At 40.6% G+C, this 60,948-nt stretch overlaps 1 protein-coding gene across 1 annotated transcript; it reads left to right on the forward strand.

Annotated features, from left to right (window-relative positions):
• Positions 1-9,764: 9,764 nt before the first annotated feature.
• Positions 9,765-59,357, forward strand: LOC139734163 (uncharacterized). The gene is made up of 27 exons (XM_071644968.1): positions 9,765-10,401; positions 15,898-15,948; positions 19,261-19,355; positions 21,337-21,700; positions 23,967-24,107; positions 25,040-25,090; positions 25,559-25,660; positions 26,201-27,200; positions 27,948-28,048; positions 30,075-30,221; positions 30,577-30,695; positions 31,418-31,577; positions 32,295-32,479; positions 33,522-33,608; positions 38,737-38,835; positions 41,797-41,865; positions 42,406-42,517; positions 42,882-43,014; positions 43,694-43,817; positions 51,352-51,563; positions 52,452-52,673; positions 53,138-53,210; positions 54,126-54,248; positions 54,896-54,955; positions 55,457-55,615; positions 58,337-58,473; positions 59,290-59,357. Exons 1-27 carry the CDS (start codon positions 9,765-9,767, stop codon positions 59,318-59,320), a joined length of 4,794 nt encoding a protein of 1,597 aa, XP_071501069.1. The 3' UTR covers positions 59,321-59,357.
• The last annotated feature ends 1,591 nt before the right edge of the window (positions 59,358-60,948 follow it).

Here is a 60,948-nt window from a genome sequence, read left to right on the forward strand (position 1 = left end):
CATGTGTTACTATGAGATTATCCTTCTTGTTTTTTTGGCTGTTGCTGTTGTTGCTTTTTTTTCTTTTTGTTTGGTCATGTATCACTGTAACAACATTAAAAAATTAATGAGCTGTGCAAGAAAAGATTTAACATAGAGACACAAAGATATACCAAGAGACATCCACAAAGACATACCAAGAGACATCCACACTCCTTGTTGGGAGACACATGCCGCTATTGCAGATTATACCATTGTACCATCAATTAATTTATGTCAATACAACAATATCTATTCTATTGTAATTCCAGGTAACATATTACTGAATACCATTTTTCCCACATTTTTGTGAGTTCATGAGAAAGATAACTGAGTTTCAATTATCAATAATCAGTAATAACTTCACTGTATGCTGTACCTTATCATGAAGCACAATTAAATGTATTTGCGATATGAAGTATACATATTATCTTTAAGGTTACACAACAGTTTATAGGTCATTAAATTGTTTGCATTATATAACCTGGAGATGTTGATAACCATAAAAAAGGATGCATGTGTCAAATTTTTCTTATTTCCACAGATCTTTGAAACTACACACAATATACTGCAACAGACACAGACACACATGCACAAAGTAAAAAACAAACAAATGCATTCTTCACATTCTTCAATTCCATTAATCTAAAGAAGAAAATAATATACACATTTGTTTTAAGGAAAGTATCAGGTATATACCTAATAACAAGTTGTAAAATGTATCTTGGACATGGCATCCCATTTACTCAAGAAAATTCACAAGCACTGGAGTTTCCTATCTCTTGTAAGGAAATCAGATTTCCCACAATCTGTAAAAAAGTAAGCTGCCATTAAAAAGTATGTTTCAATTTCTGTGCGGCACATAATGCAGGTACTGCTAGAAATTTCTCATCAAAATTTTAGTCACCTCTGTCCAGCTTCTGAAAGTTAGTCGCCCAGAGTTACACAGCATGATTGTGAGAGGTCTTTGTGAGAATTGAACAGTTGCGCTCATCCAGTACTGTCTTCTGTTTTAGAGAGGGAGAGGGAGAGAGAGAGAGAGGAAGAAGAAAAAAAGAATGAGAGGAAGGTATTTGAGGTATCCAACTTGGTGCTGTCTTAGATAGGTCTGCTGTCTTCAACTTCACAATATCAAGGAAAACTAGAAAGAATCAAACCAGGTGCATATTTTCACTTGCATGCCAAATTTCGCCTATGCTATCACTTTGACCCATTAAACAAAGAAACAAAATTGTAAATGTGTGCCATTGCATTTGTTACCCAACTGAAAGCAGAAAAGGAAAAGTGCTGGAATTAAGGCCTAGCTTTTATTGTGATCATCAACAGATACCAAAACTAAAATGTGACACACTTGCAATTATCCTTATTAGCATTTTTGTTTTATAATGCAATTTTTGCCAACAGCATAGTATTGATTTTGTTGAACTTTGGAGATGTTATATGCAGTCAGCAGTATTCGAGGTGTGATGAAATTCCAGCTGATCACAGGATGATTTATGTTTTATTTGATTTATTTACCATTTATTCATGTGTTTTGCATATTTGGCAGGTGTATAGTCATGAAGGCTATATGCTTAAATTCTATCTAATTTCCACATTCAGGGATTGCAGTTTTGGTACTGTATCAATACTCATAGTTCAGTAGGGCTTTAGTATTTTGTAGCTATCGGGCTAACATAAAAATTGTTCTGAATTTCCTAGAATTACAATTGTCTATTTTTGAGTTGTTGTTCCTCTACTTCTTTTCCAGTTTTGTAGCCCCCCCCCCCCTTCTTTCTGTTTCTGTAGTAAGACGTGGTTATTAATTACTACAGTACAGTAGGCCTATGTACCAAACTACTAGTAATTCACAGCCCATAAAAATTTATCTGTAACTCGAGACCCCTCCCCCTTTTCGCTCAGGATCGATGGGTTTACACGTAATCGATCACACATTCTTACAAGTTGTTTACGGATGTAACCACGAACGTGAGCACAGCCAGTAGCTGCAGCTACGGTATGTCTACAGTGCTAAACCTATCGAGAGTGCAGTGGCGTACCGTAACGTAGGAAGCGAAGCGAAGCCTGCCTAGCCACTGATCAGTATTTGAATTGAATTGTGAGGAGCGATTCAACGTATTCAACGGCGAGGATCGGGAAGACCAACGCGGAAAAGGAGTTCTAGTAATCGTACTTATAGATCCTAGACGATACTTGTGGATATTTTGTGCTACGTAAGTATCTACACAGTATTTGAACAATCTAAATTCTATAACTGCTGTCATGAACAAGGTCAAGGAAATAAGTGAGACGCGTACGCGTGAATGGAGTGCCGATTTTCCAGCGTCGACAGGCACACATCAGTCACACCTCAGTCCCAAACGTGCGCGATAGTGTTAGGTAACTTTGAGACAGTAATTATGTGATGCTGACCCTTTTACAGATAATGAGATATTGAAGAATAGACAATTTATCAGTCAGGTAAGTAATTACAACTGTAAACCAGGATTATGGGCAATTGTGCACTTTACGGCCCTATGGACGGTACCTTATTCGCCGTATGCCAAGGTGATATCCCATGAACCACCACGCACTGAGCAGCTGGCGAGCTTTTCTTGCTGTATGGAACGCCGTTTGACAAGTGATAAGGTCACAAAAAGCCCGCCTAACTCACTGCGGAGCGGACACATCGAACACTACTGTGCGATCGTGCGAACCAACCACGCGGGCGAGGCTTGTGTGTGTGTGTGCCCACGTAATGGCTGCCCGTAAATTGGTAGCTAGTATACACACTTCGCACGGCGTCTGGTTGGGCTCGGGGAACGGTATTGTAAGCCTGGACAAAATACATAAACACTAATAATAGACTGACGAATCGGGATAAGATTTTGGGGTTTTTTTATTATAATTTCACAGAATAATTTCGCCAAGGCCGCGAGTGGACATATGTCCTCTGAAATAGGTTAATTAGTGATCACCTGCTTACGATATAACACAGAATTCATTCATTCAAAATCATGATTGAAGCACGGAAGTTTACCGTTGCGTTCCGTTGTGTGCTAGTGCACACCACCCTGTTTGTCTGGGGTCTGCTGGCGCTCGATCACGCCGCGCCTCGCAGCCAAAGGCGTTTATAGAGCAACCATGTGGCGTACCGTAAGTGCTTTCATCACGCACACACACACACGTTGACACATTCACACACACACTGCATCCCAACGCGAAATCTCACACACATGCACACAGTAGAGTGCCGGAAGACATGCTGTCGAACCCGCGGTGCCTGATTAGTGATAGGTACTCGAATTTGCATGCACTGCTCGATAAGGGTAAAATCTCGCACCGATAATATATAGGGCCGTAAAGTGCACAATTGCCGGATTATGTATTACGTTATCAATAAATATGATAAGACTGTCACTAAATAGGGTCATGTTCTTTCACAATCATCATTTGTCACATTGACATCATACTCGCACTCGTGAGAATACAGAACAAGAATCATGAGATTGCATTGCCATTGCATTGGCCATTGCCTTTAAATTTATTTCTATTGGTAAGAAGAATTCATCGACCATGTTGACATGGTTATTTGTAATCATATTTAGAATCTAATTGTGATGTTGGTTGTAGAAATCTTCATAGGTTCCTAGATTTCTATAAGTACAGAAGACAGGCCAGCCAGTTTAAAACACTGCGTCTCTACCAGAGACTGGTACAGTTATCATTCATGTAATATTTCCCATTATTTTCTCCCTAATGTTAGCCGTTAGTCCATGGTACTAGGCCATGGTAGTTAATCCTAGAGATCTAACCTAACGTTACCACAGAAATTTCTGAATAAAAAGAATTTAATTTTATTTCTTCAAAACTTTTTTTTTTCAAAACTTTTTTTTTTTTTTTTTAAACCTCACTGGAGAAGTTCCCTTTTGCGTGTGTGTGTGCTGTATGAGCTAGAAATATTGGAAACATTAGCAGCTTATGGAGGAAACTCATTGCCTGTGCCTAGTTTAATAGAGGCTGCAGAGCTAAACAAGTGGCATTCATTTGGTTTTTAGCATACATGTATCGACCTGAGTTTCTTGTTTCATGGCATTGGATTGTTATTTTCAACATGATACCGAAAACATGAAAAATGACATCTTGTATTGAAAGGCAAACACCAAAGCCTATGCCGATCAGATTATGTGAATAGAAAAAAATCATGGAAATAGGATGCTGAAAATTTAAGGATATAGATTACCTATCTAAAAATCTAAGAAAGTTAAGATGTTGTGAAGTTTTATAGATCAGGCAAACATAAATTTGCAATTTTATGATGTCACATGTATGCAAGTTCACTCCCATTTGCTCTCGGGTACATAGGCCCTTCATTAGAATAAGAAATGTTTGTGTTTCCCTTCAAGTAAGTTTACCATTGTAAAACTTGTTGCATGCATTGTCCATAGATAATGTACAATCATTGTAAACATTTTTCCACAGTTAACCCTTGCAAACATTTGTTACTCAATACTTGAGTTGATGCAATAATCCCTTGATGCAGCTCAAATGCGAAGCTACGTATAATGTACACTGGGCTGATGAAATTAGGCTGTGTGCCATTTATAAGCAGGTGCCATTCTGTTATCCCTAATGAATAATAAAAAAAGAATAGAGAATTTTTGCACTTACTTTGTTACCAGTATGTACATGACACCATGGAGTCAATTTGTATGTGATTGGTTCCTCCCTCTAAATTTCATTACTTTCTTGCTGTAAAACATGATATATTCGCGACATGAAAATTTCGCGAATTGCAGCCGACGGCCTTTCTCACAGCATGAAATTTTCGCGACTTACCACTGGCATCCAATGCATATTGTGTAGGTAAGAACTTACGCATGCATTTTAATTTCGCGAATGTTGCCGCTCGCGAAATTCGCGAAATTAAAATGCACGCGAACATTCCTCGTTTTACAGTATTCAGTAGAATGTGATCAAACTTTCACTCTATTCCTTTCATTTTTTTTCTATTCAACAGACCTATTTTTATGGTGGACTTCGCCTACATATATGTCAATCGTTCAGAACAATGTCAATTCTTTTTTTTCTCTTATCCTACAAATTGTTTCTGTAGTTTTGTTTCCAAAACTGTATTTCTACACTTCAGTTAAGTGAAGTGAACTCAAAAAGAAGAAATTATGCCATTGGCATAAAAATTTTCTGAGATACAATGTTAAGCATCATTCAAGTTCTAATGGTCAACAGTTCAATCACCTTGCTCATACAACTGTATAGTGTCAATATATCATCATTGACAGCTGTCTTTGATGTACAAATTAGAAAATTGTGAGGCCATGATATCATTGCCCTAGCTAATTTGCATGGTGCTGTGCTTCAGTGCTTCATGAATATGCATGTATGTACTATAAAATTCCATAAAGTTCTGTCTTGTTCCCCATATGTGCTGATATAAATGTCAATCCTGTCAACTAACTAAAAAAAAAAAAATGTGCCGGAAGGGCAAGAAAAAAAAAATTGATAGTGATATTTGAGTGTACAAGTACATGTATGATCTGTTGACTGTAAATCATTATTCAGATCAAATTATTATCATTTTTTTATTAATTTGTTGTAAGATTTTTTTTTTCATGGCATTTTAGAGTACTCTGAGTGATACTTACACAATGTATACAACATTCAAACCATTCACCTCATTTCATAAAGCCTGAACACAATAGGATATATATTTGATACCATTACGCAAATAATTTTACCAAAATAGATTGATCTATAAAATTAATTGAGTCTACAGTTTTCACTGCAATCACATGCGTTGTCTCAAGATCTGATGTTTTGAACACTTTAAAGATGATGTATTCCATAGAATTGAGGCATTATATCCGAAAATGAAGGCTGCCTCATCCAAAGAAAATCTTTGGCTCCGTTTCAAGGCAATTTATTCGCTGCCAAGAGACTGCCTGGCTTCTAAATAAAGCATGATACAATTCAAAAACAAGATGTTAAGCTACAATGTACATTGCAGGATCAGTAACAACTTTGTCGCCAAGTTGGGAGCATAGTATTAAATTTCATTCAAGGATAAACGTGTGCTATGTGAGAAGAATGTGGAGATCTTTCACACCCACTCTGTTAGTTGTGCCAGTAGATATTACTTTCATTTTCATTTTTTTGAAAGCCGAGTTTAGAACACTGTACATCTCACATTTGAACATGAGATGGCTGCAATCGAGAGGAGAAATGAAATATCGAATTACTGTAAAACAAGGAATGTTCGCATGCATTTTAATTTCGCGAATTTCGTGAATGCCAAGATTTGCAAAATTATTAAAATGCATGTGAAAGTTCTTGTCTACTCTATACACATTGAATGTTAGAGGCAACTCGCAAAAAATTCATGCCGCAAAAAAGGCTGCGACAATATGAAATTATGTCAATGTAGTTTTTCTTCTTTTTTTCAGACAAATGTCTTTAGTGATGTACTAATCATACATAAATATTATATATTGACATTAATTTCATTTATGTGACAGAGATAATTATTTAGGTTATTGAATTCATTTGTGCAAGTCAAGTTTTCTGGCATGTGATAATGTTTTACAAGCATTTTGTCTCAATTTTATGAGGACTGATTTTGATCTTACATTGTACATTGGCACTCCGTACAAATTGTAATTCACTGTTTTCATGGTATACTCAGTCAGGCCTCTTACTTGGTGGCAAATCCTTGTGACTCGTTTAAAGCTTTATGACAGCTGTTCACCTGTTCAGTTGCAGTACGATTGATACTTAAATTTCAAAGATTGACAAAATAGTGAACACACTGTAGAAGATAGCACATACAATTTGAGCATTGATACACTGTAGATATGCATACTGTATGTATCATTATTTTTATCTTCAAATTAGTCTCCAGGAGCATAAAAAAAAATAAAAGAAACTTTGAGTGCATACAAAACAATGTGGCCAAACAACAACTTAATGCCTGAGAATTATAGTGAAAGTATTAAAGAGAAATGGTGTACAGTATGATTGTGTATTAAATGTCAAAGTACTGACAAATGTTTTTTTAATCATTCTTTAGCAAAGATATTGTGAATTATGTGTTTAGATTTCTTCGAGGTGGCTACATTTAACTTGATTTCTGGGATTTCTCACCTGAGCACCAGATACTGTATGCACTATGTGCAATTGGCAAAGATTGTGGACATTGCATACATTGTATTCAATCTGCATGCATTTTTGTATTCGAAAGTTAATTAGCATAATGGTAGATTTCGTCAGTCTGTAGTGGACTTGCTGAGTAGTGATTGCATGGCCGTCGGTAAAACACTGCTCCTTTGTATGCTGAGATGTTCTGAATCATTAGTTTAATCCTGTAGTCACTGAAGACTTAAAACAATCAATATTTCCCCATCTAAAGAAATGTACTGTTTAATGTAACCAGACGCCCTGAGTGATTATTGATTAGAGCCTTAAGTCAGAATGCTGTGGCATCAACTCGCATTCATTGATTTCAGATAAATAGTGATCTAGTTGTTTTTCACTTTCTCCATCAATAAACAGCTACATTTGTACATTGTACATCACACCTGTGGCAGGTACAGTAGTAGATGTTTATTTGCTTTATCAATACCAAGCCAAAGAAATATTTTCAGTGATCACATGGACCTTTTTGAAGAGTTTTGTTTTCTCAGTTGTTGATGTTATAATAAGATACACTCGGTTTGCGGTTCACCATAGTCCTTAGAAGGACTGTTGGAATGACAGGAGAAAGATAGAAAGAAGGGTCAGATGAGAGGTGAGAAATTGAGTAAGAGTTTTCTTTCTTGAGTGAGTGTAGTCCTGAAAAGGACTGTGAACCAAGGAAATTAGAAGAGTTTAGGAAGGGACTCAACGTTTCGGACAGTTGACTGTCCGTCCTCAGGAGTACATGGTGAACCACAAACCGAGTGTATCGTATGTACTACACCGTGCAAACACCTTCCTTCAAAAATCATCTGTTATAATAATGTATAGGGCCCACACTACACATCATATCTTTATCTCTCTCTCTCTCTCTCTCTTTCTTTATCTGCACATTGTAATTAATGTATAAACACATTCAATGATACAAATATGCATCAATACATTTGAATTATATGTTTTTATGTTTTTTTTTTAATACAAAAATTGTAAGTTTTTGTGTCATCCTGAACACAAAGTACAGTGTCTGGCCCACAAGCCTACAGTGTATTTATAAAACTTGTGTTCAGAGATTGTAACTTCCCAGTTTTCCCTCCCTTCACTTTGTGTCTTGCTGCACTGACAGTGACACAACATCATGTGTATACAGTAGGGAGGGGGAAGAGGTCAATGTCAAAAGTGTCTTTAGAGACCCACCCATTCAAAACCAAAAGATAGTCAAGGTTTTTTTCCCTTTTTTCTCCCTTGCCTTTGTATTCTTTTCTTTTTAATCTTTCATTTCTTTACATGATATTTTACTAATTCTTTTGTTCTGTTAAAGCTATTATTTCTTCACCCTGCTGTGGCCAAGCTACAGGAATTTTATAATATTGTGTACAACATGTAATCTACAGAGGTTACTTGCCAAATTTGCCTTCAATAGGACCCAAACAACAAATCAATCACAATCAAAAAACAAGAAACATGCAAAAATAAAATGTGTGGTTTGCAGTACAGGTTGTGCATTGCAGAGGTACCATGTACTTTTATAGATTTTTACCCACTCATTATTCATTGCACCAACTTTGCTCATTCTGTCTTTAAAATGATAGTTCTGTTGCCTCCCATGAGTCAAGTTAATGGCCTTGAAGGTTGTAGACTTTATTCCTCCTGAGGGCATCCAGGTGGATACCCCATTGCCTATTACTTTTGTTGTCAGCATAAAGCAGCATTTTAGAGCATACTGTACAACTTGCAGTGCGAACATTTCAAAGGGTTCAGACTTCTTACATGTAGACTCTGCTGTAGACTGAAAATACAAGGAAGATAAATTTCCTCTCAATGTTTTATTTTAAGGATTTAACAGAGGCCATTTCCACTACCTTTCTCACTGGTTTTAGACAAATTGCCTGTATGATATGTTGTATATTACAATATATTTACAGTAGTCATACGTTGTACCTGTTGAGTTGTAGTATAGATGACATCCCAAACAAATTTGTGGAGACCATTTAATGAATGCAAATACACGTCATACAAATATGTCACCTCTTACTTACCAATCCCCCAATATCTAAATTTTCTGACAGTGATGCGCCATGATGTCTTCACTGTTCACAGTGCTCATCTGTATGATGTGCTCAAAAATATAACTCACAATTTGCACTTGATATCATAACTCTTTTCTGAGATAAAGTCATTAATTATTACTTTGTCACCTTTGGTTCCACAGCAGTAGTAAATCCATCGAGAAAAGTAACCGTATTATATATGCAGGTAATTTGTGTATCGTGTCATTTGTGTCCTGGTATGTCATAGTCACTGAGGAAATGTTCAATAGTCTACTTGGCTGAATAGTAGGGATTTGGATTGCTTGGCATTCAGCCAATGATGCTAATAATTACTGGGACACGCTGCGCAGTCAGTCACACTCACTGTCCCTTTGTGTTCCCACTCAGGTGTTCGTGAAGCCTATACTAGCTCAGTGCTCGCCCTCGACGACCTGATGACACATTGCCGGTAAGCCTCCCCTCCCCCGTCCACATGCCACTGACACACCAGGCCTTCATGCTGTGCAGTCATTTGTCTCTTGGGATTCCATCATGTTTGGATGGAAGAAGAAGAAGAAGGAGGCCAACAATAAGAGTGGCTCATCCCCCTCTGGCTTCCCGTCCCTCAACAACCTTCTGAAGGGTGGACCCAGGGCCAAGAAGTCCAACAAGAATGGCAAGACAGACGTCTACGTCGACGGCCAGACGTCTGGCAGCAGCTCCCCACTCTCCACCGCCACGGGCTCTCCGGCGTCGTTCATCCGTAACGGCCCTGCTTCGCGCTCACCCAGCATGGAGTCCGGACGCATTACGTCCACCTACGTGCACTCGCTGCCCCCACCGGAATACACAGAGCACATTCCGCCGGATCACAGCTCCCTTCAACCCCTGTCGAGCACGCCGAATCATCCAACCCTCCGTGCCACGTACACGCCGCCCCCGGGGTATGGCGTCTTGAAGCAGGTCAGCCGACCGAACTCGGCAGTTTCCCGTTCCTCCTCCATCCCAGTCACCTCGTTTCGTGATGGGGAGGAATATGTGGATTTGGCTGGAAAGGCGGCAAACAGCACCCCGGGGCGCCAGGATAGGAGCGGTTATGCCAGCAAGGCTATTGAGGTGTGGTCGGAGGAGGAGGTGCTAAAATGGTTGAATGACAGCGATTTGGAGTATTTTGCTGACCTCTTTGATGGTGAGTGTCTGATATCATTTGAAATGTTTAGATTTGTCTGATAATTTTGTCATGATTATGTCTGAAAGGAAAAAAAAAAAATTATGATTATTTCAGTATTTTTTCTTTCTAGTGCAATCATTCCCATCATGTTTTAAGTACACTAAAAAAGTTTTATTTTCATTTCATAGTTTGTTGTGGAATAGATGATATTATATTTGTGTTTTTTGTTGCTGATGCCGTGGGAAAGGAATACTGTCAGATGAAATCATCAGTGCATAATATACAAACATATAATAACCTCCTGCAGATATCTGTGCACAGGCCATAAATGATAAAAATACAAGCATACACTTGTACATATCCTTGTAGGTCTGTGCTCTGTGTTGGTTAGTGTACACACTGTATGGAGTATCATAAGATTCATGCATGAGCACACAAGGTCAAGTGTGTTGCTTACAATATGTAGGTGCCTGAAGTCCACAAGCATTGAAATTTATATGACTGCCTTTGAATTATTGAAAAAAAAAATACATGTACCTCCACTACTGACAAATACAGTGTGGAGGTCTGTTAAATGTGTGAGGTCTATAAGAGCTTTGTGTGTGTGTGTGTCTGTTTTGTATGTTCAGTTTAGCAATTCATTTGACAGAATGAAATATTATTTATTAAGCTGTGCAAAGTTGGATACTTTTGAAATACTATGTATCTCTGCTTTACTTCAAGGGCAATATAGAGCATGTTTTCAAAAGAAAAAAAAAGAAGGAAGATAGAGCTATTTCCAGCAAGTACAATCAACCAAAAATAAAGCTCTCCCGTCTATGACCCAATCCATGTCCAGTATCCACAACTGTAATACTGACTCAAATAAAATGTTTATGTTATCATTATTACTGATGCATTGTGAGAATTAATCATTTTTCCATTCTGATAGGGGCTACACACATTGGGTCGCAAAGTGTTCCGTACATGTGTGTAGTTAGATACGTTACCCATCTTACTTGAAGTGAAGATAATCTGTGTATGAACATACAAAGCTGAAGAAACATTCTAATAACAAATGGCAATAACTATTTAAAGCTTCATTGGCCGTGAATGAAGAGAATTCATTTAATGGAGAGTGAAGTTGCACAGGTTTGTTTTTCTTCTGCTTTTTCTTTCTTGTACTCGCTGTGAATAAGATCATTAATGCTCAATATCTGCCATGAGTAAGATTATATGCTCAATCTGTATTGTTGTAATGATTTGATCTTTGATATTGACAGAGAATAATACAGTGCTCATGTATACATTCATACAGTCATTGAGAGTAATCATCAGAACAGAAAACATCTGAAACTGTCCTATGAGCAGAAAAGAAAGAAAAGGATGAGACAATAGAAACTGGGAAAAATATGGGAAGTACAACTTCTGTCTGTTATTTTTCCAGACTGAATTATCAGTGTAGGGACCTTATAATACATGCTTCCTCAACAATACACAGCAGTGACGCCAGTTTAGATGACAAATTATCATGTGTGGTGTTCACTCCCTAAAGACACCACCACTCCCCAACCACCATACTTCCTTGATATTTCTGATAGTTATTGTCTTTCAGACTAATGTTAAAGTGTACCAGTACCCTGGAAATCAAATTTGTGTACAGCTAGAATACACAAAAAACAACCATGATTTACCTGTGATATCCCCTAAAAGTATACACATTTTGATAAAAAATTTATCTAATCATATCATCTCTATAACAATTTGGCACTTTTGCTCCGCGCGTTACTTACATGGTAAGTTCTGCTTCATAAGCGCTGATACTGATGTTAGCTATACATTTTTACTAATACTATTAAATAATACTGGGATCCATTTCGATGGTTACCTGATCACGTGCACACATTGCATAGTATCACTTTCATTCAAGACGTACAATTGTATAGTGATTACAATAAATATCTTGCATCAGAAAAACATGTAGAATTTAAAAGAAATTATTAAACTTGAAATCTTGTTTAATATCCAACTCCAGTGAAACGTATACTTTTTGTTTGTATAAATTTTCCTCTACGTATTGTATTAAAAGTGAAGTAAAGTTTGAATAATGAATGGCATGGTACACAATGCTAGGCATGAGCACATGTACATGTGTATACACTTGCTTTGCATAATTGTATAATGCATTTTGTGTACCGGGTACATGGTATTGCTTCGAAAAGACCCCCCGACTACTGTAAAACATGATATATTCGCAGCATGAATTTTTCGTGAATTGGAGCTGACGGCCTTTTTTGCGGCATGAAATTTTCGCGAACTGCCACTGGCATTCAATGCATATAGTGTAGACAAGAACTTTCATATGTGCACTTTAATTTCGTGAATCTTGGTGCTCGCGAAATTCGCGAAATTAAAATGCTCGCAAAAATTACTCGTTCTGTGAATATAGTTGAAGATTGTCAGCAAAATCATTACAGAGTGCCGAAGTGATGATGTCACAGTCTTTTGCCTTCTGAAATAAATAGCTTGGGTTGAAATCAAGTCAGAGCATGGTTTTGAAAGAAGCAATTGCTGTAATTCCTCGTAGACGAGGGCAGGTGTGTTTTAAACCAGTTTCCATGGTGATGAATGGCCATGACATCACACTTTTGGTACTCCACTCAAAGCTAGTCATCTGCTCTTAAATCCTGACCTCTGGCTCATAATACTCCCCTTTTTCTTTTTAATACCTTATCTATAAATTTAGTTTAAACATTGTGAACATGTCAAGATGACCTTACCCCCCCCCCCCCCCCCCCCCAAATGACTGAAGTACATCAAGGCTATTATGGTTTGGGCATCCCACACTGTGACGGATTTTTAAAGTATCTTCCTGTACATCTTGTACTGTACATCATGTAGGGAATCCCATTTGCATGCCTTAAATGAAGAGTTGTATAGATAGTGGTATGTTGAAGAGAGTATCATTTCAGAAACTCCCATAAAGTATTGAAATGGAAGGTAACATTAAGTACATTTTTATTTACCGTTAGATTTTGAATTGAATTTTTTTCGGGGCTCACCGTAAATTCCAGTACATTACTAGGCTACCTTTGCAGACCCATGCACTGCATGTGTGTCCATCATGTATATTTTGTGAAGAAAGTTCATCAAAACTTACAAGCATTATACATTCTTGCCACACACTCTATATGTTATTACATCAGCTCTCATACTTTTAGATTTGTGTTTATAGATAAAAAATACAGAAGACTGCAACAAAAAGGCTTAAGTGTGGCTGACACACAGAACTACTGAGTAGTTGAGTTTTGTTGAATTTTATTCAAATTGTAGATAACTGTTGACTTTCAAATTTCTCAGCAGTGGCCTAAACAAGTCCCCTGAGGTTCATATTTAATGTTTTGCTGCATTTTGGGAGGTCTGTAAAAGGTATCCCCTACCTTTAAAGCACCATCACATTCAAGGTGACATTGAATAATGTACAAACAGTGCATTTTTTATGTAGAATGAAATGAACCCAAACTGACAAGATGGTGAATGTTTCATTAGAATCGGATGCTAAATAAAGGAAGTTACAGGATTTCCAAAGTTCTGCATGTTTTCACGTAGTGGTGGTAATTAGTACAATAACCACAAAGTCGAACTAGATGAGTTGACGATGTCATCAACTGTCTCATCCCACTTATATTCACATACAGGTAATGTGCTTGGTCATATGCTACCCACATGAATAATGTACAGAATGCATCCCTTGTTAGGGAAGGGAAAAAGTCGAGACTTAAAGGGGAAAAAAAAATCTTGAGCTGGCCAAAGGGTGGAGGGATTAGCCCAATGTGTCCTTGAATGGAATAAGCTTGGTGTCCCAGAGATAATCTCATCTTTCAGTGGCTCCTGGAATACTGGTCCAAACATCGGCAAGGAAGCCATGTAGGTACTCTTAATCCTTAAAGCTGCAGTGTGAGGATGGTGCTATTTTCTGCTTTCCATTTCAGATTATACATCTACATTTTGTGAAACATGTTTTTAAATGTTTTGATGACATATGTATGAGTTGTGTTATAGGTAATTTTCAGATTCTTCTTCTTGTACATGAGACACTTTGTATAATACAAACACTATGTGCTGGTCTAGAATTGGTGTCTGAACACTTATTGCTTCAAATGGGGATTTGATTTTTTTTTCTTTTGATCTACAACATGTATGTAGTGAAGGATTTATTTGTTCTCTCTCTGTGTCTTAACAATGTAAAATCTTTTTTTTTCCTCACCCTGGTATAAATTTATCAATCAAAGATTTCTTTTCCTTTTTACAACTGCATCTTAATGCAAAGTAAAAAAAGAAAAGAAAAAAATAAAGAAGATTTTTTTTTTTAAAATTTAGGCAGCAGAATCACAGCTAAGGAAGAACTTTGAAGAACAAGTTTTGGTGATTACATGTGATATTGTACTTCATGCAGATGTAGATACCATTACACAAAAATGCAGATGATGTTGCATTGTGCAGTGAACTTACTTTTTTAAGCTTTGAATAAAAGATGATTCTGCCTTTTAAAATGCTCGATCAGCAGAGCGCGTGTGATGGAAGTTCACCTAGAAGTGAGTAAGCCGTCTGGTTTAGCCACTGATGGCTAAGAGAGGGATTAGAGTGAATACGTGAGTAAGTTTGGGCTGTAATCCTCGCAGTGATCCATGCAGCGGGCTGCCGTTAGCTCAGACGACAACAGACCCAGACTTGGATGTTGGCAGGATGTAGAGTGGATAAAGATGTATAAAAGTTACAAGGCACGATGGAAATTTCAGAAATTTCAGTAGCAATGTACATGTAGTCTAGTAGTTTTTAGTTTGGAGAACATGGATTATTTCAGGTGCTTTTTATACATATATCATGTCTGATCATATAACTGAATGTGCATTGTATTATTTCTAGACCATTAGATTGTGTGAGATTTGCACTCGTAGGTGAATGATTTTCAGAAGTCATGCAGGATACATTAGCTTTCACGGAAGTCAAAAACTGCTCATAATTCATTCTTCCCTAGGAGAGCACAGCTTGAAAAATAACTGCTCCACATGAGTGGTAATGAGTAATGTCCCCTTGAAGTTGACTGAAAGAGAATGTGCAACTGTTTATCAGAAAGACTACATTTTAAAACATTTTTCATGCTGATTTGTTAATTAATCATTTCAGTTACATACCAACAAGAGGTAAATTATTGGGTACATGTAAAAACATGTGGTTTTGCCGTACTTGCAGTAATGCTTAAATCGTAGAGGGTTTAGAAAGCACAAAGTATGTATTGAATTAACCATATTCAAATTAATTTCATGCTGCCAGGCATTGAACTACATGTGCACTCATTGCAAAAATAATAACAATTTGTATGTTCTCATATATCAAAACAAAAATTAATCCACAAAAATATAAACAAGTGAAGTCTATCAGATTGGCCCAGCGCAAGAAAAAAATAATAATCTTGCAAAAGTTTCCACTCTCATTGTACTAAGAACACTTTCTGTCTGTCTCTTTGTGTTGCAGGTTGTGACATCGATGGAGATTATCTGTCTCAACTCACAGAGGATGATCTGAGTAAGGACATCTTCATTAATACTAGTTATAGTCTTATGGTTCCTTATGAAAGAAGAAGTTATAGGCCTACTGTGAAAGAGGTTGAGTTTGAAAGGATTACAATGTAGGAAGAGAAATTATAGAAATTTCTCTAGGAGAAATGCTTCCTACATTAATGTTGTTTCATTCTTGGCACAGTCGTGATAAGATATGTTCCCATGTCAATGCAACCTTGCATCACAATTCAGAAGATGAGATTATTTCATTATTAGTCAGGGTTTTGTTGTTGTTGTTGTTTCTTTAAAGACATCCATGAAGGGATACCTAGATTGTTTTGCAACTTTGCATACTCCTTAAAGATCCTATATGAAGGGAATAAATGTTCGTAAAATTCGTTTGTAGATGAAATATATGTTGGTAATTGACCAATTATGCAAAAAGTTTGGCTCAAATCCCCGCAAGCATCTAGATATCCGCTATTTGCAAGTCCCAAACATCCCCCTCCCTCCCCCTCGAAAACCAGCCACAGTACGGGACTCCAAAAGTTGTGACGTCACGCCAGGGTAGTTAGAGCCACGGGCCCCGGATGCTCTGTAGAAAAGCATTTGGCATCGGGAAAGAATTTCTGTCAATTTTTTTTCAAAGTCTGAAATCTCTGCTATTTATACTTTTGACACCAACTCTTTACTGTTTGTCTACACTTAATAGTATTATCATGAACTGCTTCTTCTCAAACAATTATTTTGTATTACTATGATCTGCAACAAGCCCAAATTTCACACAATTATCACAATTTTCTCCTCATAGTTTTGGTGCGAAAGTAGATCCGGTCGGCCGTCGGTCGGTATGACGTATCACCTCGCAGCTCGTATCGTATGCATTGTACGTACGTACGTGCGGTTCACATTTGTATCATCGTAACTTTTTCATAGCGGTTCGTTTCGAAATTTCGCGTCGATCAATTTTGAGCTTTCACTCCTTCCGAAAATGGCCGAGAACAGTGAGTTATCAGAGTGATCTTTTTATGGACTTTGAGGAGTACGTTAGTGAAGAGGAATGAAGCGACAAAAGCAGAGAAGGGGACGAGAATATAGACGAGGACGATGGAAGTTGGGAAGATGTAAGCTGGGGAGAGGACGATGGAGAAGTGGGAGAGCAAGGTGCTGTCGACGTCAATCCAGCCGGGGAAGCAGCGGCAGGGCCACGGGTGCCGCAACCCTATGAGCCGCTGCCTTTCGATGGAGATGGAATGGCAAACGACGGGGATGCTCCTCGTCTCGATTTTAGACATATTCATTAAGACATATTTCAAATTTCATGGCGAAATGATGTTTCTATCTTGAGAAATTTAACTTTGAAATCACAGCAATATCACCCCATTTTTTTACGAGCACGCATGAAAATGTGACCCAAATCATGTTTGCAAACAACGCCGAAAAGCTGCATTCGCGTGTGGATCTCCAGCGATCAGATAATGAGCGTACAGCGGTTAGAAAATACGCGTAACAAGCGCAGAAGCCACTCCCCCTATGTGTTGTCATACCCTGTGTGCGCTGCGTGCGTACGTACGTGCTCGGTATTCAGTTTACATTCGATTCACATGTACCGTATTGAGCGCCCTACAACACGTACGAACCCCGCGTATGTATGCAGGCGCAGCTAGCTAGCAGCAGCTAGGCAGCCCCGCCGGTAAAATTCGGGGAGCCGAGCGGACGAGAGAGCATCGCGATTGCAAGCCAGGGCAGCCGGCATGGCGAGCATGGTTACGTTCGCACTTTGGCTAAGCGGACATGATTGTATTCACAACCGACTTCTCGGCTTTATAGTGCCAGTGACTCGAGCATCGCGAGTGCACTTTCGAAATATAAATGCCATATAAATGAACAACGATAAGATCATAACCAATCCACAAGTAAACTAATAATAGTAGACAGAAATTTAGTCTGGTTGTTTTGCAAGACGTACGTGATTTGTGAGCGTGACTGTATCCGATATGTACAGTACAGGGTGCGTGCTATGCTGTGATGCGTGTTGTAGGCCTATAGGAGCTATCGCAAGCGACACCAGCCCAGTTTCCTGCCTCGATATGCACATCATACACAACACATACACACACACACGTAGTGACACACACACACAGAGGTAGCTCTTTGCTGGCAGCATCTGGCGTCCGCACCGTACCGCGCGCTGGCACGTACAGAGTCGCATCACTCGCGGATTAATCTTTTACGCGGGACGTTATTTTTCCAACCAAAATAAAACTAAAAAAGTCCTCTCAAAATTCTAAATTTTCTGAATATTATGTGATGTATCAAAAAATCGTTCACTAGAACATTTTTTTCTAATAATTCTTAAACAAATTAGAACATAAAATCCATCATAAGAGAGCGATATGACGCAATTTTAAAGCTTTGACAGCACTGCATTTGCGTGGACATAAGAGGGAATACCCTTACGTGACATCATAATCTAGGGGTCTTGACTCAACGGGGAATAAGGCTTCGATATTTTGACGAAATTTGAACGCATATTCCTCAAAAACCAACCTTTTTAGGGGTTTGAAAGATGTGAGATAGGAAAGTATGGTTAATAAGCCTTTCAAAAACACAAACAGTCCAGTTTTTGGCGATCGGCTTCTTATGTGAACTTTAAGCTCATCATATTCATGCTTATTTCAAGCAAATATTAGTGCTGCTGATAAGTAAAAGATTTTGTATGGTTTTTCTGTACATTTTTCTGTCCTCTTGTATGTGCTTCATTGATGGAAAATAAATACCCCTCCCTTAATTTACTGTATTCTTTCAAATTCCTTGTCTAAATGGAAGGACTCCTTCTTGACAAAATTGCAGGAAAAAAAAAAAGATCTACAGCGTTAATCCATATCATGTGTTTTTAGGCCTTCCGAAAAATTGACCTTTGCGACTTGGGCTACATGTGCATTTTGTTATGCAGGTTCACATTTATACATGTAGCATGAACTTCAGATGCAAATGATGTTTTGATTGAAGTTTGAGTTCAAAAGTGTTACACATGCAGGGTCTCCTGGAAGTACTGGTAAATGATATGTCATGATTTTCGTGATGCAGAACAAGGTGAAAAATTGTCATTTGTGGCAATTCGTTTATACTTTCCTTTTTATTTTCATCAGTTTCCTGTGTCATAGTAACTTGGAAAAAATACTTTTGATATAAAATATGATTTTGTATTGATTGAATGTATTGATTGAAGAGAGTGCGCTATCCTAGTTAGGTATGTAATGCTTTCTTAGAATTTCCGTACAATGAATATTGAAAAAAAAAAACCTCTTCTTTCTGTCGCTCTTCTGCTTCACAGTTGACTTAGAAGTTGAAGAAGCTAGTCTTCGACAAAGACTCTTGAAGGAAATTGCCAACATCAAAGAACAGAAACCAACCTCTCCTAATCAACAGGTACTGTATGCAACTGAGACTTCAGTAGCTAACTTCCATTCTTATCAAAGAAAATACAGTTTAGAATGCCTCTGTTTGTTTGTTTTTTATTCAGGTTTTTTTTTTCCATGAATCTATTCTTCATTTTGAGACAAGAATACTATTTTTTCATTAAAGGAAAAAGAGCAAATTCTTTATATTAATGACAAAGGGAATGCTAATGTGATGACTCAAGACAGCACAATATCATCTTTTTACACTGAGCGTGTTTACGTAAACAGATGCCCAGAGGTCATTGACCAGCCCACCTGTCCGTATCTCATTGACTCATGGTCTTGTCACCTGGGAAGTGGTTTGTTGTCCCCTCCCACAGGATCATATTCCTACACAAACACTTGCAACATTGGGATTAATGTCCAATAGTCAGTCCGCCCCCTAGCTACTGGCTTGCCACCCAGTCAATGTAAAACTCTTCTCTGTCTAGAGAGTTAAATCTTTTGGATTTAACTGTCTCCACCAGGTGCATGTAAGTATCTAATATCAGTCATGACTATGTGTACCTGTTGCTGATTCTCCCTGGCATGGTTTTGGTGTATAATGATATAAATTGTATCACCAAATTCAGAACACATCCTTGAAGTTCAAGAGTTTTCCAATGTTGGTGAAATCCATTTGTTTGTTGTTGTTTGATGGCAAGGGTACAATAGTTTATGATGTCATGGTTACACAATACTTTCCTATGAGAAATAGAAAGAGAATTCCACACATTTTTACTTTTCTAGCATAATGAAAGAGCACTGGACTTTAACTACCTCCCACAAGGCAGAGAGAATGTTAGCCTTGATTTGTGTCAGTAAAAAGTGAAGGGATTGTTAACTTTACATTTGTGATGAATTTTTTGGGATTCTATCATGTATTTCTTTTGTTGTTTTACTATCGTGACATCACAAAATGTTGCAGCGTGCCCATCCGATTATAAAATAACAGGGATTCAACCAAGATTATTATTAAAAGCATTGTAATTTTTGAACAGATTGCCCAATTTTCCTCAAATTGCACTGACATGTTCTACAAGAATTTCTGCATTCAGTGAGTGACCCCTTTAAAGTTTGAGAGGATGAGATGTAAGCTGTCAATCAAATATTCTAGAAGCACAATATACAGTGAGACAGGTGTGACTGACTTGTTCAGTAACATGATAGGCCGGAGAGGTAGTTCAATCAGTCATGCATCTGCCTTACAATCAGATGGCTTTGGTTTGAGGCCTAGTGAGTCTTGCTAAGCAATGTTGTGTGTTTTCAAGCAATCCCTCTTCCAAGAGGTAAAGCACTCTGATGTGATACAATATGACATAAAATGGAGGGACCGTTTTTGAGAGGGTCACACCCTACACACATAAAAGATCTATTCATTGCAAGAGCATGGTGTATAACCCAGTGAAGTGGTCTGTCCCAAATACACACAGAGTGTGTTCTTTACACACCTGCCTAGTTGGTTTCATTGGGAAAGTTGCGCAGTAGTTCAGAAGAATATAGAGGTTAATGGCTTAAAATCAACCTGATCCCTGTGAACGACTCATTACAGTTTAGAACTGCCCTGGCAGAGTTGAGCGCAGGAGAAATTATTTAATTTGCAGTGTACAGAAACAGGCAAAGCTATTTAACACATTGAGGACGGACTGATTTTGCTACAACATGCATTTCCCATAGACACATGCTCAAGTATACTCGGGACTCGTCCTCAACGGGTTAAAGACATTTAGATATCAGCCTTCATGTCTTATTTTTTTGAAGTACAAATTATTGCAATCATCATTTTGACTTCTAGAGATATTATCATATGTTCAAAAGAAATACACATCTTACTCCCAAGTAATATCAAACGCAATATTTGTGTTGTTGTGTGTCTCAGTTTGCACTACCAATCCTACAAATAATATTGCTCTTATTGAGCAATGAAATTTTGTTGCTGGTAATCTTTTCTACTCTCTTTATTTTACCAGGCTGTTGATTCTGAAGGGGACAATTCCAGCTCCGTCCATTTTGGTGACACTTCAGATGATGACCTCTTTCCCGATTCTCCCAAGTCGCCCACTCTGTCACCGACGCCCAAACAGCACCCACCCCCCTCGGCAGCAGGTGCATCCCCCTCTACAAAGCCGATGGAGGAGAGAGAGAAGAATCAAAAGAAGGATGATAGGGTGGAGGCCCAGAGGGGTAGAAAGGACAGTGATCTGATGTCCGTCCTCAGCGGAGCATCCGTGGTGTCATCTGAATCGCGGTCGGGATCGGGGTCCGGTGCGGATGGTCTAGGTGTCCCTCTGCCACCGGAGCGGAGAAATGGCCGCAAGTTCAAATCACCACCAGGTTGGTGTTCAAGCAGAAGAATTAACTTCAAAAGACAAAAAATGTTCAGAGTGACGTCAGTGAAATCAAAGTAACATGTTGTATATTTTGTTTGGCATAGAATAAGTGTTAATAAGTTTGATGACAGTTTAAAATATGGGTAATTCCATGAAGTTGGGGCACAAAGTGTTACATTTTAGCATAACTCAATACTAATTATGCTATACATTTATTGTTTATAGGCTTTACATTTGTATTGAGACCATACATTTTCCTGGAAATTTTGTGCCATTCAGACTCAATTTTGATGAAGTTATCTTAAAAAAATGTAGCGGTGTCCTGTAGCATCGTGATGTGTCCATGTAGCATCGTGATAGTTCAACTCTGGTCCTAAAAGACAAATTAATGCAATTAGCTTGACCAAAATTTGATATAATATGCATAATTACTAGATTAGTCAGATAGCTAAATATCTTAACTTTCATATCCACAGTTTTACTTTTACAAGAAAATTACACAATTTGTCACTATGCTACGCGGTGTCCACCAAATGTAACAAAAAAGGACACCGCGTAGCATCGTGATACATTTTGTAATTTTCTTTTAAAATTAAAACTGTGTACAGGAAATTTGAGATATTTTGCTATCTGACTAATCTAGTAAATATGCATATTGCATCAAATTTTGGTCAAGCTAATTGCCATAATTTGTCTCTTAGGACCAAATTTTAAAATATCACGATGCTACATGGACACGTCCCGATGCTACAGGACACCGTTACATATTGTTTAATAACTTCATCATAATTGAGTCTGAATGGCACAAAATTTCCAGGAAAATGTGTGGCCTCAATGCAAATGTAAAGCCTACAAACAATAAATGTATAGCATCACTAATATTGAGTTATGCTGAAATGTATTTTTCAAATATAATCACGATGCTACATGGACACTGCCCCAACTTCATGGAATTACCCATATGTATAACATTTGAGTTCTTTAATTGCACTTCCATTCAAAAGAGGCATAATTACAACATTTCCTGTCCAGAAAATTAATGTTCTGTGTCACTTGATCAAAGATAGAACAAAATAATGATTTTTTTTTTTTACAGTTTATGTGAAATAATCAACTTCCTCTGTGCTGAATGAAGTCTGATTGATAGAACATGTAATACCACACAAATTGGATAAATTGGATACAGTCATGATGTCAAAAGTTTATTGTCACAAATATGTAAACTCACTGACATTTCATTACCAAAGCAAACGAAGGACTTAGCATGTCAATGAAGTCAGGTTTATGCGACTATTTTGAGCTACACATGGAATGCTATGTTTGCTAACTCAATAATTAATGTTGAATGACAGTAACTACTGTCTTATCAGTAGAATCATGGTTGTGCAAGAACTCATCGATGAGTTGTTTCTGTTTCACTGGTTTCATCTTGTATCATTTACTTGTGGTGCACGGTCAGTGAGATGTTTCACAGAGGATTTAGGATGATTTTAAAGTTCAGATCAACTGAGGAATGCCAATGCCATTAGCTTCCTGTTCAGTTTTTGATGTAATGATTTTATAATCCATTACGAATTGTCATCTAGATTTCTAGAAAAATTACTTTGTCATTTACTTCAGTTTGTATTATCATGGCTGAATGATAAAGTCTCCAAACTTGTCATTTTCAGAAAGGAGTAAGAATTTCATCAAAGACACACACAGCATACCATTGTCTTAGGTTGATCTTAACTTTAAAGATCAATTTAAATCCTTTATGAAACACCCCTGGTAATTAATTAGTCACATTGACTGCCAGTGTTGAATGATAGAGATGATAAAGAAAAGAGGGAATTTCATGACATCAAAGAGCAGTTATCAGTGCAAGAGAAACAGGAGAAGTGAAAATGAATCCCAAAAGTTCCAAACATTAATTAAAAAAAAAGAGTAAATGCCTTTTCATGTATCAGTTTGTGTATATAGATTTCGCAAACATGAAAGAATACATGCTTGAAAACACATGTATAGACATGTGAGCAGTTTGGTTGTACAGTACCTTTGTTCTGAGGAAAATAAATTCTTACATCTAGTATGCAGTCAAATTTGTTGCACCTTTTATACATAGCGTAATATGGTTTCATGTACCCTTCCATGATGACTAACTACTTATTGTCAAGATCATTGGATTATGTGCTCTGGAACAACATTCATGACTAAAGTCTCTTGATTGAATCTGCATGTAATTGCTCTGTCAATTGTAATGACCATGTGCTGTTGTGTTCTTTATTCAGTGGACACATCTTCCAAGCCAGTTGTCGTCCCGCAGGATAATCTTCCTTTTAGCAAGAAGAAAGTAGCCCAGTGGAATGAGCGCGACATCATCCACTGGTTGGATTCCATCCACCTGGGGCATCTTGCTCAAGTGTTTCTTGGTGAGTTGGGAAGTGGAATACTTCTCTGCCTGCATCCCCATACAATGCCTCTGTTGCTACTTCTAATACATGATAAGGTCTATCTGTACATTATGAGAAATGTAATAAATGCAAGCAAAGGAAAACTGACCAGAAATGTATGTAATTCATAGGTAAAAAATTTAAATTTTCTTTGTTCAATTTTTTACTGATGAGATACATATGACATTTCTGAGTAATAATCTGGCCTTGGAGGAGATGGTCTCTTGGGCCATCCAGCTACCTTCCAGATTATAACTTTGCCTATGACATGTATCTGTGTGTGTTATGTGATTGTTGTAGCTCAACCCATGCATTGTATTGTTAAAAGTCCAAGTTCAAATGAAGGTGTATATCAAACAGTATCATAACGAGATCTGTTGCAGAGATACTGTTTTAACAGAGTTGTTCACCTGAAAACCTCAATTCTTCAGTTAAAGTTGTTATGATCAAGGGTTTTTCATCTCACTATAGATGCACAATGGGGTCAGTTATTTGCTATTATAGTTCTGGCAAGCATGTGAAGCAATATGTTTATTAGTTGTCTCTGTAATAGTTTTCTCAGTCCTTTCTAGTATCTTGATAAGCCAACATCAATGCCACAGAAGAAGGGAGGTGCTAATTATTTGATTTTAAATGTTTGAAGAACATTGTATGTAAATGTACTGATCACCTAGGATAAACAATTTAAATCTTTTCATATTATACTTTAAAAGACGTTTGCTGATGTTGTCAGAACTGATTGGATGTTTTCTACCTTCTGCCACATCATAACTACATTTATTTGCCACTTACCTCATTTTCAATCCTCTTTTTGAAATGGACCGTTAGTAACTGAGACTGAATCAATAGGTTGTTACATCACCCTGCCATTGAAACCATATTGGTTTCCAATTTTTCTTTGTCTGTTTTAGATCACAGGATATCTGGGAAGGAATTAGCAGATATTGATATGACTCTATTAGGTGAGTATCAAACAAGCATTTTAAACGAATTATAAAGACAAAATGAAAGCAAAGCTGTAATGTCTGGTTTGTGAGTTGAGAGAGAACTTACACAAAAGTGGATCAACCTTTTTCCCAATGAGCACATTCTCAATTGATTCTGCTATACTACAATCTGTGCACCTCAAGGTTACAGTAACTGTTTCAAGTTTTGTACCATTAATGTTCTTTACAAACCCACACCCCATTCCTCAGCTGTTCATGTATTTGTAAATCATGTGTGTTGCTTTCAGCATTCAGATATGATTACGCTGGAACATAGTTACGATACTTGCATGGACTGCATGGCACACATCATTTGTGATACTATCAATGCAAGTAATTTTCCTCTCACAGTGGAGCAAGTTTAACTTTATGAAGCTGTGAGTTGATTCCTCTGCTATGTCCTTTCTGTTGAGATTTTCTCTTGTTCTCAATCACCCCTTGCAGACGAAATGGAAATTGACTCTTCTTCGGAGAGGGAGAAACTTCTGTCAACCTTGTATGACCTGACAAACCCACCATCCACCACGGCGAGGGAAGACGTTATGAGTGAGTACTGATAATAATCCGGTGGTGGTGTAAATTTTAGTCCAAGAGGAGAACCTTTGTGGCACAGACATGTTTGTTGTAACTGACATTTATGAAGTTGGCAAATTCTTCTAGCAAAATTAGACAGGTGTTAAGAAAATTAACCCGTTGAAGACGAGTCCCTAGAATGCTTGGCAGGTGTCTATGGGAAATGTGTGTTATAGCAAAGTCAGCCCGTCCTCAACAGGTTGAAGTCCTAACACTTGAATGATGTATGGGTCTTCAAATATGGCCTCATATGGAGAGTGCTGAATTCTTGTCATACTCTGTCCCAATCATATGACCCTGATGTTGCTTTCCTAGAATTTCTCAGGTTTTCTTCACAAAGCCAACCCCCCCCCCCCCTAAAAAAAAAAACCCAAAACAATAATAACAACAACAACAAGGGCAAAAATGATGTGTATCTATAGGTGTTATGTGTGGTAATGGTGATAATTGCTGGCTCATGTGAAATATCTTGTTTCTAAAGCAGTTACTATCTATGCATCCTAAATTTTGTAGGTGTGATTAGCAACGCCAGCGGCTATGAGAGGCAAAAGTACATGGCAGCGGTCAGCATCCTCCATTCGGACGATCCCGACGACGTCCACTTCCTTCCGCCAGAGGACAGAGACAGCCTCCTGTCCAGTCCGGAGAAGATGGACGGCAGGATAGATGAAGGGGAGAAGGAAGAGGAGAAGGATGACAGCAAGAAGGAGAGAGTGAAAGAAGAGACACCTGATTACAGGGTAAAGATGATCAGCAAGGATGAAGAGGAGGACTCGGACTCAGATGATGACTGGGAGGATGATGATGATGATGATGAAGATGAAGATGATGACTTTGTCATCCAGGCAATTCTTGGGATGGATGAGAAGAAGGGGCAGAACCAGAAGACTGCTCCTGCGGTGAAAAAAGAAACTGAGAGTGGTAAAGCTAAACAGATGCCTGAGCCATCAAAGGAATCAAATACAAGGAAGAGGAGCTCTGAAATTGACAGTGACTTTGATTTTGATGACAGTGATGATAGTGACGACGATGAGGATGAAGAAGGGGAGGAAGAAGGTGAAGCAAAGGTCTTTGAAGAGACACAACAAGTGGAGATTGTCAAGACGGCAATCAAGCATACTGCCGAGTCTAATCCAAATATCACAGATGATGCAAAGAATAAGTCTAAAGCAGCCACTCAAGATCCCAAACCTGCACCATTCACCAAACAGGGATCAAGAGACAATATGGATGATAAGATGAGCTCTAAGACCAACAACAAGGTCTCGAAGCAGTCGTCAGTCGAAAGCAGTGATGGCAGCAGTAGCAAAGCAGTCGGTGGTGCTAGGGGTGTGGCCATTACTACGCAAGATGCAGTTGGTGGGACTAAAAATAGTAGCACTAGAAAGAATTCAACTAGTGCTAAGATGGAGGATACCATAGGGGATCTTCAAAGGCAAGATAAGAAAGCCTCCAGGACTGAAAGCAGCAGGAGTTCTGGAAGTGAAAAGGAAGAGAAAAAGAAGAAGGGAGGGTAAGTGAAAAACTTCAATTTAGCTTTGGTATTATATGGTAAATTTGTTTTTGCTTGTTTTGTGGGAAGTTTGTTTGTATGTTGTTGTTTTTTTCAAATCTAGATTGAGTGTCTAATATTTAATTGATAAGTTATCATGCAGTAAAGATCCCATTGTCCCAGCGTAGTTTTGGTTGTAGTGGATCAAACATTAAGAGAGCAAAGCTGCGGAAATCAGCTTGAGAAACTATCATAGAGACGTGCTTGCAGAAGTTTTGTCACATGTGATGGTAAATTGTGAGCTAGATTGATGAACATTAAAAAAAGATAAAAAGTTGTCATTCATTCACTTTTGTATCAAATATGTGGTCTTTGAAATTTTTTGTAGAACCCTTATGTTTGTGATATAATCCATACCATCATATTGAAATAATAACAGAACATTGCACTAATTAGAAGTTTGGTATTAAAGGGATGGAGCAATTTCCCAAAGCTGTGCATGGGAAATATAAGGAATGCTACTATTCTAACATGCAACATTATGTACATGTACATTATATCTCCATGTTTTACTTCATGAGCTATACTCAACAGACTATTGCTGGATTTTTTTTTCTTTATAGATTTTATAGGCTGATCCAGGAATTAAAGACATCTTGCCAAAATCTTGTTTTTGATTTCTAGTGTCATTTAGTGACTCTTGCTCTTTTCCATGTGAATGGACATGGATTATATTTCCCTGATTTCTTCCTGAATTCCACCCACCAGCCTCCACAAACTGAAAGAGGCTATCTCTCCATCCAACTGGAAGAAGAGTCCAAGAGACAGCAGCACAGTTCAGGTCTGGACTGACGTCGGACACTCCTCAGGTTTGTAGCAGTCATCACCTGTGGATGGATGGATGGATGGATGGATGGATGGATAGAAAGATGATGGGTTGTAGTAATTTGCAATTATAAAGAAGTGTATATGTGAGCAGAAGGCCATGTGTATGAAAAGTACTTACTGCCTCTGAAATCTACCAGTTCTATTGTCTCTTGGTAATTTGTTATGCCTCCGCCACGAAGTGGTGCCGGAGGCATTATGTTTTCGGGTTGTCCGTCCGTCCGTCCGTCCTTCCGTCCGTCCGTCCGTCCGTCCGTCCTTCCGTCCGTCCGTAATGAATTTTGTGGACAGGGTAACTACCAAAACCGTTTGAGGTATCCTAATGAAACTTGGCATGTATGTGTATTAGGGGGTGAAGTTGTGCCTATCAACTTTTGGGTGCACATGCTCAAGGTCAAAGGTCAAAAGGTCAAGGTCAAATGCTTAAAATTTTACTATTTCCCCCATATCTATGCAATGCCTGAAGATATTTTCTTGAAACTTAGTGTATACATGTACTACCCAATTAAGATTCTCTGGTGAAAGTTTGGGGTCATGAGGTCAAAAGGTCAAAGGTCAAAAGGTCAAGTAAAATGTTAAAATTTCACTTTTTTTCTCTGTATCTTGGAAATTGTTCAAGGTATCTTCATGGAACATAGTGTATATGCATCTACTGACTGGCAGTGGTTATCTAGGGAATTTAGGGTTCATGGGGTCAAAGGTCAGGGGTCAAAGGTCAAGGGCAATACTTCAAAATCTTACTATTTTCCTTATATTTATGCAATGCCAGCAGGATATATTTTTTTTAAAACTTGATGTATGCATGTCTAACCCAATAGAGATTCTCTGGGATTTTTTTTTTTGCCAAGAAGGTCAAAGGTCAAAAGGTCAAAGATCAAGTGAAAGTGCTGAACTTACTTTTTTCTCCATATCTCGGAAGTGGCTCAAGTTATCTTGAAACTTAGTACATGCTGAATTTATGTATGTTCTGCCTGACAGTGCTTCTCTTATAAATCAAAGGCCAGATGAAAATGATAACAATTTACTGTTCAATACAGAAATTGCGCTTTTTCTCCATACCTTGAAAATTACTCAGTGCATAAACTTATGAAATGGTCAAAGTCAAGTTAAAGTTCTTAAATCCCCAAATACATGCTCTCCTATTCATCCAATTAAACATAGGTCAAGGAAGGTAAACATTCAATACATTTGTGACAAACATGTCATTTTAATAATTTGCCAATTTTGTGAAAATGTAATCACACATTGTCCACATGTACTACTGAGTATAGACCTATTAGGAGAATCATGCATTATGGCGGAGGCATACCAGTCGCCATAGCGACATTTCTAGTTTTACCATGAAGTGTGGGAGTTATGATTATGATTTTTACATTAATTTAATTGAGAAAAAGGATGCCCGAAACAGTAACAACTCTGATTCAAATTGTGATATGACGGGAGTACATTTACCGCTCTTTTAAAGACCTTTCATTGCCAATCCTTACGAATCCATAATGAAATGGCATTTTTTTTTTTTCATACCTTTCCCCTGCAGTGAAAGTTTAAAAAGCTCACAGTGAGAAAGCAACACCAAGATTTATTCAATTACATTATGGAGAAGGACTCTATGATAGACTGTAGGGAAAAAAGGAAAATGGAAAAGGAAAATGGAGAAGGAAAACTGACAATCTCTGTTTTCTGTGTGTGTGTTAGTATTCTTTTCTATTGTTTGCAAGGATAGGTACTGTGTTCATTCATTTGTGTCCAGGAGAGTCAGTCAGAATGAAGTGCGTGCTATAAGTGTGTTGTCTTTTATTGTTTCTGAGAGTATGGCCAGTGTATGCCAAGACTCACAGTGTCCCTATACACCTATTTATAGGGAGTGGTTCCTAGACCCTCATCATCAGGCTGGAGGAGGAGTCTACCACCCAGTCCCTTGGAGTGTGTGCTGTATGTTTGCCCGATTGTTTCTGGGAGTATGACCAATAAATGTTGAGACTCACAGTGGTTCTATACACTTATTTGTAGGGAGTGGTTCCAAGAACCTCATCATCAGACTGGAGGAGGAGTCTACTACCCAGTCCCTTATCGAGCTCTGTCTGAATCAGCTGGACCTTGCCGAGGATCCCAGACTCTACCGCCTGCTGCAGGCGCCCTCTCATGGCAAAAACAAGGGTGTGTTTCTCATATGTAGTCAGTTGAGAACCAGAGTGATGTAACTCCATGGACAGTTTGTTGCATTAATTCTATTTGTTTCACAAATGATAATGTATACTTTTTTTCTCTCTCTTGCTCTGCAGTGGAGCAGTGTATATTGTTCTTCTATTTGGTCAAATGATAAAATGATGGAAGCTATAATGTTGCTAATGTCAAATGATGAGAATGAAAATTATGATGATCATATTAAATATCAAAAACAAAAGCTTTCTAAGTTGTCAGAAATTAATTCATATTTTGATCTCTATCCTTTGATGCACTTCAAGAATGATTACATGTAGTTCTCTATCAATGCAATTAATTTGTTGACCAGGTAATGATAGAGAGCTGGATCTTGATGAGTGTCCACTTGCTGTCCAGCGTGGCTGGACGGACCCTGGAAGCACACGCTTTGAGTTCAGGCACAGGACCGGTCAAGGAGGTGCCATCAAGGTTAGTGTGTACAAACTGGTCAGTAGATGCAGGGAAAAGTCATTATTATTATTTTTTTTGTATAAAAGTTGGAACTTAATCTTATTCAATACAAACGTGTTGATAAATGGCAGTCACTCTTATGACTCATTACTGTGTGCATATTAGTTGGTGTTATGGTAACTACAAATATTGTAACTTGCTATACTTGCAAACCTTTGTATGAAGTGGCTGCTTGTGGGACCATAATGTCATGAGGAGTTTTGCAGCCAGTCTTAAGGAAATGCGACCTCTCTGTGAACAGCAAGGAAATTGGCGACAAGAATAACCACCTCCTTATGAAACAAATCCCAGGCAGAGGAAGCTTGTCATAAAGAAATATGCAGCTGTTGTGGGTTACCATCAATGATGGCAGAATCTAGGCACAGATTTGTGAAGTTTTACAAGGTTTAGAGCATGTCGAGGACACTGGGAAAATTGAAATGTAAATGTAGACGTTGTTATAGTTCACAAGGCATGAGTCTTCAGTATACATGTCCATTCCTTATGACCCCAAACTGCCTTGTAGTAGCATTTGCATTCAACTGATTTCATCTTCTTTTTTCTCAAACAGTTTAATCATTCTCTTACTGTCTGTTTCCCCACTGTACATTACGTCACCTGACCCATTACCTACCTGTCACTTGCATCATGCCCATTTGAAATAAATAAGTGCCTTTTTGCGCCTGTCTTCTTCTGTCCAGATTGTCCTTAGACTGCCCAGTCAGCAGCCAAAGGGCAAACTGGTCCACATCTCCCTCTCCACGCCGGCCATCGAGGTGGTCAGACTGGCCCTGAGGAAGTTCTCCATGAAGAATGCAGATCCTGGGCTTTTTTGTCTCCTGGAAGTGGACAAGGATGGTGGTGAGTGCAGAGTCCAGGATTGGCTAGAGTGCCTTATTTCAGCTATTCATTTGAGTATTTACATGTACTAGCCCACTAGCCTAACCTACCCTACACAACATAATTCTAGAGAGAGTAAACTGACGTCTGCTGGAAACAGTTTGATTGCATTTGACATGTAGTTGTGTGTTTATGTGTCACAGCTGTACTCTACTAATATGTGACATAGGCCTACATTCCGTCATCCAGTCACTTGACATGATATCTAGATCTGTCAGCTATTTTGGAAAAAATATACCTTGCCACAAAAATAAAAAACATACAGAATCTATGCATGCTGGTATGATGAAAACATGGCTAGTTCCCACCGATTTCCATCTTTCACTCATACTGGTGGTGGCAAGAATGATATGATGAATCTGACTGTGAGACATATAAATATATTTTTATTTCTCACCATGACTCATCAAATTATTCATGATGCCTGAGCATTATCACTGTTTTTAAGTCTTACCTCCCAATTGCTACTTTTTTTCTCCTTAATGCTGATAGTTCTTCCAGATTGAAGTTGGATCCAATTATACAGACAAATAGTTCGTACAGCTGTAGTCCTTAGGTAAGGAAAAGGGAAGATAAAAAAATGTTTTTCCAGGAAATTTCTTCAAGACATGTTGGTACTCCACTTGATGTCATTTTACGCCCTCCATCATGTCTTGTATCTGTTCCATCCCTGCACAGATGTTAGCGATGTGGCAGACGAAGCCATACCACTCCAGCTGGACTCCCACGCCTTTGTCCTCTGTGACCGTAGCAACCGTGAGCTCCACTGGACCACACAGGAGGAGGAGGAAGCGAACGCCAGGGAGCCAAAGGTCAAGCGACAGGACTCCCTCACGTCGAGGGCGTCCTCCAGGATGTCTTCTGCTGTAAGTTTTTACATCCTTCCTTTATGTTCATGTGTGTATGATAGTATGGGTAATGGTAATGATAACTGTGATTTTTATACTGAATAATTGCCATTGATTAATTTTTTTATGCACTTTACATGCATTTGTTTTAAAAGTCATCGACACATGCTAGTGTATTACAGCACTAAAATAACTACGAGCGTATGAGTTAAAGCGTGGAATAAATATGTGTGTGTGTGTGTATGTGAGATGTCCGAATGATATGTGTCAAAGTATTTTGCATGTGTGGTGTGTCTTTAAAGATATGCTGTGAAGTACTTTCCTTTTTAACGTAAGCATTTGTCGGTGTTGTTGAGTGTGTGTATATATGATCGACTGGTGTGTATTATCAAACAACTTGACACAAAGGCAGGGATTTCTTCTCCCACTTGTCCAAATGTGTTTTTGACGCAGGCCCTAGACATTCCTCCCAACAGAGAGATTAAGTAGCCTAAGGCAAGCATCCAAGTAATTTTGTAGAGCCCTGCCCAAATGGATGATGTATGTGGTGCAACCCTGTTGTGGCTCATAATTTGAGTGGGTTGCCATGGTCCTTTCTGTGATCTTCTGCTAAATAGTTGTATAGAAATCACGACAACAATGGTATTACTGTAATGCAGGAATGTTAGAGGTACAGGGTAAAAGACTTCCTTCCCTATCAATTTTAAGCAGACTTTTCCAAATGGCAGTCATAGTGATGCCCTTACCTTCGATAAGAAAGCTTTAATAGGAAGTGTTGTACTATTGCAAGTAATGTACCAATCATAGCAAAGTAAATATTGTTTGAAGAGGTAAGTATTAGGGCTGGAATTTTCAAGTAAGTGTTTCTAAGCAACATACAGTGTAGTACAATGTATTTGTACTTTTATGGCTGTTTTGTCAGGGCTGTCTATACTACCACTTCAAAATTTTATACCCAGGGCAAGACCACATGTACATAATAAACCAAGTCTTGTTTTGGTCGTCTGTGGGTTTTTTATTTGAGAATATGGAATGTGGAAATTTCCTACCCCAACAGATTAGCATTGGTTCATCCTTTGGGTCGTCTGAGCTTCTGTCTTCCACTCGCATCGACAATGAAAAACTTTCCAAACTAGAACTGGAGGTATGCTACATCATGAATATATGCATATCTATGTAAACACACATGTGTACATCATTGACCGGCTTACACCCACCCCTATGAATATTCATTCATTAAGCATTCATATCATATTCATGAAGGAGGCTAACCCCAGACACACACATGCTCGCATTAATCATTCTAACACATTCCTGCGCATAGTTACATGTACCCCAGTAAAATTTATTTTATACATTTTGATCACCTGTTGTAACCTGTGGAAACGTTTGGGTTGTCCAGAGTTATCTACTTGATTATATACTGACCATCAGTATTGTAGCTCACTCACAAAGATGTATCGTGATAACCAGTTACTGCCAGAAGGTAGTAATAATTTTGGGGTCACCTTCCACAATCCAACTCATTGTGCTAATTTGGAGATGTGTAGCATAGCACCATCTTCAGATATTGTATTAATATCAATATGAAGTACTCATCAATTGGACATAATTCTTTACCTATGATATACTATGCAGTCTCAGTTGTCTTAATGAAACCATCATGCCTTGTTTGGTATTTTCAATACTGATTAAACACCATCGTAAATGACTTTCAATGTATTTTAATTCTCGATGTTGCATGATTTGTCCTTAATTTTTCACTGCAATGTGTAGAAGTCTCTGTAGCAAAAAAAACAAAAAAAGGATCATAAAAAAAAATGTAGCTATGCGTCTTCTGTAATGTTTATTCAAATTCACATCACCTTTGTCATCTTGTAGGTTAGCTTGTAGAATACTTGCATGATCCATGTCACACAGTAGCAAGTAAGCGCAAAAATAATTTCTCCTACAGCAGCATGCATGAAGCAACTCTTTCAAACATGGCAAAGACTTGCATTTAAGAAATTAATATAATTCAGTCTCTTTTACAGAGAAGGATGCTTGCCCAATTTTGCTGTATGATTGTATTTTGCTATGAATGTTTGTTACTAAAAGTCTTTTTTGAAGTTTAGAATTCTTCCATGAATGCTTTATAGATTCAGTTCTGCAATCCAACACATAAGGCACGGTCAGACTGGCAAAAGATTGAGAAGTTTAAGATCGCCAAGTCTTTCTGTTCTTTTGTTGTCTGATCACACTTGCAAAAGATTGAGAAGTTTGGTGGGGAACGGCACAGGGGGAAATACTCCTAGTTGGAGTTGGAAGTTTCGCCAGAAGTTTCGCAGGAAGTTTTGCCAGAAGTTTGCAGTCACACTGGCAAAACTTCAAGATCTTTTGCCGGTCTGACCACGCCTAATGAGTCCACCTGTCTATTTAATAGCTTGTTTGTTTTTCTGAGATACCTCTTGTATACTCACCCCTTGGTAGCTGAAGTTTACTTGTAAAACGGTGTCAGCTTCATGACCATTCATGCACAGAAAATTAGTATACAAATAGTGAATGGTCACAAGTGCAATGGTACGAGATTTCGCACGAGGTGAAAGATAGAGGCGCTCTATTCAACGAGGCGAAGCCGAGTTGAATAGTGCGCCTCATCTTCCACCGAGTGCAAAATATCGTTCAATTGCACGAGTAAAGACCATACACTATTTGTTTTATACAACGTCCAAGTAGATCTTTTTGATTGGAGGATTGTTGGGTAGGTCTAAGTAGGCCTAGAAGTCTATATATGTATGAAAAATATAGCCATACTTACATGTGGATCCACTGCGATTCTCTTTCTGGCTGGCTTGTGCAATCAGTGTAGATTCAGGTCGCTGATACACATATATACACTAGCACTACGTTGGCCTACATACACGCATGCATGTACCGCACACGTACACTGCGCTAGCTGCATGCGATCTCCAATATGCAACACACAGTACATGCAGTATGTAGGGGTACCACCTATATCTCGGCAAGGTACCTTCCCATTGGCACCCTGCGTATCATGGCTGTTTGCGTATAGAACGAAAATTGCGTGGGATTAAGCGTCATTAGCTATAAAAACAATAAAAACGAAGAAACGAAAATCAAACTCAAAAACAAACTAACAAACCAAACTAAACACGTTTCAATTACACATCCGCTCAGTGGCTGTGAAATTCACATGTATTACCTATGGAGGGGAGGGGGTGCCGATCGCAAGGTACCCTTTTAAGCTGCGCGAAGAAAACGGAATGCACGCACTAAAATTGCGCTAATTTAAAACAGAGATTCATAATCAACGAGACGGTCACGACATTTAAAACTGCAGTATTTATGGCATATTTGAGGTAAGAATTAGGCGAATTTGTGTTATATTTTTAGAATAAACAAGCTAAAGCTACAGATCCTTAGGGTGACAATAGGTGGTACCCCCAATGCTACCGTACAATTTCTCGAACCGTGGAATATAACGAAAAAATTGAACCAAGTTGCACGCAAAAATAGAACCAAAATTGCACGGCGCGTTGAATGGAGTACTTATTGAATATCACGTCACCAACAATCCTCCAATCAGATTACAAGGATCTACTTGGACGTTGTATAAAGTCAGCTAGATATATGTTACTAGTAACAGAATCAATTAATTTAAAGGGGTGTGTGGAATTCAATAGATAGAGAAATGCAGCTATATATAATTACATTCCTGGCTACAATGCGTACAGAAATAGTGAATAAGCCAGTTCGTAATTAGCTCATGTGCTCGTTGGTACAAATGACCTTTCTATTTTCTCAGTTGGTTAGGCACTTCGTTCATATTCAAAGCAACATAATGCGTACCGGACCGGTAAGTTTGCCTGGCGTAACAATTTATGGAATTCATGTATAAGGATTGCATGAATAATCATTATATGACACATGCTTATCTCCGTGATTTTAAAAACCATCAGGCGTTTTGGTACCAATGACCTTTTTCTGCTCATGCGCAAAGTAGAACTACGAACTGGCTTATTACATTGTGTTTGCCATGGCCTGTGTTTGACCTGTGGAGTGAGGTTTTGGCTATTGTTCGTGCTCATTGCAGTGTGGTCCTGAAAAGTACTGTGAATGCATAATACTGATGGATTTTCCTCTGCTTATTTGTTTGTTTGCTTGTTTGTTTTTTGTTTGTTTGTTTTTGTTGGAGAGGGTTGTATACAGATTTTTACTCCAGCTCTCCCTATTCCTCTCATGAATATTGTTTTAACTACAAATTAGATGCTTGATTCTCATTTTTGCCACTTGTAGAGTGTGAACATCTCCACTGTTGTTGCTCGTGATGATTGCATGTTCACACTCCACTACATCTCAAAACATCAATAAAAAAAAAGAATAGAAGAAGAGTGTTTTGAAACAATTTTAAAGCAGATTGTCACTGATACATACACTTAACCTCTTTAACACATTGAATTTGTAATATCAGGGAGGTGGAATTCCACCTCCTTTGTAATATTGTTAAGATCAGACCATGCCATTATTAAAGGACAACTTCACCTTCATAGACATTTGGGTTGAGTGAATGCAGCAAAATCAGTAGAGCACATCATTGAGAGTTTGAGGAAAATCGGACAATCCGTTCAAAAGTTATGAATTTTTGAAGTTTCTGCTCACTCAAGGCTGGATGAGAAGACTACTATAGCTTGTGATGTCACATGAGTACAACGATATAAAGAAAGAATAAAGAAAATTCAACATATTTTCACTTTTCTCACATAACAAAAGAACACTTGACTTCTCTCTTTCAGAAGGAAGGGCTAATAAAATTACCCTCAACATATGTCAGTAACAAGTCGAAGAAATGTGCACTTTATTCAAAAAGTAAAGTTTTGTGAAATTCTCTTTTTATTTTCTTTATATGGTTGTATGCATATGACATCATACACTGTAGTAGTTTTCTCATCCAGCAATGAATACGCAGATACTTTAAAAATTCATAACTTTTGAACGGATTGTCCGATTTTCCCCAAACTTTCACTGATGTGTTCTACTGATATTGTTGCATTCACTCAATCCACATGTATATGAAGGTGGACATGTCCTTTAAGGTGTAAACATGCATATTACTCCCCCTTATCTGACAAACTTTACAGTATATACATCATTTTTGCAACATGGCCAGTATTTATTGACAGGACTGTATTCATATTCCATGTCGATAGTGAGTTCTGCTTGCTGCAGTAGCATAGAAATTGTGACTTGTGTGGCATGATGTTTTGTTTGTTTGCAACTGCTTTGCTTCACAGTAGAGTAACTATTGTGACAAAAAAAAAAAAAAAATGAAAAAGTAGTTCTGGGGTATGTTGAAGCTGTGTAGTGAACGATCAGATCTCTCTGACTGTTCCAAATGAAATATTGCAGCTAGTCCATGGGCCAGGCCAGATATTGGTACCACCTGAGGTGGCAAAACCTTTTTGGTGTCATTTTGTTTGTCGGGCATAGATATGCTTATCAAGCTATGATAGCATTTCCAAATGAGTAGCTTAGTCATAATAAATGAATTTTAAACCAATTTGGTCTCATTGTTATATCCCCATACTTCTGAATCGAGACTAACCTCTATACAAAGAAGAGCACTGTCTTCTGTATGTTCACAGGTGTTCTGTTGTAAACGCGGTGCGCTTAGTCTTTATTCAAGGCAGTGAAGGGAATATAGCGGTTAGTTTCGATTCAGAAGTATAGGGATATAAAAAGGAGACCAAATTGGTTAAAAATTAATTTATTATGACTAAGCTACTCATTTGGAAATGCTATCATAGCTTGATAAGCATCTATGCCCGACAAACAAAATGACACCAAAAAGGTTTTGCCACCTCAGGTGGTACACCAATACCCCATTTTTCGGGTCTTGGCCCATGGACTAAGCCACTCATGAGCAGCGGCAACTAGTAGCAGCACTGAGTCTTGTGCCAACTATCAAGTTGTATGTACTGTCTTAGCACTCACTCGCAAATCATGACAGGTATGTATGTGAGAAGGATGGAATTGATGGAACCATTCATGTTGCGTTTAGTAGGTACAAAAGCTTTAAGATGGTGCCACCTGGTATATAAGTCTTTATAAAAGGAGAATTTGAGCTGTGAAGGGTAGATGTGGGCATGAATGCCATTTCATATATTATTGTATAGTAACATCTTCTATCTTTTTCTATTTCTATCACTTTTTCTTTTTCTCTCTCAATTTCTCTCTGTCTTCAATCTTTAATTTGTGTATAATGTGACCCTCAGATGGCCAGTATTGAAGAGTCACTTGTCCCAGCAAAGGATGTACCCAAACCTGTTGAACCAGTGGCCAATGTGTCCATTAGCCATATACCTGAAATAAAAGTAAGTGTAGAAGCATATTCTTAATTTTGACATTGAATTGCCATACAATTTCTGAGGCAAGCAATTTGCTGTGTGAATTTTATTATCTGAGTGTTGTCTGAAAAACATGTTTGCTGGTATACTTTCGATAGGTTTTGACCCCAAAGTCCGTTGACCCGCACAAAGAGTTTCAAGCAGTGTGTGTGTGTTTGTGTGTGTCATCTTTCTCTGTGTAAAGTCAATGATGTCAACCCCTTGAACTCTGCTGAGTGTGTTGAGTTTGTTGACCCCACACACGGTGAATGACCTCATGGTTTCTGTACACTTGCTGTAATGCTTGAATAATCATGTGCATTCAAGAGAGGCTGAAAAATGCATTGTCATGAACTTATGCAGGTGAAACTGTATTGATTTTCAGATAGTTGGCACAGGTGTGAAATGTTTTAATACAAAGGATCTGTAGATTTCTGTGCTATTATTAGAAGTAGTTGCACCTGTTTTAGCCTTGATTGTTTTGAAGTAAACAAGAAATACGTGGTTATAATTGGCTGATATATGATATGAGGGGCTTTGTTATTTATATTCTTAAGCTTTTGTTGCCTTCACTATAGAATAAACATGTTATTGCTGTGAAAGTCTTCATCATCCCAAACGAAAAAAATAATTATATGATATTGGATGGCCTTGAGATTAATACAAGGAAATATTGGACGAGCTATGCACAAATATTGGACGAGTCGAAGACGAGTCCAATATTTTGCTTAGCGAGTCCAATATTTCCTTGTATTAATCGAAAATAGGACATTCAATATCATCATTATTATCCTACAGAGGATTTTAGCAAAGAATGTTTTTACTTAGGCCTACCCTTTCTGTCTCCGACTCCGAGTGCTGTTCCTACTGTGTAGTGATCCTGACATGGGGTATGGTACATGTACCGGTACACTCTTCAGTGCAAGTTAATCCACTTCAGTCTCTGATAAAACAGTGATCTATTATCCAAGGTAGCCGTCATGTTACTGTTAGACCGATATCTAGCTAATTTAGACCAGAATTAGATGTATTTGTATCCGAGATCCGAGAAACAATTCACGTCACATCTACCGTAGATCGTGAAAGATCGAATTACTACTACCACAACTAGTCCTACTGTGCTGTATATAACGTACTTGTACACACGTACACGTACGTAAATGTACAGTAACTGTAATATGCATATCGCGCATGCAAATGCAAGCGCAGCGGCGGCGGCCGGCCGGCTACATTATATCGCGCGCGGGCTATCTAGCAGTGCAGTAACGCTGAGCATGCAGAGCTGCAGATCAATCGTCGCCTTGCGCCTGCATGCACAAAAAAAAAATGCAACTTGTTTTCATCAAACCTAAATTTAACTTCCTGTTATGAAAGTGATATTTTGAAAAATTGTGTAAAAAACAATTTCAACTAATTGATATATGAAATTTGTTTGTATAAACACAGAATTTTAGAAGAAACGATATTCTAGTTAATTCATGATTGACCAATCACAGACGTTTTTACTTCATATTTCAGGTCATCTCGTATATATCTCAACCAATCACGGTGCAGTTTATAAAAAACTTTGGGGAATCCCCTCTTGCCCTCCAATATTTTAAATATTGGTCGCCTCGGCCAAAATTATTGGTCGAGTACAACAAACCTTCTATGTGGGTCGGAGGTTATGAGGTGCGTCAACAAAATAACACTTGTATTTGGGCTCTAAAAATCCTCTGTATGGATAATAATGGGGATTAGTGTTACACCCCAGAACTGTTGTGGTGTCTGTTTCACCATTTCCAACCTGCATATTATCAAGAGATAAATTGATGTGTAATGCAAAAAAAAAATGCTCTGGAATAATTGCAGCCTGTCCCATTGAACTAATGTGGATTATTTTTTTAGTGTTAGAGAATTAACCTGTGGATATATATTATGTGGAATGCAAAAAGTAAAAACATTGTAAACTGCACATGCTGCTGTTCTGTCAAGGTCTTACCATAAATGTTAAACTGTTCTTTCAGATTTGTATTGTCAGTCTGAAGAATTCAAATTGTTGATAAGATTTACATATTCTATGATAAAGTTTACAAATGTCTGTCTGGTTTAACCCTAACTGCACTGGGGGGAGGCCCCCCCCCCTCGACATTTCGCACGATTACTCTGCAACACGCAATGCTCTCGCTGCGATGCTCCATGACTTTTTTCTTTTGAGTTTCCCGCACATTTTGACACCAAATTTGTGACGCCTGGGGGTACGGTTCTGAAGTTACATGACTTTTTGTACATGCACGTGAGGCCAGAAATGGCTAAAAAATGTGATTTTGTGTACAAAGTCAATGCAAATTGAGTTTTTTCACATGGTTCATATAAATATGCTTATTTTTACTCTCAATGTCTAAAATTAGTTTGTTTTAGGAGTATTATGCTTCAAAAAGTGTCTGTGACAAATTTTGTTACAAAAAACAACAAAAACAAAAGGTCGAAAAAACAGAGAAATACATAAGAAATTCATGAAACAATAAAATGAATAAGAAATTAATTTTGATACCGAATTTTTTTTCAAGTACATTTGCTAAGAATGCCACAAAGAATAATTATACCAAAAATGAGCACTTTTGGAGCTTTATTTACTGATTTAGATGAAAGATTCTGATTTCTTGCATAAATTATCATAATTAATCAAAATAAGATAAAAGAAGACTATTTTGGAAAATTTAAAAACACGATCTTGTAGATTACATCGCACACTACCATTGTGCAAAGTTCCGCGGCGATCGCGCGATCGACGGCCGAGATCTTAAGGGGGGGCCCTTGAGGCCCCCCCCCCCCCCAGTCTTTCGAGCTGCCAAAATAGCCCAGTCTTTTTAGGGTTAACATGACTACTAATACTCCCTATTGTAATTTGTCAAAATTTGTCAGAACTTCAGCTTTGACAAGAATTTTATGCCTTCTTTTTTTCCCCAGGTTAATAATGAAGTCTACAACTCGGAGACCCATGATATCTCAAAAGAACTGGAAGAAAAGAATAAGGAGGTATGTACACTGCAGATATGCACAGTGGAATATAGTTACTAGAGTCTAGATTTTAACCCACACTCCTGCAGTGGTTTTATGAAAATTATTGGTGGAAAGTTCAAATCTTTATCCTTTACAGGTCGTCCACCCTTGAGTTTAGGGATCGTCACTGGCCTGACATTACCCTTCCTTTGTGCCTGTCACTCCATTGCTATAATCCCCCTTTTATGCCTGAATGACTCCCTGCTTTTGACACCCAACTGGACAATTTTCTCATCTTTGTTCTGTGTCCCTAGCTCCTCTGTTATAGTGTATGTTATGCTGTTATATCTGCAGTCTACACATTTTTTTTATGTATATGTATGGCTACTTTTCTATGTTATTGTCATTTTGCCTCTGACAAAGATTCTGGCAGATCCACAAAGTTCAGCCCTTTCTTTTTTACTCAAATCCTGAATTAGATGAAAAAGAAAACACTTTATGGTAGCTGCTATTTTTCTGTTTGTTTTTGAACAACTTGAAATCTTATGATAAACTCCTCCTCTCCACTTATTCAAGTTGAGGGCGCTGCAAGATGCCCTCGTTGATCTGGGGAACTCATACAGCCAGAAGAATATAGATGCCAGGTTACAGACCCTGGAGCAGAGGTTGGCCTCTTGCCCAGTCACAGGTAAGGCTTTGATTTTTTGTTGGTGTCTTGTGTAAATCCGGGTCCGGGGCCAATGAAAATTAATGTGTGGCCACCAAATTTCCCAAAAGGTTATCTTTTGGTGGCCTGATGGGGCAACTGAAATTTGAAATGAAATTTCAAATTTCCTTTTATTTTGAGCCACTACGTTTCTTTTTGGGCCACCAAAATTCCAAACTCAATATATATTAGTGATGTGAACAAGAGAGAAATGTTAGTGTCGAGCCCTGTAAATAATTGCTTGCATTTTATCTGTTGATTGTACATGTATTTACAGTGCAACAAAATGACAAAAAAGTGTGAAAAGAATGTCTGTAATCTTACGCCTGACTTTGCACCGTTACAGACTCCCTACCAGCCCAGCTGACTGAGCTGCTGGCAGCGCTGGAGGCGGCCAGTGTGGCTGTGGATGAGAGACAGAGGGAGGTGGAAGAGATGAGACAAGAGATTGAGGAGCTTGGTGGGGGTCTCGGAGACAGGTACGGCTAGGTCCCCCCCCCCCCCCCTTCCCCTTCCCTATTCTTTGAGAAATCATGGTCATCATAAACACTGTACAGTGTATACATCCAAAAAGAGCTGGGAGGAGGTCTTGAAGACGTTCCCATATCCCCATATCTTTTCACTCAGAACAAAAACTCAACTAGTAAATGTGTAAACTAAGATTGATGTTAATAATTCACATGACACAACAAGATGTCCTCAACAAGACAATTGTAAAATGTGTTCTGATGCAAGCAGAAAAATGACTTCAAGCTTGCCTTCTTAAAATTCATATACGCAGGTTGATTTTGGCAACTCCTGGTTTAATGAAATCGTAAGGACCAGCATTTTTTCTTTTGTTACACTGAATTTTCATTATAGCCAAACTATGAAACGTGTATATAAAGATATGTAGATAATTTTTGGACCTAAATTTTTACTTTGTTGTAACAAGAGTTTCATTATAACCGTGTTCATTATAACGGGAGTGCACTGTACTATCAAAGTTTCAAAGAATAGCTCACTTTTAATGGGGATGAACATCTGTCATGCACAAACTTTTTCAATATTGACATTGACATGTTAAAGTCACCAGTGAATGGTACAGGTATGGGTTGTATACAAGTTTGAATCTGTGTCAGAGTTTCTCATTTCGGTGTCATTGGTTCTTCTGTGCAGTGCATCAACTGGATACGACCTGACTCTGGCAGAGGTTGCACTTCTCAAGGCACAGTATGACCACAGCTCTCTCCTGGCTAGCATGGAAACGGCTGTAGCAGATTACCAGCTGCAAGCACAGAAGGTATGGACAGGATGGGTCAGACAATGAACACATATAATGAGGATCTTTCAACAGTTATGAATGATAGTCATAATTCATTTCATTATAAATAGTTGCAAAGAGAAAGATTTGTCCTTGTATAGTGTGAGGATATTGGTGACAAGACAAACTTTATCTACATCAGTACATCTGACCACCTATCTGTTATAGTATGCTATTATCCCGATAATTGCCCTAACATCGAACAAAGAAACTTTTACACAGTAAGCCTACCTTACACCGCCCGTGTCCCCCAGGCCGCACGCACGTCCGCCCGTACGCACGTAACCAGTCACCCGCCATGACTCTTCCTCTTCCCTGTTCGCCCACCATCGCGTTTAGACGTGTTTTCGATCTCTCGTGATAACCCGACTGCATCAGCGGGATCCCCCAGCAATCAGGCAATATCTTTCCTTATTTTTGCTCCTTGATTGTTGTATCACATTTGTAGATCGTTTTTGTCATCATTTGTTACCGAGAAAGGGGCGAAATCGTGAATTTTATTTCGATCCAAACCTCCGCGGTTTTGTTTCGCGCTGCCCCATACGTTTGTATGGTGTGTGCACCGTGCCTCGCTTCTCGCCACGCACTGGCGGGTTTTTTCCCCCTTTCTCGTCTTAGCCTACCTCGGTTCGGCTTTTTGTCGTTCCTTTTATGTTTTTTCCTCCTCCCGTTCATGCTTTTATACCTTCTCGGGAGTTTTTTGGTGTTTTTTGACCTTTTTGAAGGTGTTAGAAACATCGAGGTTTCTTCGTAGGCTCTACGCCGTGAGTTAGTATCTCGTTACCGTAGTTAGCCTATGGCTGGCCGTGGGTGGCCGTCTTCGCCATGCTTGGGCTATGGCACGCCATTAGCGTCATTTTTACCGATCGTTGACCTATGGCAAGCCCTTTGGCCATATTTACTCAACTTGTAGTCGTATGGCACGCCATTAGGGTCCTTATTATGGTTTGTAGACCTTATGGCTAGCCCTTTGGGACTTAATTGCACCTTGTCTTTGGGTTTTCGTCCCCAGACTCGGTTCCGTGCATGTTTCATGTGTGTCGTGCCCCCCTTAGGCCTTTATTGAGGTGGCCCACGCCTATGGCGCGCCTCTGGGGCTTCTTTTATATTTCGATTGGGTGTTTTTCTCACCCTTTTCGCACATGTTTCATGTTTGTTTACTGTCTCTTGGGTATTTTATGCTGAGCCTTCAACGATAATTTTGTCGGCCCAGCTCGGCCCAATTCCCGCCCCTTGTCTTGTACGCTTTTAAGCCTACTTTGACTTGGTTTTTGAGTCCCTTGTGTTAACATACACTTTCTTGTAAAGATACTGGTATGTTTATTCATGTCTACATTTTCTTTATGTTGTTGCTAACTGAGTCCTCTTCTCTTTTATACAGGATGACTCTTAGATGCACTTCTTGTCGCCGGGCCATTCCAGATTGGGACGCACATCCAGTTTGCGCTTTGCATCGCACGTGCACCCGATCTAGTCCCTGTCCCACGTGCTCCACTTGGTCAGACCCCTTGTGGGCCACGTTGGAGGCTTGGCTATCCTCCCACCCCCCCATACTTAGGGCTCCGGCCCTGGTTCCGTCCGGGGCCGCACGGCCGACGGACTCAGAGCTTTCTGCTCGGAACCCCCTCGCGGAGGGAGTCTCTTTGCCGGTCCCTGAACCGGAGGGGCTCGGATCCGGCTCCGCCGATCCGCCCCTTGAGATTCTCGCTTCTGAGGGAAGTGATTCGGGGGAGGAGGGTGGTCGTCCTTGGCGACCTGACCGGAGTTTGGCTGGCCTCTCGTCCCCCGGCCCTAGCCGGCCCATGGTGACAGAGAGCGGTGGGGTGCCGCCACGAGCGCCTTCGCTCATGCGAGCCGCCCCCACCCCGCCTGCTCGCAGCCCTGCGGCTGCAGCGGCGTCCAGCCTCGGCCCCGCCCGTTCCCCACCACCCGGCTCTCTCAGGCCGGCGGCGGCGGGGTTCGGGAGCGGTGGTGCGCCAGCTGCGGGTCCGCCCCGGCTGCCCACCACGCGGGCCCCCTCCTCCCTCCGACTCGGCCAGCACCCCAGGGTGCATGGCCCTAGGTTGGTAACTGCCCGCGCTCCTAGCAAGCCGGCACCTACCACCACTGGGACCCTCCCCGGCCCGCCCGCTCGGGCGGCGCCGGTTGAGCCTCCCGCTCGGGACTGGCAGCTTTCGGCGGCGTCCTCGACCGGCACCCCACCGGCCGGACAGCCCTTAAGCTCGTCCCTTGGGACTCTGAAGAGGAAGAAGAAGGCTAAGAAAAGGCCTTCCACGGCCCCTTCTGCCTCTCCCTCTTCCAAGAAGTCCAAAACCTCGGGCAAAAAGAAGAAGAAGGCTCCTAAGGCTCAGCCTAGTGAAGCTGAACTCTTTGAGGTGTTCAGCCGCTTCGCAGAGAGCCGAGGCTGGTCGCTCCCCGGCCTTCCGGCCGAATCGACCGCTGCTTCTTCAGTGCCCATGGCCCCACTGCCGCCACGCGGGGAGCTCTTAGCCGGCACGAGCCGTGCTCCCGCGGCACTAGGGGCTCCGCCCGGGGAGGAAACTTTCCCCTCTCAGGCAGAGAGCCTTCGACTGCATCGCCCGGCCCCGGCCGCTGTCAGTCAGGCTGCGGTAGCTACCTCTACTGGTGGTCTGCTCTTACCGCCCCCTATCCCACGCCCTGCCTCGGGCCTGACGGCCCGTTCCTTGTTGGACGATAGCGCACTGCCAGCGGAGACTTTCTCCCCAGCACTAGCGCCTCCCCCTTTCCCACCCCTCTCTGATCAACTCGGGGTACCTGCCTCAGAGTCTGACCCCTCTTCAGAGTGGGAGTCTATGTCCACCTCATCGGCGGCGCCCTCCCTGATTGGGACCGAGGCCCCGCCTGGTTTGAAACACCTCAGTGAGGAGGCGGAAGCCTTGCTCCTCCGCTACCTGGAAGAGTTTTATACGGTCCGCCCGGACCCTGCGGAGCAACAGCCCCAGGCGTCCCGACTCTTCCGGGGGGGATCGGGTACTCATCCCGGCATTCCACTCACAGCCGACTTCAAGGATGAGTACGGGCGCATCGCTCGTGAACCGTCCCCCAGGGGTGGCAACCGGGCGACATGGCCCGTTTTCTGTCCCCAGAGACGCTATCCCCCGAGCTGCTTGCTCTAGGCGATTACGTGGGGAAGGTCAACCCCCTACGCAGACGCTCCTTTCTTGAGGAAGACAAGAGGTGGACGCATATGTCCATCTTGGCCAGATCCACGATGCGTCTGGCAGCGTACGCGGGTGCTCTGACCAATTTGGCCGTACAAGCAGACGACCTGCGGGTCTCTCCAGAAGACAGGCAGTTGCTCGACGCACTGCTTATGTCTATCTCGGAACAACTGTGGAAACAGTCTACCCGTGCAGCCTTGTACACGACTCGTCATCGCAGGAACCTGGCTCTAGAAGCACTGGGTTTTTCAGCTAGACAGCGGGTTCAGCTGACCGCTGACATGCCCTGCGAGGGCCCCTTTCTGTTCTCAGGTCAGTTTGCCCCTCGGATCAGGGATGAGTTAGCTAGGTGCCAACAGGCCCGTGAATTGGCCACGCAGCTCAGATCCGTCCAACCACGAGCCCCCCGACCCCGCGGGGCCGCTCGCCCCTCGGCGGGACCCCCCCGCGTAACGGTCACCTTGCCTCCCCCTAAGCCGCCCCGCCGCTCCGGCCGCGGGCGCCGCAGTCACAGGGGTAGAGACAGACAGCGAGGATCAACCCGCCCGGCCGCCAGGGGCCGCGGCGGCTTTTGACTCCTTGCCCCGAGCGCTTCAGGCCCCCCCAGCCGGGGTGGGCGGCCGCCTTCAGGCCTTCCAGCCGGCCTGGGCGGCCATTACGGACGACGCCTTCGTGCTCTCCGTTGTAGGCGGTGGCTTCTCCATCGAGCTCGCCACTCCCTTACCCGGAGGCGTCATCCATCTTTCCCCCCCTCGCTTGCCTCCCCTCAGACACAGAGGCATGGCGGCCGAGATCGCCGCCCTCTTAGCGAAGGGGGCAGTGGAACGGATCCGCGACCACCTGCGGTTATCCCTTTCCCCTACCTTTCTGGTTCCCAAGCGCTCGGGGAGCTTTCGCCTCATTCTCAACCTCAAGAGAATAAACAGGCACATCCGTACGGAACATTTTCGAATGGAGACATTGGCGTCCATACTCCCTTGCCTCAGACCGGGAGATTGGACAGTGTCCATAGATCTCAAGGATGCTTACCTCCACGTCCCGATAGCACCAGCATCCAGGGACCTGCTGGGTTTCTCCTTCGAGGGGAACGTGTTCCGCTTCCGCGCCCTGCCTTTCGGCCTGAAACCCGCACCACGCCTATTCACCAGGCTCGTCGCGTGTGTAGCAGCCTTCCTCAGGCAACAGGGTCTGAGGATATTTTGCTACCTCGACGATTGGCTGTTAGCAGCCAGCTCCCAGACCCTGCTCTCTCACCAGTTGTCATTTCTGCTGAGAACAGTACAGTCTCTCGGGTTTCTCATAAATTGGGAGAAGTCGGAGCTCGTGCCCACACAACGCCCAACCTTCCTGGGTGCAGTGATAGACATCCCCCGTCAGCTGGCGCGCCCCAGCCCAGCTCGGGTGTCTACGATCATATCCGCCGCCCGCCGTTTCAGACGGCAGCGACGAGTCCCTGCCAGATCCTTCCTTCAGTTCCTAGGATATCTGGCGAGCCTGGTCGATGTGCTGCCGGACTGTCGACTGCACATGCGCCCCCTGCAGATCCATCTGCTCAGTCATTTCCATCCGTCTCGGGACCCCTTGACGAAAATGGTTCCCCTGCCCCCGGCCACCCGCCTGTTATTCAGGCGATGGTGTTGCCCGGAGTTTCTGAGCAGGGGCAGCCCTCTGCAGCCCCCCCATCCCTCGCTCACAGTGACTACCGATGCATCCCACAAGGGTTGGGGCGGTCACTGTCAGGGGCTCCATGCCTATGGGGACTGGTGCCTTTCGGCTACCCTCCCCCACATCAATGTGCTGGAGTTTCAAGCGGTTATCCTGAGCCTCCACCACTTCTTACCTCTACTCCAAAACCAGACTGTGTTGATCCGCACAGACAATGTCACAGTGGCGGCATACATCAACAAGCAGGGCGGCACGCATTCCCCACGCTTGAACGCCCTCGCTACCACACTGTGGAGATGGTGCAGGCGCAGGGGGATTTTTCCCATGGCCTCGTATATACCGGGCAGGGACAACCTCATTGCGGACTTCCTGTCCCGAGGCCGGGTCCTCCCCTCCGAGTGGAGACTCGACCCGCATATCATGAGCCGACTGGTGAATCAGATGCCACCACTGGAGGTGGATCTCTTCGCCTCGGAGCTGAATGCTCAGCTACCCAGGTACTGCACGAGAGTGCAGGACCCCGCAGCCTGGCGGCTGGACGCCTTCTCCTTCCAGTGGAAGGGATTCAGAGGCTATGCGTTCCCACCCTTCCCCCTCATTCCCCGCGTCCTGCGCAAGATCAGGCGGGACCAGGCTACCATCCTCCTTATAGCCCCCTGGTGGCCAAGGAGGTCTTGGTTCCTAGAGCTCACAAACCTACTGGTGGGGAGCCCAAGGCTCCTTCCAGCTCGCCCAGATCTAATAGCGCAGCCGGTGTCGGGAGCTCTACATCCCCGACCGAGCTCTCTCCACCTGATTGCCTGGCCCTTATCAGGGAATCCGGTACTCAGGCGGGCTTGTCAGAACGAGTTGCTTCACTCGTTGCCCGCAGCCGGAGAGAATCCACCCGGGAGGCTTACAATTCCCGTTTGGCTGGATACTATTCCTGGTGCCAATCTCACGGGGTGGATCCCCGTTCAGCCCCTCTAAGAGATGTGGCGGACTTTTTGGTTTCCCTCTTTGACAGAGGCTTAACCATCTCTACCATTAGGGGGTATCGCTCCGCCATCGCGGCAGTGCATACTGGCTTCGAGGATGGGTCCACTATATCCACTGCCCCCGCCCTCTCAGGCTTACTTCGCGCCTTTTTCTTGGAACGCCCCCCGACGAGGAGATTGCTCCCTTCCTGGAGCCTTCCCCGGGTGCTAGAGGCGCTTGCCAGGTCGCCTTTCGAACCCTTGGCCGAAGCCTCCCTTAGGGATTTAACCATCAAAACGGTTTTTCTCTTGGCTATCGCATCTGGGCAGCGCCGTAGTGCGCTGCATGCTTTGTCTACCCTGCAGGGCCACATACGGTGGGAACGGGCTGGTGTGAGGCTAATCCCTAGCCCTTCGTATGTGGCCAAAAATCAGACAGCAGCCTCCAGTCCGGTTGAGATCTTCATCCAACCTCTGGCCGCTCATTCCTCTGTCGCAGAGGACAAAGTCTGGTGTCCGGTACGGGCCCTGAAATATTACTGCGCCCGTACCAAGGACCGACGCTCCGGGGATCAACTCTTTGTAGTGACTAAGGAGCCCTTCTCTGCTGCCTCTAAAGACACCATATCGAAGTGGATTGTTGCCGCTATCAAAGCGGCTGGCTCAGAGGCTCTCTCCCCGGGGGTAGCGCCTCGCGCTCATGACACTCGCGGGATCAGCGCCTCCTGGGCCTTATTTGCAGGAGTGTCGGTTGAGGAGATCCAAAGAGCAGCCTATTGGCGTTCTCCCAATTCTTTCATTTCTTTCTATCTGCGGGACGTTCCCGCTGCTGTGCCCTCCTTCTCTAGGGCTGCCCTTTTGTCAGCGGCGAAGTCCCGTTGATTACACCGCCTTACAGCCAAGCCTCCCTTGTTAGTCCGTGTCGGTCTAGCATACTATAACAGATAGGTGGTCAGATGTACTGATGTAGATCATGAGGATCAGGCGTGATCCTCTTATCTACGAGGTACATCGACCACCTATCTGTGTCCCCCCCTCCTTCCCCTCGCCTCGCGGCGCGACTTGACTGTGTGTCCCGTTTGCGGGTGACCTGGTTGTGTGGAACTGGAGGAAGAGTCATGGCGGGTGACTGGTTACGTGCGTACGGGCGGACGTGCGTGCGGCCTGGGGGACACGGGCGGTGTAAGGTAGGCTTACTGTGTAAAAGTTTCTTTGTTCGATGTTAGGGCAATTATCGGGATAATAGCATACTATAACAGATAGGTGGTCGATGTACCTCGTAGATAAGAGGATCACGCCTGATCCTCATGATCACAATATTTGTTTATTAAGTAATTTTTTTGGTTGTGATCTAATTGATCATTGTTATCACACAATCTTGTACTATTCACATCTTTTCTTCTCTTGGTATCATTACGAACTCTTAATTTCTGCAATTCCTGGAGAAATATCTGTAGCGTGGCCATAGTTGATGCATTCAAAAAACAAAAAACAAAATATACATAAAGAAAATAAGAGTATGGCATTTTGCAGTCCCTTGGAATTTGTTGCCATTCCATTCCCCAAAGCTATATCTCGGCTTTCATTTTTCTGCTTTCTTTTTCTTGGCATCCTTTCTTTCCTGTTTGTTTGTCTGTGTCTGTCTGTCTGTCTGTCTGTCTGGGTGTTTCATCTTGTGACTATCTCACACTCCCCCGTTCTCTACCCAAGGTGGATGATGCTAAGAAGAAGGCGGCCATGTCCCCGCGGGGCGTGCCCAGCTTCTACAACTCAATGCCCCTCCACCAGCAGTTCTCTCTGCTGGCCCTCCAGGCCAATGCCGGCTCCCAGGGCTTCCACTTCCAGCTGGCTGAGAGGGGCCCAAAGGGCGGGGTCTACATCCAGGGCTGCATGCCTGCTGGAGTGATGCGTGTCGGAGACAGGTTAGTTACTTTAACCCATTGAGGACGGGCTGATTTTGCTGCAACACACATTTCCCATAGACACCTGCCCGAGTATTCTCGGGACTCGTCTTCAATGGGTTAATAAGTGAAATTCAACCCCGTATTTGAGTTGACATTGATAAACAGAATATGGTAATTAAGCCGTTATTTTTGCAAATTTCGTGAATCACTGCTGGACTGTGAATTTCGCAACACACGAAAATGTTGCCATGCGCTAGGGTAATAGTGCACTTATGATATCCTCGGTGTCAATTTATGAAAACAACATCTTGCGAAAATGTCTGTGACATCCTCATTCGCAATAATATCTGTATGCAAAAATAACAGCTTATACAAGAAAATTAGACAAACAAAATATTGATATTGATTTAGAATTTTAGAACAGGAAAATTAGAAGAGGCAATGATTACATCACCTCACATCTCTCACATTGATTGGTACACATAGTGGTATGTCTTTGGTCAATAATTTAGAAACAACATAACTATCTTCTGAAAGCCATCACGTCAAATCATACCATTTCAGCATACCATTTCTGAAGGAATTGTCAAAGTAAAAGTGAAGAAGCTTTCTTGAAGTTGACAGTTTACATAGTAGGTGACATAGCATATCATTCATATTCAATTGATTGACATTCAGTAATTTAGAATTTTAGAGTAGAAAAATACTGCTGCTAACGTATGATGTATGTCTTATTCATGTATTTTTAGACTTTTCCGGCCAATGGCAACCTGGCAAAGTTAGTACACAAAATAAACTTAATGCCATTTGATAATGCTAGATTGGTGTGAGTGTGGTTCTTCTTATCCTAATGTGTGTGACAGTCAGAGTTTTTGAATGATTTCATGTTGCCGTGTTGATACGCAGACTGGTGGAGGTCAACGGTCACAGTGTGCTGGCTTCAAGCATCCTGGAGGTCAACACGCTGCTCAACCGCTCCCGGAAGGCCCAGCTGGTGCTGATGCGGGAAGGGAGCAGTGACCACATGGGGACGGAGGTTGACCGGCTGACCATGCAGCTGGCCACGGCCTCTGAGCACTACGAGGCGTGCTGGCAGGAGAACAAACGACTGTCGGAGACTGTGCAGAGGTGAGAGGTCATCCCAAAGTTCACCCTCCATAACTTTCCATAGAGGGATATTCCTCTTATTTTAGAACTATCAAGACTACTTTGTAGTTTTTTATCTCTTTTCATTGACCTTTACCTTACATCAGTTGAAGAGAAACATGCAGGGTAAAATATCTTTCATACCACTTCATGTCTTAGCTCGCTTGAAGTTTAGCTATATGTATTGAATATTCCTGACCTTTCAGAATGTTTGAGTCACAAAAACGAATGAGTTTTAGAATCAACTCTTGATTCAGGCATTGTATTTAGCATTTATCTAAAAGAAAAGTTATTGTTGCATGAGTCTTTTTTTTTCTGCAGAAATTTTGTGAGGCATATCATTATTACACAAGTACCAAGCTGAAGACAGAAAGTTGTAGAAATGGATCAAGGTTGATGCCTAAATTGATTTAACGTCAGGGAAACATCTTCGTTTTCACTTTCAGATTACGACCCCTGCAGCATCAGGTCTTGGAGCTGTCTCAGCAAAAGACGACAATGCAGCAGCTACATCAGAAGGTTAGTGTCGGTGCTGTGAGAAAATTTGTCGAGAATGATAGAGGTTGCAAGTGATTGACAAATTGCCCTACATCGACACAAATAAGCACTGAATTGATCAGTGTTTTAGTAGTAACCATGATAAAAAATCAGGGGCGTACATACTCGAGCATGTACGCCCATGATTTGTTAACATGGCTACTACTAAAACACTGATCAATTCAGTGCTTATTTACGTCGATGTAGGGCAATTTGTCAATCAGTTGCAATGAAAACATCTCGATGGAAGAATTTCATGAATTTGAATGATAGAGGTGATGAAAAATATGTAACTCATTTGACATGATGGCCAAGCTTCCATGGCAATTAGGTGCTTTAGTGGGCTCATGCAAGGAACTTTGAGACAAAAATGTTTTGATCAGCTGGGTAAATGCACTACAATCACAAACAACAAACTTCTTTTTCATTTTAGACTGAACATACATAAACAGTGAAAGGGACTTGAAAAGTTTGTGCATTCACAGAATAAGGGTTGTCTTGAAATGAAATTATGAGCAAATATGTCATGTTTTCATTTCAGTCAAATTCAATGAAATTTGCCAAACCTATCACAATTTGATAGTTTTTCACTTCCAGTACACTGTAGATGTCAATGTAACATATGCATTAAACAGTTTAATCTTTATTCTACAGCTGCAAACCTACCAGCTCACTTTCCCTGGGCTACTAGAACTTGCTGTCTGGCAAGTGAAATAAATGGGCGCCTGTCTGCTAAAAGTAGAAAGACTTTGCTATATTGACCATTCTGGCAAGTGGAGGGAATTTTGTTGTTGTTGTTGTTGTTGTTGTTGTTGTTGTTGTTACCTGAGATGTGTATCACAAGTGTTTGATACAAATCTTTTGTGTTTGTTTGTGTGTCCTTGTATTTTTGGACAGATTGAAGCACTTGAAGCCAGGAATCAAGCCATATCAGAGGAGCTAAGGATGGCCCATGAGGGGAATGTCAACCAATCAAACCAGGCCATCAGTAGACTACAGGGAGACAAGGAGAGGTTGGAGGTCAGCTGCCATCAATTTCACTTCCCTTTACATCCCATATTTTTCTTTATCTCTCTCATCTTTTTACACACGTATGCATTTTCTATTGGTGAGCCAATCTCTGAATTTACTTGCAGCTCTAGTATGATTTCACATTGAGAGTAAGTTTTCTTTTTGTATACAAAATTTGGCGTATCCCAAATTACTTTCTTGATTGTAATTTTGCCCGTAGTTGAGGCAAGCACAAAGCTTGTGAAAATTTTCACACTGCTTCCACATTTACAGTAGGACACTGAAAAAAAGTAAAACAAAACAGAAAGCACTACTGTAGATAGAATGTTAAAGGACAAAGTAACATGCAGACAAAAATGTCAAAAAAGAGATAGTGGCTATGAGAAGGAAGAAAAAAAAGTAGTTATTTATCAAGAAAGGTTAATAAATAGGCACAGCAATGCAAGGACAGAAATATAGAGAAAATGATTTTAAAAATTGGAAATATAGACATGTGAAAAGGATGGAAAATGTGATTTTAAGGACAAACAAAGTGCACATGAGACCTTGTCATCATTATTCACACATTTCATATTTTCATCGTCTTCATGAACTGTCACTATGCATTTTACATCTTTTAATATCAAAATGATTTTTTTTTAAATTTTCACCTACAGGCAAAAGTATGGCAACAAGACCAGAAGCTAAAGAAACTGGAGGCTGCCCTCGCCCAAAAGGTAATTAACAACCAGACGGGAATTCTACACATATTTGCATACTATTCAGTCAGTGTGAATAGCTTCTTTCTGACGTGCTTACAAACTGCACCCTGATGTGATCTGAGATTGTGGATTTGATATTTGAAAACAAAAAAACATTTTGAAAGCATATTTGTGACAGCTATTGGCGAGTAAACCCAAACTTGATTCCAAGGCCAGCCTACCAATTTGCTGCTGCTGTGAACAAAGCCCTGCCTTAATTCCAGTCTGTTATCTAACAATTTCCCATGAACACTTGGTCAAATGCCAAGTTAGAACCTGTCCTCCCTAAATGCAGAGGGAGGCGTTCACATCAGTGAATTAAACCTCACCCTGAGTCATGCCTGTGCAGAGCCGAGTTGAGACCAAGCGGCCATGTGAAAAGGGCAAGTGTGTTGACACATTGTATGCTACATGTCTGTAAATACTACTGGCTCTCTACTGATACATATGTAAATTCATTTTTGTTGCATTTTACAGAATGCAGAGATTACCACACTCTCTCAGGAGAAGGACCAAATCCAGAGCAAGCAGAAGGTCATTGACCTCAACCTCAATGCAAAGGTCAAGGCGGTTGACCTCATCGCCAATGCAGACAATGACACTCCTTTATGGGAGGTGCTCAAACCTGCTGAGAAAGTAAGAAGTTTCTACAGCTTATGTGTGATGATTTATGTTTTCTTATTTCCCTGTCGGCAAGGTCTCTGATGCACACCTTCGTTTCTACTACTGCTCCTTATCGTCTTTTTCCATCAGTGGTTCAGCTTTGCATGGTGATAATAATAATGATAACAACAATATATTTACATAGTGCATGTACATACATGGTCATTTGCGCTTTGCAAAGGGATTATTCATGAAACGTGAGTTTTTAGATGTTTGTTTGTTTTTATTTGTTGTTGGTTTTTTTTATGGTGATGAGGGATTGCTGGTTAATGGGAGTTTTGGGTAGTTGATTCCACAGTTTGGGAACAGCAGATGAAAATGCTTTATCACCAAGTGTGGCCAGCATCTTGGAAGTGGAATGGGATGGTAAATGATACAGATGACAGAATGTAGCTGTGACACAGATGAGTCCGTAGTCTTGTTGTGTGGTCTTTCAGTGTACGTGACGTCTTGACAGTGTGAAATATCAAAGGAAATGGGCAATCCTCCAAATTGCTGGGTATTCTTTATATTTCCGATGCAACACAGTTTTGCTGCATAAACAGCCACTGTCACTGTGCAAATGGTCAGCATTTGATTGGTACATAAAAATTCAACAATTTATTTAAAAAAAAACCACTTAGTACATGACAACAGTCCCTTGTTGCTATCACTAACACCAAATACAAGCCCAAGAAATAGTAATTCAAAGCTGACAGGAGTCAATTGTGCAGATTTGTTTGCTTGTTTAGTTTTTGCATATATTTCATCTGCAATCTTTTCATTTCAATAATTACTATAGTTACCGTAAGTCATCTCCTCCCCACAATATGTTGGACTAGCAATATATTCATCTCTTTCTCTCTTTCCACTCATACTACCTCTTTCACTCATTCTAATTCTCTTGTTCTCGTCTCTCTCTCTTAATATATATCTCTCTTCACATTCTCTCACCCTCATTGTTTTCTATCTCCTTTCTGTCTCTTTTATCTCTCACCCTCATTGTTTTATATCTCCTTTCTGTCTCTTTTATCTCTCACCCTCATTGTTTTATATCTCCTTTCTGTCTCTTTTATCTCTCACCCTCATTGTTTTCTATCTCCTTTCTATCTCTCTTATCTCTCACCCTCATTGTTTTATATCTCCTTTCTGTCTCTTTTATCTCTCACCCTCATTGTGTTATATCTCCTTTCTGTCTCTTTTATCTCTTACCCTCATTGTTTTCTATCTCCTTTCTGTCTCTTTTATCTCTCACCCTCATTGTTTTCTATCTCCTTTCTGTCTTTTATCTTTCTCCTACTCTTTCTCTCTCACCCTCATTGTTTTATATCTCCTTTCTGTCTATTTTATCTCTCTCCTACTCTTTCTCTCTTTTCTGTCTCTTTTATCTCTCACCCTCATTGTTTTATATCTCCTTTCTGTCTCTTTTATCTCTCACCCTCATTGTTTTATATCTCCTTTCTGTCTATTTTATCTCTCTCCCTTATTGTTTTATATCTCCTTTCTGTCTCTTTTATCTCTCACCCTCATTGTTTTATATCTCCTTTCTGTCTCTTTTATCTCTCACCCTCATTGTTTTATATCTCCTTTCTGTCTATTTTATCTCTCTCCCTTATTGTTTTATATCTCCTTTCTGTCTCTTTTATCTCTCACCCTTATTGTTTTATATCTCCTTTCTGTCTCTTTTATCTCTCACCCTCATTGTTTTATATCTCCTTTCTGTCTATTTTATCTCTCTCCTACTCTTTCTCTCTTTTCTGTCTCTTTTATCTCTCACCCTCATTGTTTTATCTCCTTTCTGTCTCTTTTATCTCTCACCCTCATTGTTTTATATCTCCTTTCTGTCTCTTTTATCTCTCACCCTCATTGTTTTATATCTCCTTTCTGTCTATTTTATCTCTCTCCTACTCTTTCTCTCTTTTCTGTCTCTTTTATCTCTCACCCTCATTGTTTTATATCTCCTTTCTGTCTATTTTATCTCTCTCCCTTATTGTTTTATATCTCCTTTCTGTCTCTTTTATCTCTCACCCTTATTGTTTTATATCTCCTTTCTGTCTCTTTTATCTCTCACCCTCATTGTTTTATATCTCCTTTCTCTCTATTTTATCTCTCTCCTACTCTTTCTCTCTTTTCTGTCTCTTTTATCTCTCACCCTCATTGTTTTATATCTCCTTTCTGTCTATTTTATCTCTCTCCCTTATTGTTTTATATCTCCTTTCTGTCTCTTTTATCTCTCACCCTTATTGTTTTATATCTCCTTTCTGTCTCTTTTATCTCTCACCCTCATTGTTTTATATCTCCTTTCTGTCTATTTTATCTCTCTCCTACTCTTTCTCTCTTTTCTGTCTCTTTTATCTCTCACCCTCATTGTTTTATCTCCTTTCTGTCTCTTTTATCTCTCACCCTCATTGTTTTATATCTCCTTTCTGTCTCTTTTATCTCTCCCCCTCATTGTTTTATATCTCCTTTCTGTCTATTTTATCTCTCTCCTACTCTTTCTCTCTTTTCTGTCTCTTTTATCTCTCACCCTCATTGTTTTATATCTCCTTTCTGTCTATTTTACCTCTCTCCTACTCTTTCTCTCTTTTCTGTCTCTTTTATCTCTCACCCTCATTGTTTTATATCTCCTTTCTGTCTCTTTTATCTCTCACCCTTATTGTTTTATATCTCCTTTCTGTCTCTTTGATCTCTCACCCTGTTTCTCTCTGTCCCCAGGATGAGATCCTCCATGTCCTACAGGAGGAGCTAGAGGAGTCTAGCAGACAGAAGCAGTACCTGGACCAGCTCTACACACTCATGCTGGAGAGGGCGCCAGAGCTGTTAGAACACCTTGAGCAGGACTTTGAAGCGAGGTAGGAAGGGACTCACTACCATGGCCTATTTGCCATGTAATAATAATAATAATAAGGTCTTATTTATCTAGAGTAGCCTCTTCAGTGTTGCCACTGCTCTACCAGAGGGCTCTGTACCAGCATTGATACAGCTACAGTTTACTCAGAGTGCTGTTTGTGTATTTGTTGGGTATCTTCCTCCCAAGCTTTTTAATTTTGAATTTAATTTGGTTTATCCATCCCCCTTGATATGCTCAAGTCTGTATCATTTGAATTTTACCGAATTGTCCATGTCAGAGTCACGTTATCAACTTTATTCCAGAATCAGATCTCCCTCACCATTCTTTCTATGCCTCCGCCTGGAAAGGAGGTGGGAATATCCTGTTTTTTTTGCGATGTCTGTCTGTTTGTTCCTCTCTTATCTCATTACAGCCATTTGAGAAAATGAACTCAATCAAATCAAATGTCATTTCATTACCTGCCATTTGTATGTGTGCACATTTCCATTGAAAATGATATCATTTCCCCTAACTTTGTTATTGGCGTTATCATGACAGCAAAAGCTACTAAACTGGCTGGGATAATGTTTGTAGCAGTGGCATTCTTATTATTGGTATTGGTTGTGTAGTAAAGAACATGTGCATCAAAATGTTTAATATGCTTCTCCCATTTCCTATAAAACAAAATGTGCTTTCATACATATCTCCATTGAAGGGTATCATTTACTTGCTAGATACGAACTAGTCGGTGGACACACCCTGTTGTTCCTTGTTGCATAACGCTGATTGATTATCCTGCAAGTTTTCTGTGTGTTTTTTTCCCCCTCAATGTCTGCAGTGAGCTGTCGGGTAGTGAGGAATTCTGCTGATCGTTGCTATGGGGGCCAACTCTCGGAGAGAAGAGCATACTACATACAACTCTATTCCCAGGAAACTAAGTACATGGTGGATATCCTAGCATAATCCTCGGCAGTGGCAGATCCAGGCGGGGGTTCATTGCCCCCCCCCCCCCCCCCCCCCCTTTACGGAATTCCTGGATCCACCCCTGCTCAGCTTCACATTCCAGACGTCCTAAGTCTCCCTGATTCTGCAGGAGGCACTCTGAAGAATTCATTTCTTCGTCATGTCCATACCAAAGAACATAAAAATGTCCCCAATTAGGGAATTATATATGCCTATTGAGATAAGTGTAACACTCAGCTATTTATCTCTTCAGAATCTGCCTGATTTTGAAGTGTGAATGTTGGCAGCCCCGTTCTTCTAATCCTAAAATTTTCATTTCTGTCAATCCAGCACAAATACATATGTTGCCTGAGTAGAAGAACAGTAGTACAAGTGTAGCTTGTTTCACTTTTAAGATATTCATTGCCATCATCCAGAGGCCTGCATGTTTGATTTACTCTAAACAGCTTGTTGCTTTTTGTAACTTCAAAGTTAAGTGTTATAAGTTTGTCAGTACATATAACAGGGTATCTAAATGTGAAGTGTGTTGGGAATCCAACTATGTAAAGTTGCTACAGAAAGAGGAACTGAATATAGTGTTAGCTGCTTTATGATATCTTCTTTTCTTCAGACATATTTTGTATAGATTTTGCTGATAGATACCAAGTCAAATATCTCCTGAGCCCTGCCTTGAACACGATATCATCCAATCATTGCATCTCATCAAAGCGATCAACCAAAGTCCTTTAACACTGCTTTCTCATTTGTCAAATTGGGAACAGGAGATTATTACTTCGTATTTGCAGTTCATCACAATATTACATGTTATGCACCCAAAGGACCCAAATCTTATTCTGGTTGTCGGACGTCACTTTTATTGATATCTGCCTTGTGTTTGTGTGGCATTCTATTGCTAGACAGAAAAAATTGTTTTTCCTTTTTAAGCACCTAACACATATCAATTGGAAGGTGACAGAGATTAGCCAAGTCACACATCTTATTTAGGCAGACACAGACACACACATTCATGATAAACTGACACAAATACACATATTTTTGGTGTTTCTATTGTTTGTATCGTGAAAGATACTGGGAAAGTCTGATCATACATGCATGGAGTGTTTATAAGGGGAACACACATTTCTAATTATGCTATGTGAGCGTAGTAGATATGATGTCGCAAAACAGGTAAAGTGGCAGTTGAATGGAACAGAATATGGAAGACAATATCTCAAGGTACTCTTATTTATGAATGGCTTCTTTCAGGTGATCTGATTAATTTGTGATTCCTTTACTGTTCTGCTTTTAAGCTTCTGTGAATCTTGTGTTGACAGCTAAGCCTGGACCAGTTTGCATTTAGTCATTGTTGCTAGGTGGGGCAAGGTTGTGCTAGCTTTCTGGTTGCCAAGGAAACTCTTTTGCTAACAGGTTATACATCAACGTTGAATGACAGGAAGTTTTCCTTGTTGCAAAACAGAAGCAATTCTATAATCTCAAGTCTGTAGAAAGTCAGAAAAAAAGAACACTCGAAAGAGTGATAGCAATATTTTAAAAT

The sequence above is a fragment of the Diadema antillarum genome, unplaced genomic scaffold (assembly GCF_040938485.1).
Source record: "Diadema antillarum isolate AM-2024a unplaced genomic scaffold, OU_Dant_1.0 seq00000512_RagTag, whole genome shotgun sequence".
In the NCBI taxonomy this organism is placed as follows: Eukaryota; Metazoa; Echinodermata; class Echinoidea; order Diadematoida; family Diadematidae; genus Diadema; species Diadema antillarum.

Bases quoted from the DNA above. Each gene is read 5' to 3' on its own strand.
- LOC139734163 (XM_071644968.1), top strand. From the start codon at position 9,765: ATGTTTGGATGGAAGAAGAAGAAGAAGGAGGCCAACAATAAGAGTGGC. The intron at 21,701-23,966 runs GTTGGTGTTCAA...TTCTTTATTCAG, and splicing joins CAAGTTCAAATCACCACCAG to TGGACACATCTTCCAAGCCA. The intron at 55,616-58,336 runs GTAAGAAGTTTC...CTCTGTCCCCAG, and splicing joins TGCTCAAACCTGCTGAGAAA to GATGAGATCCTCCATGTCCT.